General features: G+C 44.7%; 1 protein-coding gene and 2 long non-coding RNA genes across 3 annotated transcripts; 2 read left to right on the top strand and 1 right to left on the bottom strand.

Moving 5' to 3' along the window:
- Nucleotides 1–24,674: 24,674 nt before the first annotated feature.
- On the top strand, nt 24,675–69,889 carry LOC310851229. Its single transcript, XR_014567625.1, has 4 exons — nt 24,675–24,885; nt 65,489–65,756; nt 69,126–69,228; nt 69,737–69,889. It is a non-coding gene; the product is annotated as an uncharacterized lncRNA (long non-coding RNA).
- COMMD9 (COMM domain containing 9) lies at nt 39,968–58,560 on the bottom strand. Its single transcript, XM_083752916.1, has 6 exons — nt 58,456–58,560; nt 49,932–50,057; nt 49,077–49,216; nt 48,305–48,339; nt 41,954–42,057; nt 39,968–40,911 (listed from the first exon to the last, which is right to left on the bottom strand). The coding sequence occupies exons 1-6, from the start codon at nt 58,519–58,521 to the stop codon at nt 40,771–40,773; spliced, it is 612 nt and encodes a 203-aa protein (XP_083609042.1). The 5' UTR covers nt 58,522–58,560; the 3' UTR covers nt 39,968–40,770.
- Nucleotides 42,064–43,710, top strand: LOC310851173. The gene is made up of 2 exons (XR_014567604.1): nt 42,064–42,397; nt 42,623–43,710. It is a non-coding gene; the product is annotated as an uncharacterized lncRNA (long non-coding RNA).
- Nucleotides 69,890–72,089: the final 2,200 nt, after the last annotated feature.

Here is a 72,089-nt window from a genome sequence, read left to right as displayed (position 1 = left end):
TTTGGTTATTGGGTGTTGGGCTGCATACACACCATCCATCTGAAGCACAATTAAAACACATTACATCCACCAGAGAATTGTGGGAACTGTAGCTTGTTAGGGCTGCTAGGAATTATAGCTCTGTGAGGCACTACTGTTCCCAGAATTCTTTGGGGGAAGCCATGTACTTTAAATGTGACCTTTTTTTTGTCAGCAGAGGCCAATCAAGGGAAGAATCAAATTACTATTGTTCAAGAATAGTCTCTAAGCTCTTTTTTCTGTCCCCAAATTGCTGTATCTCTCTTAAGTCAGTCAGAAAAAGCAGACTTTTCATAGTTAAGTGTCCACTGACAGCATCTGCATCAACACAAAAGACAGACCCACAGCATCAAAGGAGTTTGATGGAAGCAAGAAGTCGCTCCACTGGCCCTGAAAGCTTGTCTGGAATCGATACAGCCTGCATTGATCCTTCGCCTTATAAGACAATATCCGAAGCTTGCGAGAAGAAAGTTGTTAAGGTTGCTTAATTGATATTAATGTAGCGTCTCAGTGGTGTTGGACTAACCACATGCAGATGCCTGTGAGATTTTCACAGACTGTTGACTAATTATATGTGTCTCCTGTTGTTGCCAAGCTGTTGATATCCAATCTTCTAAATGTTAGCATGTGGGTGGGTTTCTATTGAACCTTAGGAGCAATTTTTGGATGGTAAGAGCGGTTCAACCATTACCTAGGGGGGTGTTGGAGGCCTACAGGCAGAGGCTAGACATCCATTGCTTGGGCATTCTCTAGCTCTGGATTTTCTACATTGAGCAGGAGGTTGGAGCAGATGGCAGTCAAGACCCCTTCCAACTCTACACTAGTGGCCAAAATTGTGGGAACCTTTTGGAAAAATGTATTTCTGAGGTTTGATGGCTCATAATACCACTTTTTTGGAGTAATACCATAAAATTATATATCAATGAAAAAAAATTAATAAAGAATGCAATGCAATTATCTGTACAATGGTACCTCATGTTGCAAACCGTCCCCCTTACGAATTCTTCCGGTTACACGCTCCACTAACACAGAAGTAGATGCCCCTTCTTGTGAACTTTGCCCTGGGATGTGAGAGGAAATCGCGCTCCGACGGTGTGGCAGCAGTAGGAGGCACCATTAGGGAAAGCATGCCTCATGTTACAGGCGGTACCACTGTATTATATAAAAAGTTATAGCCAAATAACCAGAAAAAGGAAGCACAACTTGCTTAGGTTGTTTTCCTTCATTTGAATGTAGCCAATGAGTATGAGTGTTTAGAGAGCCAATCAGGTGTTATGAGCCATCAAACCTCAGCAATACACTTTTTCCAAAAGGTTTCCACAATTTTGGCCACTAGTGTATGATTCTAAGTTCAGCCTATGACCAGCCATTAGTTGCACTCTTAACATTGCTGTGCTTCCCATAGGTTATCGAAAAGTTGTCACTACATGTTTTCTATTGCTTACCACACCCCATGTGTTCCTTGCCACACTTCCCACTTCTATCCTTAATAGGGATAGTTATTTTTGGTCTACCATATGTGGTCTTTTGTGGAACTCTCCTGACAGCTTTAACCATTTATTCAAAAGCAGAACAATTCTTGGCCCCAAACCTTTAAAATAATTTCTGAACATGGATCTAAGTTCCGTGCCAGGGAAGAACCTCACAGTCCTTTGCTATGGATTTGCAGTTATGTCTAGAGGCGAATATAACAACAGGGCTTCCTCATGGCCATCTGCTTAATTTATGAACAATAGCTCAGTCCTTCTGCATGCTCAGCCAATCCAGACCCAATCAGGATAAGAGTCGTGACTCCAAAACCGAAGAGAAAAGCTTGCAGAGCTTTGCTTCCTGTTTCACCAAAGACATAAATTTACTCAGTGCTAAACTTCACCAGACCCATAAAAATTTGATGGGTCACAGAGAATCCAAACTTTATTCTGAAGGCCAAAAGAGATGGAAAACATACCACTCTCAACACCATCCAATCCCACATGATTTGTTGGCTGGCTGATCTCTTTCTTTAAAAATTCCCATAATAATTCCACTTACGACTCTGAATGGAATTTCCAGTTAACAAAGGTCTTTGTGCGGATGATCCATGCAGACCAAGGCCAAATGAATTACTGTAATGCTGAGCCCATTTAATTCTCAGAAATAGTGGCTCCAGTATAGCTTTCAGCTAAGCAAAACCCTTTACATGGGAACATAGGAAGCTGCCTTATAATGAGTCAGGTAGACAAACCAGAGGAAGAAGCCCTTCAACAACACAAGCAAAATAACCAAGTCAAGAAACAAAAATCGCCCCCCTCCAAGTAATAAAATAATAATAAGACATATGATCATAATTGTTGTTGATACATCTCTTTCTTTGTGGTCAACAATCCAAGCAATATACATTACTATGCATCCTTTTGTGTCTGTTAAAACTGTGGGGTTTTGGTATATATACTTTGACATAACTTTGTTAGAGTATCTGGAGACATTTCTCTTGAATTCTCAGGTGGGTGCTATTGTGGACCACCTTCCTGAGGATGATGGTGCTGCTTTGTTTACAAAAACCACAGCCTCAGCGAGATCAAAATAGCAACACATGCGCAGCAGCAGCAGAAGCTGGAAGGAGCACTCCAGCTGCCTCATGATACAGAGAAGCAATGGTGAAGGCTTGCTTGTCCACAAGGGCACCTGTGCAACGCAGGCCAGATTGACACTGGGGCATAGGCCTGGAGGCCGGAGGATGAAGGTGGCGGTAGCTGGATGCTGCCATGGCCATGCGCAACATGGGGGATCTGTGCTGCATGGTAGCATCCACCAAGTATAGCTGCTTCACACAGTGAGTCGCCTGCAAAGAAACGAGGGTATAAAACAGCAGGATTTCAAGTTGCAGCCTTGAAGAGTATGCACTGTAAACACTTTGCTCCCCATTAATGAGAGAAGGTGCTGGGGCGGCAATCTGAATCTCCCTATAAGATGATGTACCCCAGCATCTTGTCACATGGTTTTAGTTTCAAGATGGTGGTGGTGTCAGCATCTGAGTTGGTGACTGAGGCGATGAGTTCTGGCACTTTTTTTCTAGGAAAAAAAGCACTGATTATAAATATGTGCCAGTAAGAGACCCATGTGCCAGTCCAATGAAAATGCAAAAAAAAATATGCATAACTAAATCTCAGCAAGTCTGAACTATGAATATGAATCGTTAAGGTTCATATTCTAGGGTTGCCATAGGTCTGGAATTTCCTGGACATAGCAGGAAGCACTGTCCGGGTTGCAAATGCATGGGAAAATCTGAATGTAATGAGAAAAATCACATAAACTTTGCCAAAAGCTTAACAACTTTTGTGTCTGGGTTTTCACTTTTGAAATATGGCAACCTTATCATATTCATATCAATGAAATGAATATCGTATATAAAAAATACCATGCATCTGTAGAGTTAATGTACAAACCTAAAGCAGAACTACAGTTAATGTTTCTAGGCAGTAGTACTTAGTAGACTGAACCTGGGATCTTTTGCCTGCAAAGTAGATTCTCCGCCTCTAAGCTGCAGCTCTTTCCGTTTCCAGTACACTCGAGTACCCCTGTTGTTCACATATGCTGAAACTGGCTTGTACTTGAGCCCTTGTGTGATTCAAATTATATTAATTACTATCCAAATACAGGCAATTCTTCTGTATCATATGTTAAAACATTCTTTAGTACGTTGCTGAACAGAAATCTCACTTATATTCGCAAGAAACCCATGCCAGGGAAAATGGAATCTGTGCCAAAGCCACCCGTCATAATTGATCACGTACATTCACTCTGACATCTAAACACATTTTCCTGAAAGCAGTGATGGCATTAAAGTTCAAACATCTCTGACTGGCGGTGCACATTTACTTAGCTTGCAATCTGCAAATGTCGTTCAAGGCTAGCGCCCCTTCCCCTGAAAGGAGTCTCCTGCTCACATTTTAAACTGAGGATATTTTAAGGTTCTGTGACTTGAAATTCCTCCAACAGGGACAAGGTGGTAAGTGCTTTGATAGCAGTTGATACAGTCTGTTCGTTGCTGAAACTGACTTGAACTTTAAACAAATGGGCATATCATTTACGGAAGAGCACCATGGCTACTACTCACTCAGGTCCAGAACAAAGCATGTCGCATGTAAATGGGGCCTTTACGAAAGCTAATCAAGTTAATTCAATTGTTGCAGAGGTAAAAACCTTTGACAATTGGGGGATAAAAACTTGCCTTGGGGACAACAGGCCAACCACTGCCCTGCTGACCTGTGCAATGTCCACTTGTACCTTGCATGCATACCAGGGCAACAAACAGCTTGCCCTGATGGGCTTCACACAACATTCCCCCAAGCTCTAGCATGAGGACAATTGCAATTGAGGTTCACAGCTGATGGTCCCTTTTTGTTTCAAGCATCATTGTTTCAACATAAAGGCCAGTTCGTTCATGAGTATTCAACAACTGATTAAAGCAGTACTTCCCAAAGTGGCTGATACTGCTCCTTGGGAGGTGCTGGAATGATCCAGGCAGGCAGTAGTAGCCTTGGGTGCAATTAAAGGGTGTTGAATAAAAATATAGGCACAGTGGAAGCATAAAGAAAGAAGAAAAATTTGAAAAACCATTTGTACATGTTTTATCTGCTGTGTAATGACGCCTACCACCAAGTTGGGCACTGTTACAGGATGGCAACAATGCCTCCCCTGGATCTGGTGGTCGTGCTGAAGGCGAGGGGTTTTCCTGGGCTTGGGTGAACCCAGGCCCAGGAACTGTATTTCAGCTTTACTATGTTCTAAGACAGGCTTCATCAAACTCAGCCCTCCAGATGTTTTTGGCCTACAACTTCCGTGATCCCTAGCTAGCAGGACCAGTGGTCAGAGATGATGGGAATTGTAGTCTCAAAACATGTGGAGGGCCGAGTTTGAGGAAGCCTGTTATAGTACATAGGTAGAAATATACATACACAAAAGAACACATATCTATCACTGCATCTTTCAGTTTGTTTGCTTAAAGTGGGGGGCACAGAGTAAAAAAAAAAATTCTGAAAAGGGGGCAGCATGCCAAATTAGTTTGGGAACATTAAGTGGTGACTTTCACAGATCTTACAACATAATGGATAAACTTCTCATCAAAAGGATGCGGGTGGCGCTGTTGTCTAAACCACTGAGCCTCTTGGGCTTGCCAATCAGAAGGTCGCGGTTCGAATACCTGTGATGAGGTGAGCTCCCGTTGCTCTGTCCCAGCTTCTGCCAACCTAGCAGTTCGAAAGCATGCCAGTGCAAGTAGATAAACAGGTACCGCTGTGGCAGGAAGGTAAATGTTATTTCTGTGAGCTTTGGCTTCCATCAGTGTTCTGTTGCACCAGAAGCAGTTTAGTCATGCTGGCCACATGACTCGGAAAGCTGTCTGTGGACAAATGCTGGCTCCCTTGGCCTGAAAGCAAGATGAGCACCGCAACCCCATAGTTGCCTTTGACTGGACTTAACCGTCCAGGGGTCCTTTACCTTTAGACTTCTCATCACTTTATTGTCCACGTTTTTGTTTATTTGTTTGTTAAAGGTAAAGCTAAAGGGACCCCTGACCGTTAGGTCCAGTCGTGACCGACTCTGGGGTTGCGGCGCTCATCTTGCTTTATTGGCCGAGGGAGCCAGCGTACAGCTTTCGGGTCATGTGGCCAGCATGACTAAGCCCCTTCTGGTGAACCAGAGCGGCGCACGGGAACGTCGTTTACATTCCTGCCGGAGTGGTACCTATTTATCTACTTGCACTTTTACGTGCTTTCGACCTGCTAGGCTGGCAGGAGCAGGGACCAAGCAATGGGATAGGAGCTTACCCCATGGTGGGGATTCGAACCGCCGACCTTCTGATCAGCAAGTCCTAGGCTCTGTGGTTTAACCCACAGTGCCAACCACGTTTGTTTGTTATCTATGCTACAACATCTGCATTGGCTGCGCATTTGCTATCAGACCAGGTTCAAGGTTCTTGTGTCAATACACAAAGCCCTGAAGAACTTGGGTCCAGGACCATCTGAACCCTTCTATCCCACCCCAATCACTGAGATCACCTGAAGCAGCGCTATTAGCTGTTCCCCATGCTGCAGAGGCCCAACTAGTTTCAACCAGAAGTCAGGAATTGGATTGTGTTGGTCCTATGCTGTCCAGCAGAGATTTCGCAGGTATCTTCGCTTTTGACCTTCAGGCATCTCTTGAATACCCTTTCGTGCCAACAGACCTATGTGTCTGTTTTATTTTTATTGACTGATCAATCGATTAGCCGGTTGCTTGAATGATTATTCATATTGTTTTTAATGGTATTTTATGTTCTACACCACCCTGATACATGATGATACGGTGGTATAGAAATACTGTAATAAATAAAAGAAATAACTGTTTGTTAATTGCCCGATAACTTGAGTTCTGTATCTGGCATACAACCAAATCCTTTAAAAACAATTAAAACACTAAATCCATAATGACAATATACATTTAAAAAAATAACACAGAACACCTCGTGTTTGCCTGAAAATGACTTCAGGAATTCTCTTTGATGATATATTTGGGGTTCGGGAATTAAAGAATCATCCCTGCTACCTCTATATTAGCAGAGCATCAAACGCAAGATGACTAGAAGTGTGTGTTGGGGGGGGGGGAGCAGAGAAAGTGGATTGAAATTATTTTCAGATCTTTTTCCCCTCCTTCCTTGAAAATTCAGGTGAAGTTAATTAGATGGAATAGTAGCAGCTTCTGATCTGCAGCAGCTTCTCTTTCATCTTACCTCTCCATTAAAAATAAATGTATTCTCATTTCTAGTTTGAAGAAAGAGAAAAGGGGAGGGAGGAGCGAGGGAATGAGGGAGCGAGGAGGGTAACCTGGGCGCCCAGGTCCTGAAGTTCCCCAGATTCATTAAACTTTTCTGGTAAAATCTTGAGGGCACTGGGAACTGCAAGTAACAAATTAATGAGAATTTAGGAACTAATGATCCATTGTGAGGATGGTCAGTGGAAGGAATGGTTCACAATCTCAAAGAAATTGTAAAATATTAGTACGCTTCGTAATTTCATTAACATCCTAAATGTGTTCAGCTTAAAACGTTGAGAGCAGCAAGGATGTGGAGATATGAGAGGTGTTTCCTTTAATCACGTCTGACAATCTCAGTCAGTCAAGACTCCACATTAACCCTACAGCTCATTAATCACATTTAAGGCACCCCCATTCATCATGATTAAGAACACCCTGCTGCTATCCTAATGGATATTAAAATATTAATAAAGTCGAGTTGGGCAAGGATCGTAGGCTGCCTTTTTAGATTGTATGTGCCTTGGGACAGAGACCTGTCTTCCTGTCACACTGTAAAGCACCATGCATACTGATAGCACTTATATAAATAAATGCAGGCCCCTCCTTTATTTCCAGGGAATGGACCATGAAACATTTCCGGTGCAGGAAATTTAACAAAATTAACTGGGCCTTTTGGATCAGAGATTTGTAAGGTGGTCACCTCCTGGTTCTCAATTTATACTACTGCCCTGCAGAGTCTGAATAGAGCAGGTACGATATATTTTAAGGGTGCACACGAGCCCAAAGATTCATCTTGTACATGTATCTAAAAATTCTGATCTGTTTCTTAGCCACTCTTTTTGTTCTCTCCTCTTCAGTCTGTGCTCTGCGTTCCAAGCCACTCTATATAAAAGCTGTGGGTGCCCCATTCACTATACTGGGGAACCAACTGGCTAGAACTCCCCCCCCTTTTAACCAAAGTGGTTAAAATTTGGAGCTAACCTGCTCCAATTAAGTGTACCAAATTGTAACTACATAGATACAGTGGTACCTCACAAGACGAATGCCTCGTAAGACGAAAAACTCGCAAGACGAAAGAGTTTTTCGTTTTTTGAGTTGCTTCGCAAGACGAATTTCCCTATGGGCTTGCTTTGCAAGACGAAAACGTCTTGCGAGTTTGTTTCCTTTTTCTTAAAACTGTTAATACCCAGGGAATCCATGCTTCGCAAGATGAAAAAACTCGCAGAACGAATTAATTTCGTCTTGCGAGGTACCACTGTACATGCAAGGGGTTTTAAGCAAGGGTTCCGATCACCCCCAGGATAGGGGATACCCAAATTCACTGTTGCAAAGAAGTGAGATGGGTGCTAGATTGATGCCAACATGATATGGACAAAGCAATTTTCATTCAGATACAAGCAGCTTCTAATTTGCAAGCCCCCCCAAGCTGAGGAGGAAGAAGCTGACAGCTAATGGGACCCCCTAGACTGGTTGAATGTATGAAGGCTATCAGATGGGGTCACCTGAGGGAGACTGAGGTTGGTGAGGAAGAGTTTCTTTTGCCATAATGATCAGCCTTCACTGCCAGGAAGGCCCCTCTTACCCTAAGAGTTAGTAGTAGACTGTGGGCTCCCCATCCCATTTTAGGGAATGACAACCACTCCACTGACCTGCATAGGGTAAGGCATAGGTAAAGGGACCCCTGACCATTTTAGGTCCAGTTGTGACCGACTCTGGGGTTGCGGCACTCATCTCGCTTTATTGGCCGAGGGAGCCAGCGTATAGCTTCCGGGTCATGTGGCCAGCATGACTAAGCCGCTTCTGGCGAACCAGAGCAGTGCACGGAAACGCCGTTTACCTTCCTGTCGGAGCGGTACCTATTTATCTACTTGCACTTTGACGTGCTTTCGAACTGCTAGGTTGGCAGGAGCTGGGACTGAGCAACGGGAGCTCACCCCGTCGTGGGATTCGAACCGCCGACCTTCTGATCGGCAAGTCCTATGCCAAAAAACCAAGCAGATTTTACTCTCTCTCCACCCAAATCACTATGCTTGGAGTGCACTAGAAAATAATTCACTAGGATTAAAAACTACCGGTAGGTCTTTCTGTCAAAATGAAGAATGATCCTTGAGCTCTGGACATTTCTCCTTTCAGCTTGCTTTCCTTTCTTTGTGGGGGGTGTCAGTAGTGCAATGTTTTGAGAAACAAAGTCACAGAACCACTCAAAAGCTTAGGGAGGCATGGTCAGAAATGTATGAACCACCCTATAAAATTGTTGTTGGTTTTTTGTTTTTTTGTTTTTTAAAAAGAAATGTGAAAACCTTCCCCGAATCACCCCACCTTGCCTTGTAATTTGAGGTACGCATAGCCAATGCACACCCCCTAATATATGTTTAATGCAGGATGGGAAGAGTCCTTGACATTTGCATGCTGTGCTAATTGCAGAGGGATGGATCACTTTATTAATTTTTTTATTGGTAAAATTAACAAGGAGAAACGTGAAGTAAAATGAAAGGAGAGAAAGGAGAAAGAGAAACAGAAAAAAGTAAGATACAACTAATACAGTACTATTAACAACAGTAGACTACCACCAGTTCACATTGCCGACATGATGCCCATCAGTGCACAAATCTTAAACAGAAAAGTTCATATAAGCCCCCCAGATGTCCAATAGGTGTCCGCATGAAATTGATGCCTATATGAAATACGTTTCAATGTCGCCAGGGCAGTGAAGCCCTCAGACCATGGCACAATAGACATTGGGTATTTATCCTTCCAGGCTCAAAGTCTAAGTCTCTTTAGCTACCATAAGGACTCACAAAATCCACTTTTGTTGTCAATCTGTTAATCCCCATGCTACAGGAGGGAACACATTTTCCCAGCAATGAAATGTTGTTACTGAGCCCTGAGAAAACATGATTTCCTAAAAAAACACCACCGTATTTACTAGCTGAAGGAAATTACATTTGAGTCCTCCTTCAAGTATAAGAGAAAGGGCACACTCTTGCGAGGTAGAACAGAATGAGAGAGGTTTGCTTCTGAATTCCATTGCTGCTGCCACCATGTTGACTCTTCTGAACCTGAAACCAAATATGTGGAGAAGGGTGTAAACCTGTTAGCAGGTTGCCTTTAATCCTCCTTAAAAGCATGCAGCATGGACAACCTATTAGGCAAATGAGAGAGTCAGATCCTGAATGAACAAAGTACCAAGTTACCTCTAAAGTTCAAATTCCAGTCTTTTATTAAACAGTTCAAAATGGAGAGAATGAAAGAAAGAACAGTTTGCATTGAAAACAAAATGAAGAACGGTATCTAAACTGATATATTCTCCAAGGAAGATTCAGTAACTTTCAAGCAGAATATCTTTCATGGATGTTCATCCAGGAAACAGACGCAAGGAAACATCTGAAATATATTGGTGTTATGTATGCAGGCATCGTATGCATGCAATGCAGGCCTAGGCCTTCAGGCCTCCTGGCGCTCAGGAGCTTCATCTGCATAACAAAAGACAGAGAGGATTCTAAAACCCTCCAATGACATTGTTAGTAGCTGGCAGGCTGCCAATCCCTGCTAAGATAGGACCAGTGTTGCAATTCGCTAATACAGTGGTACCTCGGTTACAGATGCTTCAGGTTACAGACGCTTCAGGTTACAGACTCTGCTAACCCAGAAATATTACCTTGGGTTAAGAACTTTGCTTCAGGATGAGAACAGAAATCGCGCAGCAGCGGTGCGGCGGCAGCGGGAGGCCCTATTAGTTAAATTGGTGCTTCAGGTTAAGAACAGTTTCAGGTTAAGAACGAACCTCCAGAACGAATTAAGTTCTTAACCCGAGGTACCACTGTATTGTTTGTTTGTTTGTTTGCCTGGGCCAGCTTAAGGTATATATACTGTGCCAAGTGTCCCTCTTTGTCAGTCTTGTTCTTTTGTTCCTGGTATTCCAATAAATCCTTTTGGAACTCAGTCTTGGGTCCTGCCTGAACCCACCTACACTTCAATTACGTTCAAGGGAGAAAAGATATTCAATCAAAATGCAGTAAAAGAATACGTGTGGTGTCTGCCCTTTTATGGAAGTGGGTACTTAGTCCTTGTCATTCACAAGGTTTAGGGGAGGAGAAGCGTAAATTGGGTTCCTGTTAGACAGGAGGAAAATAAGCCTCTCGATTTTCCTCTTGAATGAGCCAAAATATTAGGGGAATTGTTGGAATCATCCAAATATATTGATAGATGGAGGGTTTTGTGCTCCTTCGTTCATTTTAAGCTGGACAAAAGCTGTGTACACACCGGAATATTCATGTACACAAATCTATTTTCCCCCTTTCATTCATATGTCAGCACTTTCAGCTGAACTTGGTCTCAATGTTTCCCATCCACATTATTAGGTGGTATTTGAGAGAGTGTATTTGCCCTTTTGTTGTTGTCCCCTCAGTTGGTACTTCCTTGCTCTCCCTGAGTTCCAGAAACATGAAGTTCGTTGTAAACCTGCTCACTGGTATTTGCTTACCTGTGCACAAGGGCAATCTTTTTATTAATTTTTGAGGTAGTAGTTTTCAAGTATATCTGACTTGCACAAAACAGTGGGCTAAAAACCAAAAATGTGCCTGTGTCGCGCCTGGTCCCACAGCAGCCTGCTGAGGAGTGCACCAACCATAGAAATTAGGATTGTGGTGATATATAGCATCCTGCGAGATGTCACCAAACAAGTAGAAAACAACAACAAACCCTCACAATGTGCTTCAGCATGTTCACAGTTGGTTTACATGCAGTTTTACATGCCTCTTACCATATTACCTGCTGATTAGGAAAATCCAAATTAAATGGGGGAGAAATGCAGGCTGCCACTTGGACAATGACAATGTCTTGCAGACATAAAACAAAGCATGCAAGTGTGGGATGCATCAAAACTGTGGTTTGTGTACAGTCACAGGAAGGGTTTTATATTTCACCCAGAGAGGCGGAACTTGAGAGTTGATGCAATAATGGTTCCCCTTGCCCTAGTGTCCTATTGCGCCAATATCATTCAAGATATTGTGAAGTTGGCCTTGCGAGTGGCGGCCGTCAGCTCTCATTTTGTCTTGCTCTGCAACATTCTGTTTTAGTGTTCCTATCTGGACAATTTGTACACCATCCACTTCCTAAATAATCTGATTTGAGCCTGTCCTCTCTTGCAATTTTACTGGGCCTCTGATTCGATTTTGGCTCCTCCGCAGCACTGGCAGCCTCTAGATCTGCAGGTGAACGCAATAACTTCTCTTCCGGGCCTTCTCTTTACTTTTCCAAAATTCGTGTTGAAGCACCTCACTGCCGAATTAGGCTTCGGGAGGCAGAGCTGTGAACGGGAGGCACTTTTCCTTCCAGTTCAGCAAGAAACAGCTCTCGGAGCCCTTCTTAGATCTCGGGTTGCTGCCGCGTCTCGTGGATATCTGGCATTCTGTGGCGAAGGCATGAGAAATCTCTGCCTTCCACCTCCCTGCTCAGCAGTAGCACTGCGGGTGAAAAATGTGCACTTTTCATGCCTGCTTACCCGCTGCCTTTGTGCATTCTCAAGATAAGCTGCATCTGCCAGCGGCTGCTCGTTAATCACATCCACAGCCAGCCTGTGGACTAAAGCAGGCCTGAAGCAGGCCTACCTTTTCGTTTCCTGGCATCTGGGCACCACCAAGGGGTCCGGGCAGGGAAATGTGGCTGGCTGAATGGCAGATGTGGAAGGGACAGGGGGGAGGAGGCAGAGAGGAGGAATAATCTTGGCTACTTTTGTACCCTGAAAGCCCATTTCAACTGGAGTTTCTCAAGCGGAGAATACAGATAAATAAACCCACCTAGGTTTTAGCCCAGTTACTTTGACGACAGCTCTTTGAAATGCACCAAGTGTTCCCTTGCTTTATTTATTTCTTTTCTTTTCTCCCGGACTACAAGCAAGCCAGTGTTTTCCAATTAAAGCAGGAAGCAAAGGGAGAGGGATTGGGGGAATCGCAGGAAACGCCTTCTGGTGCATCTTTCTCTGACAACAGACAAATCGCACCTCCTTTTATAATGTTCTGATTGGATATATTAGTTCCAAAGCATTAATAAGCATTTTTATTTTGAGTGCTCTTTTGAACAGTTGACTTAGGCTGCCAGCTAAGCACAACAGCGCAGAGAGCTCGAAGATGCAGGTCTGCCAGCTAAGCACAACAGCGCAGAGAGCTCGAAGATGCAGGTGGATTGGAACAGATCTTGTCAGTTCATGGACCCAGATACTGTGAAAAAAATCCCCAATTGATTCCCACAATGGAGAGCTTGCTCATGGCCCCAAACTTGGGTGTAGAAAGTGATCGGAGAGGAACACAGAGCTGTTGCTGTTTAATATGTCAGCATGGACCCGTTTTGTCTCATTTCTTTCCCCACCATTCTCTTTCTCCAAAATTGATTTCTTCCAAGCTTTCAGGGCCTGGTAGCAGAGCTTTGGCTCTGACACTCTGAGGGAATTCAAAGTGTTATGCAAACATTTAGGATGGAATTAAGACTCTAAATCCCTGTGAAATGGAGATGGTTGACTTCGCCACTTTAGATAAAAATGCAGTGTTTGCACAGCCTGTTGGAGAGATGAGATGTTTTATCCTGGGCGGTGTTGGCTTTGAATTAAGTGTGCTTATGTTGCGATAATCGGGTACTGCAGAAAGTTCAGGTGCCAACAGTGCTGGGCCAAAGACAATGTGTAGTTACAAGCAGTGGGCAGTAAGTCCCAGCACAGGAGGAGGATAGTGGGAGATGGGACATATTTACAACGGTCATCATTCAGACACGTGGGGATGCTTCCATTGTGAGAATCACAATCTGAAAATGACAAAAAGGTGAGGTGGGTTAAAGGGATGGAGGCAAAGGAATGGGACAGAAAAGGAAACAATCTAGCATGCACAAAATTCCCTCAGGCAAAGGCCTCTCACTTCTCCTAGCTCCTCTGTCTCCTTGCCTTCAGGGAGCCTTAGCCAGCTTGTGCCCACCAGGGGCCAGACAGAGATGGGGGGACACATTTGCCTCCTGCACTTGGAGTGCCCCAGATGAACACTGAAAGGTTGTTGTTGGACACAGAGGTCCAGCGCCGAGGGCCTTCTGGCAGTTCCCTCCCTGCAAGAAGTGAAGTTACAGGGAACCAGGCAGAGGCCCTTCTCGGTAGTGGCATCCGCCCTGTGGAACGCCTCCCCTCAGATATCAAGGAAATAAACTACTATCTGACTTTTAGAAGACATCTGAAGGCAGGCCTGTTTAGGCAAGTTTTTAATGTTTGATGTTTTGTCGCTTTTTATATATTCTGTAGGGAGCCATCCAGAGTGGCTGGGCAAACCCAGCCAGATGGGCGGGCTATAAATAATAAATTGTTGTTGTTGTTGCAAACAGCTTCGTGACCGAAAGCACTAGGCATGCTGGCCAAAAACATATATAAGCCTTCACTGTCATATGGTGATAATATTTCTAGAGGAATTAAAGAAACCATGAGGAATTAAAGAAACAGTAAGTGGCAAAGAAGCAAACTTGCCTGAGGTAACGAAGCATCTTATGACAGTGAAGGTGCTGAGGTATAATTATATTGCACCTTTTTTACTTCCGTACGAACTGCCTGCATTAACCTTTTCTGCAGAAAGCAGCACTGCCTCTTTTTTTCTTTTTTGGCTGCAAATCTTTATCCAGTTCCTTTCACCAGGACCAAAGCTGACTTTGACAAAGGAGAGATCTTCTGACCCTGCGTAATAATAGAAAAACTGGATATCATCCTATTGCAAAATTAGATCTTTGCCCTCAATCCCCTTCAGGTTTGAGGCTGTCTCTGTCAGCAGAAGTTATATGAAATGTTATTGCTCTTTTCCCTCCGCAGAATAGACATCTCTCCCCCCCTTCTCCGTGATGTTTCCTAAGCAACGGGGAAACGGCTCAGATTCAAGCTAGGAAACCAATAAGGAAAGCGGTCAAGTCAATGAGGCTTAAGCTATTGTCAGACCAGATTTTTAAGCCGATGAGAAAATTAAAAAAAGAAGAAGATAATTTGGTCCCCAAATCAGCAGCCCTTCGTCATTATTAAGAACACATCACATGGTTTATTGCACCAGCTGTCCTAAATACTGATGCTGCCCCAATTTGTTTCCTTTCTGCTGGTTTTTCACATTGCATTGTAGACGCTGCAGCCAAAGACTGGAAGTGGTGGGAACTACAGCTAGCTTTGCTGGGGTTGCAAACCTTGCTAGAACTCCAGGCAATTAGAGTGCCAAGAGACTGTGATCGAGAAGGTGAAAGGGAGTGGGGAAGAAGGGAATCAGCCAAAAGAGGAGAAAGGGAGAGAGGGAGGTGGGTGGAAGCGACAGAGTTTTTTCTCCAGGGTGACTGAATTCCTGTTAGGATTTTTGAAACAGTGCTCGGATTACAGGGGTGCCAGGGGGTCTCCCTTAGGTGCTGCCCTTTGAAAGCTACAAGAAAGGTGTGATTTGGGTGGGGTCAGGGAGTGGGGCTTCTGTTTTTTGTTTTTTTAAAATAATATTTTTTAACAGTTTAAACACTACAAAAGAAAAAAAAATTAAAACAATACAATACAATACAAAAGCAAAGACACTACATAGCACTTACACTAAGACATTAAACTAACAAAACAAAACAAAAACAATTTAAAACACATCCAATAATTTCAATACCTTATCTTTCATTCACTTGTTTCAATGACCTCCTCACACCTCCCTTTTTGTATTCCACTTCAGTTAACTGTTTCAGCAATTCCTTTCCTTCTTCCTCTGTTTCTGTCCTATAATTTATCTTAACATATTCTAACCTTATTTTTTCCCTTTAATACATTAGTAATCTAATTGTACTTTCTGTATTTAATACTTTCTGTATTTAAATCGATTTTAGTAGTTGCCACATCCACTTTCTTGTTAAGCTGTTCCAATGAATCATTTATCTTACTTAATGCAACCGCTAAGGCCTCTTCTGTTAACATTCCTCTTGATTTGGAATGTGCTGGTGCAGCCACAGAAGAAGCAGGGGGCCTGATGTTGAGGCTCTCCTAAATTGCTGTCAAGTCTTCCCAGACCTTAGTGTTTTTTCAGGAATTGACTGGTCTATTTTTTCGTTTCCATCTGCCACAACACTTAAAGGATTCAAGGTCAGTCCCACAGTCACACAGTTTTTATCTTACAGCTGGAAATTCCCCTAGCCCAGCTCTTGTAACAGTTTCAAAAGCTTCCTCTAGGGGGAAACAGTTTCTATTTGTATTAATCCGTAATGTCCCCTTTTAAACACAGTTCAAGCAATAAAGTTAGTTTCAGTTTTCAGTTACTTTTACTCCTTTTTAAGCGCAGACGGAGACAGTGGAAACAATGTATTTATTTAGCTAGCTGTCGGTGAACGCTCTAATCGCTGTCAATGAACATTCCAAAACACGTCAGTCCTGCTAGCAGCCCGCTTCCAGGATCGGAGCGGTGGTATTTTAACTCTCTTCACTCTCTCCTGCAGGCATACTCAGTCCAAAACTTTCCCCCCTCTTCTCCTGCTTCCAAGGGGGGTTAAATATTTTTTACCGATGGAAATTTAGTCCTTTACAATAGGCTTTCCAAGACTTCAGCTTGCAGCCTCATTGCTTCAGTCTATTTACAAAAGGGGAAGGCGGACTTCCTGTATTGAACCTCCCCGTTTCGATACCAAATTAAGACGTTTAAAGATCCAATTCTCCTACTTCGCTCTACTCACGGGTAGTTGCTTTAAAGTCAAATTGTCCACAGGAAAAAGCCAGCGTTCTCTGGCAACAGCTATGCGGCTTCACTCTGTGGAAGAAGCAGTCGATTCAAAGCACCGCGCCGCTCATCCCACGTCACTCTGGATCCCCGAAACCGGGTTTCCCAGCAAGTAGGGGAGGCGCAAAAGGTGCCTGCCGAATCCCACGTTCACAGGCTTCACCCGCCTGTGATTTTTAATGGGTTTCCGCCTTCGCCATGGCGGCCAGACCCGGATTCCCATGAGGCAAATTCCTCCCGATCAGAGGAATTCCGCCATTACCGGAGGCGCCAACCCGGAAGTCTCAGGGAGTGGGGCTTCTGGATTTGATCGCATCTGCCCCAGGCTCTGCTCAGGCCTTGGTGCACATGGGACCAAGCACTCCCCACCACTGGTGCAGTCATAGGAACATTGGAAGCTGCTTTATATCAAGTCAGACCACAAGGCCCCCTAGCTCAGCATTATCTGCTGGCATCTGACTTCCACAGGTCTGCCCAGAGATGCCAGGGATTGAACCTGCTGACTTCTGCAGGCAAAGTAGATGCTCTACCACTGAACTATTGCTTGGTTTTGTTTTCTTCTATTGTTGTAAACCCCTGTGATTTTTTTTAAAACAATACAGCAGTATATGAATATTTTTATAAATAAAAAATAAAATAGCTAATGTCCTTCATACTGTTTGGATTAATTTTTGAATTTATTCTTTGGAAAGGGGTAAGTTCATTCCATCCAATGTGGTGATTATTTTGGGGGGGAATCATCAAATTGCATTGATTGATTGACTATTTAATTTCTATTCCACTTAACATATTAAAAATACCTCTAAGCAGCGTACAGAACACTAAAGCAACAACAAACAACTTAAATAAAATGTTAGAAAAAAATACAGCGTTAAATATAAAAATGTTATATCACTACAAAGTTACTAATATCTATAAAAATAAATATCAATTTATTTTCCTTCTGATGCACCCTCCCTCTCAGCCTCCAGGGTCTAAACAAACTCTCAGCTCACCCACAAAAGTCTCACACCTGGAAACAGCGGACATCACTCTAGACTTGCATTTTGTGGACATGCACAAAGAAGATGGTACTTCCTCAGGCTTCCCACAGTTGTGTCCCATTCAAACAGTTCCAGGTGTAACAGGTTTGTTGAGTTTCCCAGGGGATCCAAAGGACGAGGAAAGGTCTCCCCTCTACTCCCGCCTCTTTCTTCACCCTCTGTCCTCTCCTCCTCCTCCTCCTCCAGGGGCATACATCCATGTTGCAGTTCCTCCTGACCGGGATTTCCCTCAAGCTGCAAGGGCCATCAAAATGAAGGCATGATGCACTCTCAGGAGCTCTGTGTGAGAGCAGGGCTCTTAGTGCTCCCATGTCAGGTTCGATTACAGCTTCTCTAGATGTGAAAGCTTAAAATACCCTCTTGAACAGCGGCACAGGCCCTTGGGGCAGGGAGAGATGTTTGGGAGATGGGCTTCTTAACTGCCACGGGTAAAGACTTTCCCACTTATGTAAGACAGACTGGCAGAAGATGGAATGCACTTCGTTGTTAATGTCAAACACAAAAAGTGTCCTCTGAGAGATTAAAGGAAAGACAAATAGATTTGTTGATACCTATTACAGGAGAGCTGCTGGATGTGGAAATATGTAAGCTCTCCCATCTCTGCCCAGCTCTTTTCATTCTACTTCACATCCTGCTTAAATTGGGGCTCTGTGAACTAAACGGCAAGTGTCTCAAACTCTTGGCAACTGATCCAACAATGTGCCTTTCACCCTCTTGGGTGGTGTATGTGCCCATATATTTATTGAAAGCATTTCATCCTAGTCTTCAATCAAAAAAGGCCCCCAGAGCTGTTTACTGAGTGCCATTGATAGGACAGTCCCTGCCCTCAGGTTTAAAATCTAAAAGACATGACAAAAAGGAAAAGGGACTGGGAGCTGGGGGGGGGGGGAGGAAACTCAGGCACTGTTTCTTAGTTACAAGGACATGGGTGGCACTGTGGTCTAAACCCCTCGGGTTTGCCAATCAGAAGAAGCTCAGCGGTTTGAATCCCTGTGGAGGGGTGAGCTCCTGTTGCTCTGTCCCAGCTCCTGCCAACTTAGCAGTTTGAAAGCACGCCAGTGCAAGTAGATAAATAGGTGCTGCTGCAGCAGGAAGGTAAATGGTGTTTCCATGCGCTCTGGTTTCCATCACAGTGTTCCGTTGTGCCAGAAGCGGTTTAGTCATGCTGGCAACATGAAACGGAAAGCTTTCTGTGGACAAATGCTGGCTCCCTTGGCCTGAAAGTGAGATGAGCGCCACAACACCATAGTGAAGGAAGATGGGAAGGATTTCTCTCAGTATTCTCTGTACCTTGTACCTTGTACCTAAGAAGGGTTCTGCAGTAAATTCCTGTGCTAATCCTGTTTTTGCAGTTGTGGCAGTTAGCAAACGATGGCTGTTTACTAACTCTGGCAGGTCAAGAGTCCAGTTAGCAAGAAATGCAGCTGTTTGCAAATCTAACCAGCCTTGCCAAGAAGGCCTTTCCTGCCTCACGTTTCCTGCTTTGCATGCAAAAGATAAGAAAAGGCACGTACAAGCAAGAGGGGAGGGGGAAGTGCTTAGCTAGCAGAAAGACACGTAAGAGGAATGTTTAGCAAGCAGTATAAATGTGTTTAGCAAGCAATATAGATGTGCCATATAAGGGAATAAGTTGAACATTTGCCAGCTGATTGGGGAAAATTTGAGGAAGGAATGGGAGGGGGGAGAATGTTCAGAAAAGTATAAGAAGGCTTGCTGAAGTGTATTGCTTTACAGTCAGTTTCCAGGAGCTATCCTGCTGGTTGTCTCTGTGCACAGATTGTCTCTGTGCACAGATTTCAATAAACTCTTTTTCTCCAAAGAAGTTGCTTTCCTGGTACTTTTGTTCCCTCCAAGGTCCGGGGATGGCGAGGCTGATGGATCCCTAGGTAAATAAGGCTTCAATAGTTGCCTTTGACTGGACTTAACTGTCCAGGGGTCCTTTACCTTTACCATTTTTACCTCTTAGTTAGAGTTCTTGTAATGACCAACTGGAATTTAAAAGTTTCAATAAAAGAAGGAACAAAAGGTTGCTGGCCTTAGTAGCTCAGTGCTAGAAACAAATCTAGAGACCAGTCGTCACCTATAATTTATCAGGCATGTGACAGCCATTTCCTCTATGTTGTCTGCCTAAAGCCTACATCATGGGTAGGCAAACTAAGGCCCGCAGGCTAGATCAGGTCCAATTGCCTTCTGGATCCGGCCCGTGGACGTACCGGGAACTGCCATGTGGCTCACCAATGCGCACGTTCTTTCCCTCTCCCTCATCTCAGGAGGACTGAGAACAGGGCTAGATTTGGGCTTCAAGGCAGACAGAAATTCAACAGAGACCCGGTGGGCAGAAATACAACAAGAGGTGCATTGCAGGGAAAGTGTTTCCTGATGGATTTCTGCCTGTTTGGAATACTGGAACTCTGCCAGAAACAAATCAATAGTGATCACTCATAGGTAGAAAGGATTTTGATAGAGCAGAATAAGCTGGCTGGGATGAGAGTCCACTGAAACTGCTCTGTCCTGTCCTGTCCTGAGGACAGAAAAGGAAATAAATTATCCTGGCCTTATTCTCAAGGTGCTTTGGAGCATAACAGATTGGCATTAAAGTTCACTATATTTATAAATATGTGTGTGTGTGTGGAGGAAGGGACTAGGCAAAGTGGGGTAAAAATTATTTTGCTCAGTCCTATCTGGAAAACTCTTCAGAGAAGTAAGCAGGTTTTTTGGCACTGAATTTTGTTAATACCTCACTTTTAATGCCTCTGAGCTCTCAGGATAGATCTTCAGTAGATTATGTTGCCTGGCATGGTTTAGACTGGAGTGAGGCAAGAGTGATTAGTTGGGAGTTGGGCCAAGGTTTAAGCACTAACTGGGACTATACTGTGAAAGCACATTACTTGCTCAGCTTCTGTTGAAGAAGACAAGCCACCCTGTCCCACAGACCATCCCAGAGCGCTCTTGATCCTATGAAAAATATACTCATTTCCCCCCCTCCTTATCATACAACACCATCTGTAAAGCAATCAGTTTAGCACATGTGTGTTTAGTTTGTATAAGTTAGTTTACGTCATGAGAAACTTTCCAAAAAATTGCAGTGCGGTAAGGACTGGTGAAACGGAAGAACATTGAAAGCTGGGCGGCGGGGGGGGGGGAGAGATTGTAGCGGTAATGGAGGAGTCAGGAACTAAACTGCCAGCGGAAGACTCAGTTGAACATTTTTTCCTGACATACTAGTCCCTTACCTTTCCCGCCCCGACCTGGCCACAGTGATCCATGCGACGGTCATCTCCAGGCTTGACTACTGTAATTCGCTCTACGCGGGGCTGCCCTTGAAGCTGTCCCAGAAACTCCAGCGGGTACAGAATGCTGCAGCGAGGCTCCTCACGGGGTCTCTGCCATGGGAGCATATTCACCCAGTGCTTTTCAAGCTGCACTGGCTCCCGGTGGAGTACAGGGTCAGATTTAAGGTGCTGCTTTTGACCTTTAAAGCCCTTCACGGCCTAGGACCCTCGTACCTACGGGACCGCCTCTCCCGGTATGCCCCACGGAGAGCCTCAAGGTCCATAAATAACAACACCCTAGTGGTCCCAGGCCCTAAGGAAGTTAGATTGGCTTCAACCAGAGCCAGGGCCTTTTCAACTCTGGCTCCGGTCTGGTGGAACGCTCTGCCTCATGAGACCAGGGCCCTGCAGGATCTGATTTCTTTCCGCAGGGCCTGTAAGACAGAGTTGTTCCGCCTGGCCTTTGGCTTGGAGCCAATTTGATTCCCTCCCTCTCTTTTTTTTCCTTTCTTTTCCTTCTCCTCCTGCGATGAGGCTACATTTTAATATTTTAATGTTCCATTATTTTAATGTTGTATTTTAATTTTGTTTTTAAGTTGTAATCATTCATCTTGTTTTTATTATTGCTTGTAAGCCACTCTGAGCCCGGCCTTGGCTGGGGAGAGCGGGGTATAAATAAAAAATAATAATAATAATAATAATTATTATTATTATTATTATTATTATTATTATTAGTTTTCTTTGAGCAGGGAGGTGTGTGTTTATGTGTATATTGTCTCCTCATCTATTAATTGCTTGCCAGGAAATATGTTGCACATTTTCATATATACTGTATAAACAATTGTAATGATTAAAAAACTAAAAACACTTTGATGTGTAAAGTCAGCCTCACATTGACTGACATAATGTAAATCATCTTTAATGCTTATCAGCTATTTATTTACATAATCTGCACTAAGAAAAGGGGGGGAAAGGCTTTTCTTATTCCAGTCTTATATCATCAACATTTAACAATATTCTTGCCCCCCTCTTCTCCTGCTTCTCTTCTTCCATCTTTTCTTCTACTACAGCAGCTGTATTTTCTTCAGTCTTTCACTTCACCTTATTCTGTGTTATTTATACTAAGTAACTTCCTTCCATAATAAAAAAGATTGTTTAAAGGAGAAGTGACATCAGCATTGAACTGAGGGAGGGATTTACCACAGTTGTGCCAAATGCTACAAAATACACCTTAGGTCAGGCCTGGGGAACCTTAGGCCCTTCAGGTGCTGTTGGACTCCAATTCCACCAGCTCCCTCCATCTTGGCCAATGGTTAGGGATGATGGGAGTTGGGAGTCCAGTGCCATTTGGAGGCCCAAAGGCTGCCCAGCGTTGCCTAGGCAAAAGCTGCCATATCCCATTCCTGCTAGGTAGCCTTGAGAACTCCATCATTTCCCCACATCTTACTGTCTCTTCCCTCCTTCCCCCTCTCAGCCACTAACCGAAATAAAAACTGTGGTCATCGGAGCATTATTGATGGTGTCACTCGCTTCGCAGCAGTGCCTGCCAGGTGATGGAGAAAACACCAGCCTGTCCGCAGAAATGTCATGTAGACACATAAAGCCGGGATTAACATCAAAGGGCTCCAGTGCAAGGCTCCTGGTGGCAGGCCCGCCCTTCAAAGCATTCTTCAAACCGGCTGAAAATGTGCTAACAAGGCATGAAAAAGGCCCCACTGAGACAAAAGGAAAACACCAAGCCCGGGAAGATGAGCTGGATTATTTTCAAAGGCAGGCGCACTGGTCTGAGGACTGAGCGATAAAGCCGCCATAGCACCTCAGCCTGCGAACTTGTCAGGCTACTATTCCTGAGCCAGACTGGCACTGGGCTGAATACAGGGAAAGCAGTCAAAGTGTTGTATGGATGACTTGGGATGCAGTACATTGCCCTGGGATACAGTAAAAAGAAACAATTTTCCGCAGCAGAAGCCCCGCAGAGCCCTGCCGCTGGGAAGGGTGCTTTCTTATTACAAAGAACGTGGGCAAATGCATTCATTCATTCATTCATTCATTTGTTGAAATGGAATCAATGTTCTATACTTCTCTCTCAGGTGAGGATGGTCTAACTCATTGCTGAAAACCACTCCAAGGCATTTTAACAAGGCTAGTAAGAATTCAGTGGTCGACCCCAAAGAAAACCACAGCAGTTGTTGTTACTATTAATAATAATAATAATAATAATAATAATAATACATACATACATGCATGCATGCATACATACCCTGCCCATCTGACTGGGTTCCCCAGCCACTCTGGGCGGCTCCAAACAGAATATATATAAAAAGCGACAAAACATAAACATTAAAAACTTCCCTAAACAAGGCTGCCTTCAGATGTCTTCCAAAAGTCAGATAGTTGTTTATTTCCTTGACATCTGATGGGAGCGCATTCCGCAGGATGGGCGCCACTACCGAGAAGGCCCTCTGCCTGGCTCCCTGTAACCTCACTTCTTGCAATGAGGGAACCACCAGAAGGCCCTCGGTGCTGGACCTCAGTGTCCAGGCTGAACGATGTGGGTGGAGACACTCCTTCAGGTATACTGGGTTTAGTATCCTCCCTCAAAATACCTATGTGAAAAGACATGCTTTCAGTTGCCACATAAAAGCCATGAGGGAACTGTATCTCCAAAGAACGGACCACCATAATCTTTGTGCTTGGATTTCTTCTGCAAAATATGGGGTCTGAAGCCCCCCTTCCCCAGTCCCTTGTCTTCTACCTTGTTCTCAGTTCAAGCAGTCTCCTCACTGCTCTCTCCACTGTTGGCCTTGATCCCTGCCTCAGGTTAACCTCTTGGCATTTTGATTTGCTTTGGCTTCTAGGACACTGGCTTCAATTTCTGGCCTCCTGCCTTTCTGACCTATCTCTGGCCCTTGACCTTAACTGGCTTCCTTTCTCGGCTCCTAATTCCCGAGGCCTTTCAACTCTGGCTAGCCTCAGCAACCTTTCACTGATGATCCCTGACAAATTGCTTTTTCACGCCGAGATTTGGCTGTTAGGTAATCTCTGCTTTATTCCTCCACAAACACTACCATTACGCAGGCTTGCCCGATGTCTCCTCATAAAATGGATTTGGATGTGCCTCTGCATTCCGTTGAAATCTCGCTGCACTTGGGTCAGGAGACCTTCAGTGGCGCGATGGCGTTCTTAATGGGACAGCGTAGAAACTGCCCCCTAAGTCTACCCATATGGAGTGAGCATTGCACATAAGAATAAAATCTGGAGAACAGGGTAGCCCAGCTGTAAAAACAAAACTCTGTGCTAGTTAATCCCGCTCCAGCCTTGATCCATTTAGTAATGCCAAAAATTCCTTTCTGCTCATGCAGACACATTTGGAATAGCTAAGAAATATGCAGAGAAATCGCCCCCATCCCTCTTCACTTTCATTTTGCCCCCTTAACGGGTCTATAAAAAAGAATGTTAAGAGCACTGAGCTTGCGTGCCATCTGAGGAGTCACATTCTTTTTATCAATGAGGAGTCCCTGGTGCCGGCCGGCACCAGATGCGAAGCATGCTGAAAACCTACGGAGGACAGCTATGCATTCTCAGAAATTGCTGTGTTCTTTCAGGTGTTATGAAGGCCACAAATGTAAGAGACAGCCTGTGATCCTGTGTGCTGCAGGCATGAAGGCAGGCAGTACAGAGATGGTAGTTCTCCAGAGTCTTGGAGACACTGTGGTTGAGTATCATTCTCTATGGCAGGGGTCTGCAACCCGCGGCTCCGGAGCCACATGTGGCTCTTACACCTTTGCTGCGGCTCCGGGGTGGATACTAGCGAGGGGAGGAGGCGCATTGTGCACCCCAACACTCCCCACTGTGGCGGGCGCTGTACTGGCTGTGACGTCGCATGGGGGCGGTACGTGCGTTAGTCACACACCGTCCCGATGTCACCTTCCTGCCCGCCCGCCCGCTACATTGTAAGGGGCATGTACGCTGGTCACTGCATTGAAAGGGGGCATGTACGCTGGTCACTGTTTTGAAGGGGAGTGAAGAACACACACACACAAAAAGGTAACTTGTTAAGTTAACATTTATTTCTATGAGGAGGAGTAATTCTGAGGGGTCAAACAAAGAAATAATAAAAAGTGACAAAAAAGTTATTTTTATAATGACGAGTTTTGCGGCTCCCAGTTTTTTTTTCTTCAGAAACGGGTCCAAGTGGCTTTTTTTGTCTCAAAGGTTGCAGACCCCTGCCCTATGGCATTCAACAGTGCTTAAATTTTTGTGTCCCTGTATGATCCTACGCAATGCCTTTGTATGCTCAGCTGTACATGTATAGGCAGGGGCGGCCCATCCCACGTCGTCACCTGAGAAGAAGCAGGAATTGCCACCTCCTGTCCCCCCCCCCCATGCCCACCACTTTGAGAACAGGATGCAGGACTAGATGGGCCAGTGGCCTGACCCAACAGGCTCTTCTTAAGAGAAACATTCTTAAGAGAAACATTGGATGTCACAGTTTTGCCCCTCATATGTATATGTGTATGTAATGGTACTTGAGCTTAAGAAGCACTGGCATAAAACCATAGAGTTGTAAGGGATCCCAAGGATCATCTAGTCCAACCCCCTGCAATGCAGGAATATGAAGCTGCCCCATACGGGGATCAAACTTGCAACCTTGGTGTTATCAGCATCACACTCTAACCAGCTGAGCTATCGCATGTGTTTCACCCCAGGCCCCTAATATCGGAAGTGCTCACGCGGACTGACCTTCGCCCCTAGCACAGCTGATACAGTAATTGGGAAGCAAGGAAGAAAAATTCACCAGTGGGGCAGCCTCTCTTGCTAAGTAGCAGTTGGCACATGTAACAGGATCCTCTAATCATTCACTACAGAAGGTTTTTACATCTGACACCATTGTCTTTTTCCCAGCTACAGGCGACTAATTTGTCAAGGCTGTACGCAGCGGCTTTCAGGAAAAAATATGCTTAAACTAGTACAAAGCATAACTTGCCCTATTTCCCCTGTGAGGCATTCAAGGAGTAATATTGCATCCATTAGATAAAAAGGGAAATTGAGGACTCCCTCCAAGGATCACACAGCCAGGAGTGATGTTGGGAGTCTGAGTCACAGTTCAGTGGGAGGAAACAGAGGGTAATATCTGTGGTCACCCCATTGTCCTTTCCCTCCCTCCAGCATCCCTGTGTTGATCACAGAGGGGCAGTTATCTGCATGCTCAGCTAAGATACAGCTTGCGATTTGGATTTTTCCTCCAAGCTGCCTTGCCCAAGAACTGTGACTGATCGGATTTCCTTACCTGAAAGTCAAATTGTCTTTCAGGCACTGGTAAACTTTGTGGCTTCTTAGATGATTTCAGCAGAGAGGCGTAATGAGCTTATGAAATTGTTTCCTGCAGTCGCCAGTCAGATACAGCCGGGTTCGTTGTCTCCATAGTAAAAATTCATTAATTAAGGTGCCCTTTTGGTACTGATGAAATAATAAAGCAGCAACGCCTTACAAGCAAAGTTCAGCCATCCCTGTAGACAAGCATGGAAACTAAGCGCATGTTATGTGATTCGTTTTTGCATTGTGTTTCCAATTCATTTCCCCCACCCAGTGTCAGTCTTTTGGGTGGGACTCCCCACAGTTCTAATGGCAGGGAAAAGGAAGATCAATGGGCTAAAAATGGTAGAGAGAAATGCTGTTCTTTCCAGACATCTTCCTAGTCTCTTTTGTAGCCTGAAAATAGGGATAAGCCTGATAAGCAGGGATACTTTGGGGCTAAAATCCAGAGGCAACTGTATACAGTGGTACCTTGGTTTAAGAACAGCTTAGTTTATGAACAACTTGGATTAAGAACGCTGCAAACCCGGATGTAAGTGTTTTGGTTTGTGAACTTTGCCTTGGAATAAGAACATGTTTTGCTTCCTGTTGAGTGTGTTCCCTTTGTAAACTGAGTCCCCCACTGCTATGGGAAAGCACGCCTTGGTTTAAGAACGCTTTGGTTTAAGAATGGACTTCTGGAACAGATTAAGTTTGTAAACCAAGGTAGCACTGTACATTGTTCCATCTAATACATGTGAACTGTATTAGGCTACTATTCTAAACACATTTACTGGAGATCAAGCCCACTGAAATTGGAGGGACTTGTTGCTGAGCGTACAGGTAAAGGGTTGCAATGTTGTGAAAGATAACATTTGCCTCACCATTCCTAAGAAGACATGAGTGGCAACATTTCCAGTACTTCCTGTCCATTGATTCTTAAATTATTTTGTGCTGGAAAAGTCAGTGTGGGTTAACTTACATCTTCCTGACAGTCTTCACACTTGATCATTATTTTTCTCACCACTCGTGTGGCAAACAAACCCTGAAAGTTCAGTTACTGGCTGGGACTCAGTGGTAGAGCACATGAGGTGGTATCTAAGTAACATGTTCCATTAGTGCAAGACTTTGCAGCCCTCTCCTCTCCCCACACCTCCCCAAATCTGCTCCAGAGAGTTGGGAAAACCTCTGGAACAGATATAGAGGGTGCACAAGGTGGGGGTGAAGCCACAAGCGGAAATCGCTGTGCTGATGGGAATGTGAATTGGAATAAAACCCATGTTTTGCATGGAGAAGGTCCCCGCTTCCGTCCCATGCATGTTTTGGTAGGAAAGCTGCTGCCAGTCATTAAAAAGCAGTGGGCTGGGGCTGATGGGAATGGTAGTCCAAAACAAAAAGAGTGCACCAGGATGCAGGAAGATGGTGTACACTGAGCTGGAAAGACCAAGGGCAGCTTCCAATATCCCCCAAGTTCCCTAAGCAAAAAGTGCCTTGCTGCTTCAGCATCTCTGCTATTCCCTCATATCACCAGTTGATAGCCTTGTTTTCTGGAACAAGGGAAGCAATTTGTGTGGAATTATGCACTCCCTAATAATCCTCCCATGCCCTTCCTAAGTATAGCTAAGCTTAGTTATGAGCAACAAATGAAAGCCTTTCCTCCTTTGGGAATCTGGCATCCTCTTCCATTAGATTCAACCCAATCTGGCATGCTGACCCATTGTGAAAAACAAGGTCATGGGAAAACCCACGAGTGAAAGCCTGTGTCGATGAATGCTCATATTACTGCTGTTCTACATGGGAACACTTTCAGTGTTTGATGTTTGCCATCTGTGCCCAGTAAAAAAAACACAAAAACACAAACCTATCCTAAGAAACAGATGGCTGTGCACATCCCAGCCCTCCCTCCCTCCAACTGCTCCGAATGAAGAGATATGTGTTGATTTAAAATGCATTCATCAATTTTAACATCCTTAGCTCTGTGGACTTCAGCATGAGGTGATCTATTATTGATCTGTTACTGCGTCTGTTTGAATGAAGCACACGTTCTCCCAGGTGATGTCCTAGCAACATTTTTTAATGCTTGCCAGTGCAAACTGGGAGACACTGGCCTGCGAGCCCTCCACGAGAACAGCCTTTACCAAAGGTGTCATGGGTTTAGAAGACACTCGAACTCAGGATGAAAGGGAGAAACATGCTAAGAGGAAGGCACGCTTGGCAAACCCTCACCGTGATCAACTCCCGCCCAGAAACTAATGTTCCCACTGTGGAAGGACATGTGTATCCAGAATTGGCCTCCATAGCCACTTACGGACTCACTGTTAAGACCATGTTCGTGGAAGACAATCTTACTCAGCAACGTGTGATCACCACAGAAGAAGACATTGAAACAGCAGAGTTTAACAGTGACCATTGTACTAATGCCTCCAAGCACAACCAGTATCCCCACCTCTACCATTAAGCAGAAGAAACACCCAGGCACATGGTTCAAATATGTTAGTTAGCACAAGGATGCTATTGCACAAGGAAGCTTGTCCTGCAGCAATTGTCCCCACCCCCATTTTATTGAAGTTGCCCCACTCCAAGAAGTCTAGGGTAGGGTAAAAAAAAATATGAAACTACTACATAAAGGCTCTAATTGAAGTTGCCTAAGAAAGGATAAACAAAAGACCATTGTTAATGCCTTCAGCATAATGGCCAAGAGAATGCAATTCTCAACACAGATTGTTGCTGCTAATATTTAATGCACCATCTATGTACATGTTTTATGGAGTAAACAGTTAAGTCTCGTCAAATTTGACTATGGGCTTATCTCCGCTTTCACGCTGAGGCAGCTGGCATTTGTCCACAGGCAGCTTTCCGGGTCATGTGGCCAGCATGACTAAACTGCTTCTGGTGCAACGGGACACCGTGATGAGTGCCAGAGTGCGCAGAAACACAGTTTACCTTCCCGCCTCAGTGGTACCTATTTATCTACTTGCGCTGGCATGCTTTCAAACTGCTAGGTTGGCAGGAGCTGGGACAGAGCAATGGGAGCTCACCCCGTTGTGGGGATTCGAACCGCCAACCTTACAACTGGCACGCCCCAATGGCTCAGTGGTTTAGACCACAGCGCCACCCGCTCCATTAAGTGAAGAGTTTGCAACCTAAATTTCAACAGTGGCAGTATAATCCCATGCAGGTCTACTCAGATGCAAGCCATGCTAAGTTCAACAGGACTTACTCCTAAGAAAGTGTGCATGTGATTATAATGTGCAGGAAGAAAAGGATGGAGAGGAAATGGATGAACTAAGGACAAATGAACACATGTCCTCAGTAGGACTAGCACTCAATAGTTCTAGTCAAATAATTGTATGAGGGTTAATCAAATCAGCATAAATGTGCATATGAATCTCTCTCTGATTGATACACATATATCAGTAAGTACCTGATCAGTAGTGTTCCTTTTCGTAAAAGAGAAGTCGAAAGTCTCCCTTCAAAGATGCCCCTATGCAATTTTTATAGCTGTAAGTCAAGAGTAGCCAAAGTTTGCTTTCCAGATGGGGTGAGACTAGAATTCACATCACCTCTGACTGTGGGACATGCTGGCTGGGGATTTATTTATTTCATAAAATTTATACACTGCTTGATTGTAAAAAAAGATGAAACCGAGAAAAAATTCCAGCTATACTTTAAAACATACAAAATTTAAAAGAGAGTGATACCTTGGTTTACGAACTTAATCCATTCCAGAAGTCTGTTCTTAAATCGAGGCGCGCTTTCCCCAATGAGGCCTCCCACTGCCAGTGTCCTTCCACCATTCGGATTCCGTTCTTAGACCCAGGTAAAGTTCGCAAAACAGGATACTACTTCCGGTTTTGTGGAGTTCTTAAACTGAATAGTTTGTAAACAGGGCTGTTCTTAAACCAAGGTACCATTGTACTAAAACAGATTAAAATTACTTCAACTTTCTAAGCATCTTGTCTAAACAAGAATGTTTTTAGCAGGTGCTGAAATGAGTACAGTGAAGGATCCTGCTTGATCTCAATAGGCAGGGAGTTCCAAAGTTTGAGACGCTGCCACGCTAAACGATCAAGTTTTAACAAATGATGAGAGATCGAACCTAACAACATACGGAGGGAACCATGATGGCTACTTGTGCCACAGAGAATTGAATTTAAAATAATGAACCCTGTAAAACACTGTATTATTATCATTATTTTCTTTTTTAAAAAAATCAGCTGCTAGGGTGGCACCTTTTGAATTGCTAAAAATGTGTTTAATCATTTAATCATAGTGTATGGAAGTGATTGGCATATCAGGCCAGGAGTTGGGAGACCCAGGTTCAAATCTGTACACAGACTGGTTGACCTTAGGCCTGTCTCTAACCTTCAGCCTAATCAACCTTCCTGCTGGATGGTGCTTTTGATCACTTTCCCATTTTGTTAAAAAAACTTCACTTGAGGGTTCTGGTTCTTCTGCTTCTTTTTTAATTATGCAGTTTGTTTCCTGAATCTTATTTGCATAGCTGAGTTATCTCCCTTAAATTACAAGAAGAACCAGTGGCAGATTCTACTTAACAACCCCTAATGGATGCCATTATAATTCTGTTGCTAGTTGTTGGCACTGAACTTCCACTGTCTCATCAGCATAAAGGGACACTGTCAGCCTGAAAAACAAATTGCATAGAAAATGAACTTGCCACTGCTGCTATTACAAGCCTTCCCTGAAAGAGATGATGAGGGACAAGAGGATAAAGATTCCTCTTCTTCCAAGGAAGGAAGCAAAAATAAACTAGAAAAGCTATGCAGGCCAGCAGCTGCATTAGAGAGAGAAATGAAAGAAGGGGTGAGTTTTTGCTCCTTTTGAGGAAAAGATCGGGACAAATAAATCTTCCTTTATTTAAAGTGCTTTGAAGGGTGTCTTTCTGCATGGTTGAACACTGGGGTGGCAAACTGGAGGTGCTGGGGCCAGAAAGTTATTTATTTGTTTGTAATTTTATAGGACAGAGTTCCAACCATACGCCTTAAAGGCATAATAAAGCAAAACGAAAGACAATCCACCATATGTAGTCACCACACCTCATCAATGGGTCTGAACTCACCAGAGTGGTGCATGCTCTAGTTACCACCAGCTTGGACTACTGCAACGCGCTCTACGTGGGGCTACCTTTGAAGGCGACCTGGAAACTACAATTAATCCAGACTGGTGAGACCATATAACAATGAAAGACCTACATTGGCTCCCAGTATGTTTTGGAGCATAATTCAAAATTCTGCTGCTGACTTTTAAAGCCCTAAACAGCCTCAGGTATACCTGAAGGAGCGTCTCCACCCCCAATGTTCAGCCCGGACACTGAGGTCCCCCTCCAAGGGTCTTCTGGCAGTTCCCTCCCTGGAAGAAGAGAGGTTACAGGGAACCAGGCAGAGGGCCTTCTCAGTGGTGACGCCCGCCCTGTGGAACATCCTCCCATCAGATGTCAAGGAAATAAACAACTATCTGACTTCTAGAAGACATCTGAAGGCAGGGAAGTTTAGGGAAGTTTTTAATCACTGGTGTTTTATTATGTTTTTAAAATTCTGTTGGGAGCTGCCAAGAGTGGCTGGGGAGACCCAGCCAGATGGGTGGGGTATAAATAAATTATTATTACTCAGATACAGCTCTCAGTAACCAGGGCCTTTAGAGGCCCTAATCACTTAAAAGATTTTGAAATTAAGCAAAACCTACAGTAAGATGGAAAATAATGTTTATTTTTCTACATTTGTGTAAATAGTGTTTATTTTTGTTGGTCTATATGGTCCATAGTAAGTACAACAATAGAAAATATCTGTGCTGTCCTCCTTCCCTTGATGCCCTAAGCATGTGCTTATTTTGCTTAATTGTTAATCCAGCCCCATCAGAGATTCCTGATGAAGACAGACAGTGAAGCAGACAGTGGCAAAACAAGAACTAGACTTTCCAGTGGTGGCTCCCTATTTATGGAATGCTCTCTCTGCTGTCTGGTTTGGGATGCCAGGAGAAAATATATGTCTCAGCATTTGACCATTAATTTGGAGGGTGTTGAAATACGTTTCTTTGCCTGACTGTGGTGCTCATCTTGAAGTGGGGTGGGTAGCATTTGTCCTTTCAATAAATGTTGAGAAGCATATTGGGGTATTCTGTTTTATGATTGTTTTTATACGTGGCTCACAAAGTCTTATGTTATGTGTTTCTTTATGTTTTGTAAGTCACTCCGGGACACTTTTGTGTGTCAAAAGTGATGAATAAATATAGTAAATAAAAACAATAGAAATGGTTGTTGAGAAATGGAAGACCTGACACCCTGCAACAAAACCACCCCCATTGTTAGAGATGGAAAATGATTTGTGCTCTTCTGTATTTATGCTAGTTTTAAAACTATATATTATGTGCTCAATAATAAACTTTTTAAAATGACTGTTGCTAAACAGGACCATCCTCACAGCGTCTGCATTGAGATGGGGCATAAATAAGATGTGCACTAGATCTGTCTCCTTTTCCTTTCAAAAGGACATTGAAAGTGTGTGCTCCCACACCTACTGCAAACGCTTTCCGCATCTCAGGTGAAAGGCCTTTTTCTTAAGCAGTAAATAAGTTCTGTTTTCCTCCTTCTTTCACAATTGAAAAGATGGAGAGGCACCTGGTAGGGGAAGGGCTTTGCTGCAAAAGGATTCCAGTTCAGTCCCAAAATCTTTAGGTAGGGCTGGGAAACACACTTGCCAAACTCCATACAGCCATTGCCAGTGAGTGTTGACAAAACAGGATTAGGAAGATGCTTGGCTTAGCTCTGTGTAGGGCAGCTTCCTATATCCTCACTTCACCCTACAGACACACTGCCAACTCTGCTGCTTCCATGAGATTATGCAGTTAAAATCAAGAGTCCAGGGGTGCCATCTTCTGGGGAAAACACGCAAGGCACAAAGGGGCTTCGCAAAACTGCTATGGCCTCTTTCATTCCCATCCTCCACTATCCAGTTCACTCATTCTCTCCTGGAAGATTTTGAGTAAGATACAGTTGAAGCGCAGGATGAGATCAGAAGCATATATCAGCCAAATTTGTGGGCCGACTCTGACACTGATCCATAACATTCAGAAACAAATTGCCCATTTGTAAATGGGAACACCGAACATTTTCACAGAAGTACTATCTTACTTGATGGCTCGGCAGAAGAATATGAGAAATGCCTCCTTTCAAACATATTTCATTGGGGGAGAAGATCAGGCAACTGGAAAGTACCCTCTAAGAGGGCATTAAGGTCATTGGGTGGTTGGAACTCATCCTGGCTTTGGGCCAAAATTAGATGGGGCACAAGAGATCTGTGATTAAGAACACGGGGAAAGGCCTTGTGGGTCTGGCCAAAGATGCATCTTGTCTAGCATCCTGCACAAAGGCTAAATAAACAGCTGACTCTAGGTAAGTAAAAAACGGCACATGAAGGGAATAGCTCTCCCATTGTTTTACTCCTCCAACAGCTGATACCTTTTCATTTTCACCTTATGCTGCAAACATCAGTGGGAAGTGCAGGGGGAGGGCAGCTTCAAATGGGAAAACACCCTTCCCCACAACACCACAGCCCCAAGCCATTCTAACAGCTTCTCCTGCGGCAGCTGCTACTCACAACTTAGAGCATGCAGGAAATCCTAACCACAGACTGCCCACATTAACATCTAGTTGCACCTGTTGTCGTTTCTTCATTTTGCATCTCACTCCCCAATGAGACTCACCAAAGTCTCATTGACTGAACACTGGAGCAGTGAGGGGACCTTTGTAAGTGGGAAGATATGACGCTGCCTTATACCAAATCAGACCATTGGTCCATCTAGCTCAGTATTCTATATGCTGATTGGGTTTCAGAGATCCTACCCAACGCTCCCTGCAACATTGGAGGGAGGCTCTTTTGCATGCAGAAGGAGGTATTCTACTACCTCACCATGAAAGCTGGTGGCAGAGGCAGCGCAATCCGAACCATGTTCACTCAGACACAATCTGTGTTCAGTGGGCCTTACTCCCTTGTAACCACATTTAGGACCTTAAAGCAGCCTTAAATGCTTCATTCCTGTTCATTTCAATGGGAAACTTTTAAGCAAATGCCTATAACAATTAAGCAAATTTCCTATAAAGGGACTTTAAAACATTGGCCTCTGAATTGCTGGATTAAAAAATACATAAATAGCTGTGCATGTTTGCTATATTTGCATTTCTTAAAAAGTAGTGATTGCTCCCAGGTCAGTCCATGTCATCACACCTGTACACCTACCTGGATGACAACTCTTGCACTCTCTGGCAGCTGCTGCACAAACAGTTCTTTAAGAGCTGCTAGAGCTGATAATTTGAAGGCCGTAAGAAAAACACTTGAGCCAACACAGTGCTGCATGAACACAAGGCAGCACTATGAAACCAACACACACGTTTTGAGCAGAAAAAAGTGGTATGTCAAGACAGCAGCAATGGACACTTCTTGTTGCAATTTACCTCAGGCCTCAGCAAACATAATGGCTGAGAGCGGGGAAAGAACGCTTTTCTTAAAAAAGAATGAAAAACAGCCTCAAACAGCTGCACTCATTAACACAGGAGCATTCAAGAGAACTTTGCCTCCTCAAAAATGCCCCTCAGCCGCTTATTTCCCAAGAGGGAAAAAGCAGTGGTTGGGGTAGGGTTGGGGACAGAAAAAGAAACCAATCAAAGCAGAAATGATTATGTGCCACCTTTCTCTTCCCCCCACCCCCTGCCAGCCAATACCTCCATGTAAGATGACAGCCTCTCAAGTTGCCATCTCATTAAAGCCAAGTCCAAACTTCATCACACACATGCAGCTTGCTCCTCATAATATTATTGGCTGATGTGCATGCATGCATACAAAGATGGCTTAAGCACAGCGCAGTGCCATAAAAGTTTCATGCATGGAGCTTCCTTTTCCAAGATCTTAAGAAGTGCCAGCAACCTCTTAAAGAAATGAACGGACGTCAGCCAATTGTTCTGCAGTGGGAGGAGGGAGGCACAGACAAGGGGGCTCTATCAGTTCCATAACTATTTGCAAGCATGGCATCACTATGATCTCATTTGTGAGGTGCTGCACAGGAACACATCACAGAGCACTGTGAACACACTATGGAGTTTCCTTGAAAAGGAGTCTAGTCTGGAGACAGCATTATTATCAATTTGTGATGGGGTGGAAGGTTCGCAGGCTATGAAGGACTTGCTCACAAATTTATTGACAGCTGCACGAATCATTATAGCTAGAAAGTGGAAGATGCAAGCAGAATATTGAATGGAAGAATGGTATAAAGAGGTGTGGGATATAGCTATTAATGATAAATTAACATGTGCCATTAAAGTAAGACAGGGAATATGCAGGAGAAATGATTTTGAGGAGATATGGAAGGCGTTTGCAAAATTTGTACTATTAAAACGGAAAGGGGTCAAACCATCACAAGAGGTGTTGAAATTTTGGGAGATTGGATAGTTACAATGGAATGGTCTCGGTGGTAGGGTGCACATTTTTATTCATATTTATTTATGATTATTACTTGTAAAAAAAAGTATTATTGGGGTCACTTTTCCCCATGCTTGCTTATTTATTTATTTATTGTTTTATTTTATTGAGATTATTATTGTAAAAGTAAATAAGAATAGGAAAAAAGAAAAGGAACAAAAGAAAGAAAAGGAGTCTACATAAATAGGAGTACAGAGCCATCAAACAAAGGGAGGGATATCCATGGGGTATCAGCAAGGGAACAGAAGGCACTAAGAGGGACTTGGAAGAGACAGAAGCCCCTTACAGATGCTCTCTTCTCCTCACTGGAACATCTGTTGGCAGGTCTTCGGCGGAAAACTATACCCTGGAGCAAACTGCCATGGGCATGCCAAGGAAGAGTGCAGAGCTCCCTTCCTGAGTGCATGTCTCCTGGGTTAGGCTGGCGCTGTACATATGAAGAGTCCTGCTGCATCTGGCCCAAGGCTCACCTAGTCCAGCATCCTGTTCTCAGTGGCCAACCGTGTAAAGTTCACAAACGGCACCCAAGTGCAACAACCCTCTCCCAACCTGTGGGACCCAGCAACCGTAGCCTTCCAAGGCACGTAACTTTTCTGATCTGTGCTTCCCAATTCTGCCTCTGCGATGCTGCTGCTGATTTACAGGAACAGAGGCTCTGATAAAGCACTTCGCAGCTCCTGCAATTCGGCTTCCCCCATTTGTACGGCGGGCTTAATAGTTGTTGAATGGATGCCATATAAACACAACATATTAGTGCGATTAACCGCCTCTAAAATTGCCGTAGGATACAGATAGCATGGGAAGCGGGGAGAGAGCCCTGCTTGGGAAGGAGCCGAGCCTGCCAGCCTGACGGTGGGTATCTGCACTGTGGCTGCTGGAAAGCAGCGAGCCCATCGGCAGCTGAATTATTAAACCTTAATCAAGTTACATTGAGTGGGCGACAGCTATTCAATAACGCTCGAGCAATTCCAGCCACACAAGGCTTTGCAGAAAATAAATCAGCCAGCCATTTTATGTACAAAACTGTCCACAAAGAGGGAAGGATGCAGGGAAAACTGTGTAATTAATAGCATAGAATTAAAAAGGTAAAGTTACCCCTGCCCGTACGGACCAGTCTTGCCAGACTCTAGGGTTGTGCGCTCATCTCACTCTATAGGCCGTGAGCCAGCGCTGTCCGCAGACACTTCCGGGTCATGTGGCTAGCGTGACAACCTGCATCTGGCGAGCCAGCACAACACACAGAAACGCCTTTTACCTTCCCGCTATAAAGCGGTACCTATTTATCTATTTGCACTTAAGGGTGCTTTCGATCTGCTAGGTGGGCAGGAGCTGGGACTGAACGACGGGAGCGCACCCTGCTGCGGGGATTCGAACCGCCGACCATGCGATCGGCAAGTCCTAGGTGCTGAGGTTTACCTACAGCGCCACCCGCGTCCCTAGAATTAACATACTGAATGCCAAAATAAAAAAATGAATGTATTTCAGGTGAAGGAAACACCTGAAACACACCTCATGTCTTTGTTTAAAGGAGTGGAGACAAGACACTTGCTTGCTTTTAGGCCAAGGGTGCAGAAACTTTTTTTGGCACAAGCACCACATTTCCTCATGAGTAACTTTCTGGGGACCAAGCTCCAACAGTGGGTGGGGCCAGAGACAAAAGTGGGTGGAGCAATGGTTGTGGCTTTTCCTTTTAAATTATTATTGTTTATTGAGAAACAGGGACTTCTGGAGGCGGCGCCTCCGACAATGGCGGATTCCCTCTAATCTAGAGGGAGAAAGCTCCGCAGAAATCGGGTCCTACCGCTACAGCGAAGCGGGGACCCTCCCGAAAACCGCAGGCGGTGAAGCCTGCGACCGTGGGACTCGACGGGCACCTTTTGCGCCCCCCCATCAGCAAAGGAACCCTGCAAAGGGCTCCGGAGCGAGACGGGGTGCTGTGAGTCAATCGCTACTTCTGCGGAGCGAAGCTGCACAGCTGAGGTCGGAGAGCACTGTCCTCTTTCCTGTGACAATTCAGCTTTTAAACAACAACCCGTGAGTAGGACAATTGAAAGATCAGGAGATCAAAGGAATCCCCCCTTTGATGAAAGAAACAACCTTGAATTTGGCACCGAAGCGGGATTGTGTAAACAGGAAGTCCGCCTCCCTTTTTTGTAAATAGACTGAAGCAAAGATCTTACAAGCTAAAAAGCCGGAAAATTTGATTTTAAGATTGAAATTTCCTGCATCTATAACTATAAAAAACCCCTTGACAACAGGAGGAAAGGGGGGGAAGAGATTTTGACCTTTTAATCCTGCAGAGAGTGAGAGAATACAAGCTACCATCGTCCCAAACCTGGGGACGGAATGTCAGGACAGAAACTGTCAGTGATGATTACTAATTGAAAACGGGAAAATTATTGACAGACTGAACTAAAAGAGAAATAAAATAATTCTAACGCTGCTTTCTGCTTGTTTGCATTATATTGAAAGGAAACAAAGAATCTAAAAATCGAAAGTAAATTTCCCTTTGTTGGATACACTTTAAAGATGCACGTTAAACAGTAATTGTATCCCCTAGAGGGAGCTAGCCAGTGTGTTTGTTGCAATTTACAGAGGAAGATATAACATCTGTGAATCAGACTGTGGGACCAGCTATTTGACCTAGACAGAAAATGAACAGGGAGGAAGCCTTACTTGCTGCCCTTGGCAAAATAAATGCTGTGCTGCAGCAGTTGGATGAGAAAGTGATCTTGATGAACCAAAAGTTGGATCTAATATCTGCTCCAGCTAGTAAAGATGAACTAACAGGAAACGAAGTCAAAGAAACCTCACAACAGCTAATACAGGAAACTGGTTCAACAAGGCAAGTCCAAGGGCAGAGGAAGATGGAAGAGGTTGCGATTGCACCTCAAAAGATAGAGACTCAAAATCTCGCAGGATCAAGAGCTGCAACATTGGAAGATTGAACTTGGAGAACACCTGCCAAACTTTGGAGTAAAGGAAGTTATTAGCTCTGGTGGGACTGTGAAACAAGTTGATGATCATTTTTGGAACAACTACCTTTTGGATTATAAATCAAATATTGGGGAGTGGATTATCGGGGAATGGGACAATCTGATAAAAGAAAATGGAGAATATTTCTGTATGGAACTCCCCGGAGATTCACTCCCCAAGGAGAAAGGGAAGAAAATATATAAGAATCCAACAAGGGACAGGGATGTGTGCAAATATAAACAGGAACAAGAAAACCTGCAGAGGGGGCATAGAAGGGACTTGAGAGCCTCTGATATTAGAACACCCGATTGATGGGACAGAACATAATGGTGTAAGGACTGACATTATCCGAAACCAGGAAGAAGGGACGCTGGATAAAGTCAGAATGAGAATTTTTTTTATAAACTATTTTACTTTTGGAATTAGTGTAATACTAATGAAATACCAAAATGTGCTGGAAAGGAACTAATTGGCTTTAGCAGAAAGGTTCGAAGGAGTTAAGTTTAAATATGGTTTAAATTTCAAAATTTTAAGGTTTAGAAGGTAAGATAAGATTGATATTAGATGAAAATCTGAAGTGACAATATATGAGGATAAATATTAAGGGTAAAATAAGAGGGTATGAATTTGCTGAACCAACTTTTATGGAATACAAAAAAGGGAGGTGAAAGGGAGTCAGGAAAATAAGTAAATGAATGGTAAGAAACTGAAAAGAGGGATTTTTGTGTTTTATGTTAAATTTTGGTTTTTGTATTTTTTGTGCTTTTTTGTCTATTGTTTTGTAACCTTTTTTTCTATTAAAATCTAATAAAAATCATTTTTTAAAAAAATATTATTGTTTATTTATTAAGTTTATATACTGCCCTTCATCCAAAGATTTCAGGGCAGCTCACAAGATAAAAATACAGGATAAAGGCAGTAAGCTACATTCCAGCCATTCAAATGCCAGTTGTCTACATGCATGTGCAGACGTGTGTGCACACTGCCCTTTCCATTCTCTGTCACATCCAGCGAGAAAGATGCGAGGATACCTTTGAGTTGGGCAAAAAGCAACCAGCAAAAGCTGCAATAGACTCCCTCAGGAGGTGGTGGACTCTCCTTCCTTGGAGGTTTTTATGTTCTACAACTCTATGATTACCTAGTTCAATGCTGTTCAAGTAGCAGTAAAGGGGTGGTTAAAGGCTCAGTTAAACACAGCTTGCAGAAGAAAGAAAAGGAGATCTAGGTATACCATGAACTTTAAAGATGTAACCCATGGGTTGAAAGGGAAAGAAAAAATAAGAATAAGAAATCCACAACAGCACACTTCAAAGTACCAAAGGAAAATGCTAAACTTAATCACCAGAAGAAAAACAAGGAAAAGGCCCTGGTTTGTTGGTTTGTTTTATTTAAAGCAAACATAAATCCATCTAGCACAATAGTTGTATTTTAAATGAAACGCTTAATAATTCATAAATGTGTGCAGTGACTTTGTTGCTACAGGAACCAGTTGCCATTAGCAACCTTTCTCAGTACATCCAAGTCTATCACAGAGCCTCCTGTTAATGCCAACACGAAGTGACAAAACTTTCTCTCGCCATCATCAGATTGGTGCTACTTGCTACTGAATTCATTCGAGCAGTTTAAACTTGGAACTGAAAAGTTCACACACAAGGTATTTCTGCAGCACGAGAGAACGCACTGCAGCCTGGATGGTCTGTTTCAAAAGCTGTGACTCAGTGAGGAGGAAAAGACCAACATCCCACACTTCTCAGCAAACACCTTTCAAGAGTGCGCTGAGGCTGTAAGCCAGCCTATTAGCCATGTTCATGCTTCTTAGTCCCCCATTTCAGAGGCAGAAGACACAGTCCGCTTCATCGGCTGTTCTTCGTTCCTGCTACAAGCTGAGTTATGAGCCTCTCTAGGAATATGTACAAGAGGAGGTCCTGATTGTCATTATGAGCTTATGTCAAGGCATCGGAGCAAGAAAGTGTTGAAGTCTTTGCTTCTGAAGGGGAAAAACCCCCATGCCATTTCATTGAAAAGTAAAAAAAAAATAACAATGATGTTTGGTTATGAGGAGGAAGAGAAACCCAAAGATTGGCTGTTGGTAAAATGTCACAGCCAGGTTGGCAAGACAGGAGAGTTATCTTCCACATGCGAAAAGCTGTTGGAATCCTTTAGCCAGAAGGCTTTATTTATTTGCAACAGCAGAAAGCTGGTCCCGTATCCTTCCCAGGCCATCTAACATAGTGTCCAGTGTTTGCTTATTCAACTCTACTGTCAATGCTGAGGTTGTGAAGTCATTCCCGCACAAGGCAGCATCTTCCTGAATCTGAAAAAGAAAAAATATCCCAGAGCTTGAAATCACCATCAAAACCACCTTCTTGGTTTAATCCCAGCCCTCCTTCTCTTCTGGCAGATTAATATTTCTACTGACAGAGAATAGGGATATTTCCCTATCCTTAAGGAACACAAAATGCCTTTTCCAATGTGCAGCTTCAACCAAACCCAGCCAGGAAGGATGTTTCGGTGGACAAGCCATAAATTCTAAAGCAGGGCTATTCAACAAGATGTCCTCTCCAATATTGTTGGACTGCAACTCCCACCACACCTGACCACTAGGCTCTGCTGGCAAGGGCTGATGGGAGTTGGATTCCTACAGCATCTGCAGGGCTTGGCTACATCTGCTTTATCTTCTTAACATTCTTGAATTCCAGTTTATCTGGTCACCTTTCCAAAAAAAAGGAGTCACAGAAGTCCTAACCAGAGACCAGCCTGATGCTTTCCCTCTTCTGGGTTAGCTGACTCATCATACCTTCCAGCTATGTCTGAATGCAGCTTTGCTGCTCTTGCATAAAACAAGGTATGCACAAAAAGCTGGTACTTCTGCTTTGCAGTGGATGCAAAGTCCCCATCACTGAACAATCACCACTCCATCAATTAAGACTCTATCAAGACAGTGGGCTGGAGCCACACTAAGCAAGCTACACTTAGTATGGATCTAGCCCACTTAGTGTGGATCCAACCTAGTTTATGGGATTTTCACCACTGAAATAAATGGGACTTTACACTTAAGTCTTGGTGATATAGTGTGACCTGGTAATAGCGTGAGTAAGCCATTGTACAAGTAGAGCTTTAGAAGCTGTGGGAAACTGTCTAGAGGCCAGGGGTGAAAAAACAGTCACAGGCAATCATGTGTCATCACACATGCTCACAATTTGCAACTCTCCTCTCATTGTGCTGTGGCTTTTCAGTGGTTTCACAACCCCAAACAAGCTGTAAAGCTAAGATAATTTCTCAGCCTCTGGTACACTGCTGATAGGTGGGACTGTGTAGAGCATGGTGGGTCATGAATGGCTCTCAAGAAACAATACCTTCAGCTGCAGCAGGCAGGTAGGGACAGCCATTCTGCTGATACTGTCCGAGGAGGTCTTGATATCTACCCTCCAGTCCAGATCCACAAGCCGGGGCAGGGAAACTGGAATTAAAATGGAATGAATGAACACACAGACCTTTGAATTGTAATTATCAGGATACTGAACTCATGGACCGCACTCCAAGGGGTCATTTCAGAGCTATTCAGGGGATATCTCTGTGAGCAAATTATAAAAAAAAAACCTGGAAGGGTTCACATGCTAATGGTAAAACTGTAGCTTTTATATAAAACTTCATCCTCATGTAAGGTTGGGAAGAAGTGCGGCTCATCAGTAGAGCTTATGCATGTCAAGGGGGACCAGAGTTCAGAGTCAGAACACCCCAGGCAGATATGGCTCAAAGGATCACAGGACCAAGTCAGACCATTGGTTTTGTCAAGCCCAGTATTAATAATAATAATAATAATAATAATAATAATAATAATAATAATAATAATAATAATAATAATAATTTTTATTTATACCCCGCCCTCCCCAGCCAAGGCCGGGCTCAGGGCGGCTTACAAGCAATAATAAAAACAAGTTGAATGATTACAACTGAGAAACAAAATTAAAATACAACATTAAAGTATCGAAACATTAAAATATTAAAATGTAACCTCATCGCAGTTTTGTCAAGGCGGACTCATAGTGGGTCCCCAGAGTTTCAGGCAGGGGTCTCTCCCAGGCCCATCTGGAAGATGCTGGGGACCTTTTGCAAGCAAAGCATGTGCTCTATCTCAAGAAGTGTTAAATTTTGGAAAGTCGGATAATTATGATAAATAATGGTCTCAGGGGTGAAAAAAGTCTGTGCTCTTTCAGTTGGCTTTGGCCTCTTCCTAATCAGTTGGCAGGTGATGTGGGTGACCTCTACCCAAGACCCTGTTTCATCCTGGCATTTGGAGGATTTAAAATATGTTTCCAGCATTGTTTGCTGTGTATGTTCTGGCTCTGAAAAGAATATATTGGCTCTTGATCCTGCCAAGATAGACAAGCCATAAATAAGAACCAAGCTGGCTAAAAAGAGCCCCGTTTCCCTTGAGAACGCTAAAGGTCAGACAAGGCTTCTCTTCAAGTAGAGACAAGAAGGGTCCGGCTCAGCCTGTTAAAATGACAGCAGCAGCAACAACAACAACAACAGAGCATGAACTCTCCACTTTAGTCCCCAGAGCTGTGAAGAGAATTCGGACTAGGCAAGGTGTCCCCAAGATTGCCATGTGGTTGCCTGTATGTTGTTACTGGAAGAGGAAGGGAAGGAGCACCAGAAAAGATGAAGGAGGACCCTGTTGCCTGCCACAGAGCAATGGGGTAATCATTCTCTGTTTTGGCAATGCTTAAAAGCCATACTTAGATTTCTTAACCACTAAGGCTGTTTTTAGTTGTTGTTTTTTTACACTGTTAAATAAAGTTTATTTAAATCTCATTTCCAGGTAATACTGAAGTGCATGTTTGAGAGCTCCAACACAATGCGATTAAGAAATCCAGCCCCAAGGTTATCCATGCAATGTAAATTTAGCATTGATTACATGTGCATACTCACTACTATTAGTCATCTCTGATTCTATGAAAACAATACTCCCATTTTCTTGATCAAACCTTTTTATGGTCTGAAGCAATAGTTAACCATGCATCATGGATCTATAATGGCAAATTGCCACTTGGTCCTTTGTTTTGTTGTATTGTAAAATATTCTGATGATTCAATGAATTTATTTATTTTTTAAAAAAAATAATGACGCACAACATTTCAAGCCTATTTTCATATCTGTAAGAGCCAGAAATTTTGTTGTTTTTAATAAATAAATAAAATCAGTTTGCAGGGTGCCAAATTCCGTATCCTTAACCTTAATTCTGCACTTGAATAGAACAGAATTAAAAGAATGTCAGCGAAAATTTGAAAAATTGACGAGCACAATTATGACAGTGATCTCATTTTTTAAAAAAAGAGTCTTCACAGCTATTTACTAAGTCCCACTGCATTCAGCAGGGTTTACTCCCAAATAAGTGTAAACAGGATTGTAGACTCAGTCCTCCATCCAATCTGGCCGAACTGACTAGGAGTTACCTTCGTGCATTTTTTAAACATCTCTTTCCATCATCCCCCTTCCCTCTGACAAGCTTCCACTTCGAGAGGCGCTGTGGGTAGGCACTCAACAGCCACAAATAAATCAGGTTCTGAAAACCAACCAATGGAAAGAACATGACTGCAATTCTGGTGCCTGCTAACAAAAGGATGCCCTTATACTGCAAGGGATATCAGCCCCTGGGTGCCCTAGGGACAATTCTACTTGACTGATGACTCCCGGAGCAAAACCTTGACCTTATTTCTAACAGAGCTGCAGAAAGCAGCAATTGTGCAAATGTTTAGGAAGCAAGAAATCCCAAATATTCTGCAGATTGCAATCCTAAACAAACTTATTAGGGAGCCAACTCTCATTGAATTCGGTGGGACTTGCTTCCAAACAAGCATACTTGGAATTGAAGCTTGCTTAATTTATCTAGCAAGTCATTTGAAAAGCTGCTTTTTAATTTAACGCCACAGCTGAAAACCAGCTAAGGATTTTTAACATGGCCTTTATTAAATAACCACCTCCAAATCCTAATTTCACTACATTTAGGGTTTCCATCTTTATTTTATTGCATTCACATTTCTTTTGCTGCTCAGTAGCACTTGCTGAAATCTCTTGCTGAGAATGTCAGTTGGAACCAAAATGGGAAGAGAACAGAAAGCTTCTGTCCCAGGGAATCTTAGAATTGTAGAGTTGGAAAGAGCTATGATTACATATTGCCAGCAAAACTGGTAGCTGCTAATAGACGTAAGCTTCATAAATCTGTCTAAACTCCTTTAAAAGTCAAGCTGGGGCTCATCAACAAGGAGTATTGTGTATCTGTGATATGAAGAAGCATTTTCTCTTGTTTATTCGGAATCTCCTGTCCAATCAGTTTCATTGAACAACCCAAAGTTCCAGTAGCACAATACACAGAGAAAGAAAGAAAAACCCCTTTTCTATCTTTTTTCTCCATACAATGCATAAAGCAGTTCAGTGGTGGAACAACTGCTGTACATACAGAAGGTTTCTCGTTCAATCCCCATCATCTCCAGGTAGCTCTAGAAATGTCTCCTGCCTGAAACCCTGAAAAGCCACTGCCCGTTAGTGTTGACAATGCTGAACTAAGTTGACCAATGGTCTTACTCGGTATAACACAGCTTTATATGCTTCTCTTATCTATTGTGTGAGAACAGACTCAAATAAGTTTGTTCAGGTTCTCTGCACACCTTTTAGTCCTTTATCCAATGGTGCGCCAGCCAACCTAGCTGGTATCCTGTTGAAATATTTTTTTTATTGTTGGCTTTTTGTTTTTAAAAATACACTCGGCAAATTCTTCTTTTTTTCCCTTACCTTGCTGGCAAAACAAACATAAATTGACACCGGATGTTCATTTTTGTTCTCTTTATTTGGATAAGACTCCTATTGTCCATATATTTCCCCATCCTATCTTTTAAAAAACTCTTTAGACTACCATGAACCTTGAAGTAGTAGTAATAATAATAATAATAATAATAATTTATTATTTGTACCCCGCCCATCTAGCTGGGTTTCCCCAGCCACTATGGGCGGCTTCCAACAAAGATGAAAAATACACTAAAATGTCACATATTCAAAACTTCCCTGAATAGGGCTGCCTTCAGATGTCTTCTGAATGTCAGGTAGTTGTTTATCGCTTTGACATCTGATGGGAGGGCGTTCCACAGGGCGGGTGCCACTACCAAGAAGGCCTGGTTCCCTGTAACTTGGCCTCTCGCAGTAAGGGAACCGCCAGAAGGCCCTCGGAGCTGCACCTCAGTGTCCGGGCAGAACAATGGGGGAGGAGACGCTCCTTCAGATATACTGGACAGAGGCCGTTTAGGGCTTTAAAGGTCAGCACCAACACTTTGAATTGTGCTCGGAAACGTACTGGGAGCCAATGTAGGTCTTTCAAGACCGGTATTATATGGTCTCGGCGGCCGCTCCCAGTCACCAGTCTAGCTGCCGCATTCTGGATTAGTTGTAGTTTCCGGGTCACCTTCAAAGGTAGCCCCACGTAGAGCGCATTGCAATAGTCCAAGCGGGAGATAACCAGAGCATGCACCACTCTGGCGAGGCAGTCCGCAGGCAGATAGAGTCTCAGCCTGCATACCAGATGGAGCTGGTACACAGCTGCCCTGGACATGGATTTAACCTGTGCCTCCATGGACAGCTGTGAGTCCAAAATGACTCCCAGGCTGCGCACCTGGTCCTTCAGGGGCACAGTTACCCCATTCAGGACCAGGGAATCCTCCACACCTGCCCGCCTCCTGTTCCCCAAAAACAGTACTTCTGTCTTGTCAGGATTCAACCTCAATCTGTTAGCCGCCATCATATAATGAAGGCATTATATGAACAACAATAATAGATTCCTTGCACAAAAAAAGCATCACCTACAATAGTCTACTTCTCTCTCTCTCTCTCTGTCGTCTCGTGCAAAAAAAAAAAAAAAAAAAAAAAAAAAAAGAGCCAGAGGCAACATAGAGAGGATGCTCAAAAATTAATTCCTTCCACAGCCAAAGGATAAACTTTGTACTGGATAATTGCTAACAAGGCTGCTACATTTTATGGTGAACCAAGACCAAGATTCCCACGCCCTACTATTAACTCCGCTGGTAAGTAAGCACTTAACTGAACAAACAAACAAACAAACAAACAAACAAACAAACAAACAAGCAATCACATTTTGCTTTCCTGTTTACTCTTTCTTCCAATTCCTCTGTTTCCTATGTTGATTTTTAAATTGTAAGCTTCATGGGACAGGGGCCAATCCTCTCATAACATGCACACTGATGGCACAGTTTAGTTGCTGAGGTGTTCATTACACACCTTTTACTAATGAATAGCATGTAGATCCTTGTAACTCATTCATACAGCACAAACTTTCCGTATAGAAGGTTGCTAGTCAAAAGTTAGATAAGTAGCAGAGCTAAAAAAGATGGTTTCATACAGAGAACATATGAGGAAAGGAGCTGCCACTACGTAAGTGGTGATGATGTGGTGATGTGGTGTGGTGATGATGGTTATATTATTATTGTTGTTATTATTATTACCCTTCACCCAAAGATCACAGGGCAGTTCACAACATGAAAACATATAATACAAAACAAAAACAAACCAATAATCCCCCTATGGCAAACACATTTAAATGTCCACAGAATGCTTAATCAGCCAAAGGCCTGGTTATAGAGAAAATTTTTTGCCCAGCACCTAAGGATACATAATGAGGGTGCCAGGTGAGTCTCCCTAGGGAGAAAACTACACAAATGGGGAGCCACCAAAGAAAAGACCCATTCTCGTATTGCCACCCTTCAGATTTCTCACAGAAGAGGCATATTAAGAAGGGCCTCAGATTATGACTCCAGGGTCTGGGTTGGTTCGTTTGAGGGTGGGGGAGATGGTCCTTGAGGTACTGCAGTCCCAAGCTGCTTAAGGCTTTAGAGGTCAAAACTAGCACTTTTGGCCTGGAAGCTAACTGGCAGCCAGTGAAGTCGGGCCAGGGTCGGTATAATATGCTCAAAGAGTATTGCCCCAGTGAGCAACCTGGCTGCCGAGTTCTGTACCAGCTGAAGTTTCTGAACCATCTTCAGAGCAACCCTCAGCATACAGTGTTGGAGTATCTAACCTAGAAGTTACCAGAGCATAGACAAGAGAAGTTAGGCTATCCCAAATAGGGGCACAGCTGGGCCACCAGAAGAAGCAGAGTTTGGATTTGATATCCCGCTTTATCACTACCCGAAGGAGTCTCAAAGCGGCTAACATTCTCCTTTCCCTTCCTCCCCCACAACAAACACTCTGTGAGTTGAGTGGGGCTGAGAGACTTCAGAGAAGTGTCACTAGCCTCCTCCATGTAGAGGAGCGGAGACACGAACCCGGTTCACCAGATTACGAGTCTACCGCTCTTAACCACTACATCATGCTGGCTAATGGAAGCTAATGCAAGGTACTCCACATGACTGAGGCCACCTGAGCCTCAAGCCACAGGAAAGGACCCAGAAGTACCCCCAAGCTACATACCCGCTCCTTCCTAGGGAATGTAACCCTATTAAGAGCAGGCAGCCGCCCATCCATCCAGTCTAGGGAACTGCCCACTAACATTGCCTCAGTCTTATCTGGATTGAGCTTCAGTTTGGTGCCTCTCATCCAGTCCATTCCCAAAGCAAGACAGCCTAATAAATACCCCCAAGAAATGCAAGAGTAACCATTTCAGAAATGAGAACTGCTCCTCCACAAAGTCCCTTACTTACTTTGACTGGCTTGTGCTTCATTTCTCCAGGAAGAGCTGAAAAGAGCAGAGAAAACGCAAATATTTGTCTTTGAAACACAGAGTAGCAGCAGGGACTGAAGGTGGATTCAGGAAAGCTATTTTGCCACATGAAGTACCATTTTGCAGTCATCAAGTCTGAAGGAGTCTGAAGGAGCACAAGAGGTTTCAGCCCCACCAGTTTTAATAAACCAAACTTTTGACAAATTCCAATATGCAATGGACTCTATGGAGGGCATTGGATCTCATTTAGAGTGCAATCGGATCCATATCTACTCAGAAGTCGTACAGAATTCCAATGGGGTGAACTCCCAGGTACGTGGGGCTACGGCTCCAGCCTTATTCCACCATTCAGGGAGTGCAAAAGTCACTTCCCATTGAAAGGGACAGGTCACCGCTGCCTGCCTTTAATCCCAACACATAGTGACCATTTAATTGGGAATCTAGTGTTACCACACACCCAATGACCAGCTAGAAAGCAGGGACAACTGGATAATAGTGTGAAGCCTGACTAACCTACCAATCCACTGCCGTTGGGGGGATTTTTGTCCAACACCACAAACCTGACGGGAAGGGCTGCAGCTCAGTGTCACAGCACATCTTTTGCATGCCAAAAGTCCCAGGTGTGATCCCAGGTATATCCAGGAATGGCTGAGAAAGACTCCTCCCTGAAACCCTGCTTGTCAGTGGAGACAATGCTGAGCTATATGGACCAGTGGTCTAATTCTATGGAAAACGGCTTCAATGACACTTACACATTTTCCAGAATTATCTTGGTCAAGAGGTTTTTAAGATTCTGGTGAAATCCTTCTGGAAAGAGGGCAAGAATTTCTTCTGGTGACGTCAGGCCATGATAGACTGTGTGTCTTGTAAGATTGTGCAAAGATCGGATCAGCTGCAAGAGGAACCAGACAGATCTTTCAGGTACAATGTCAACAAAACGTGGCAATCTCTCTCACTCGCCTTCAACCCAGCCTCAACACACTATATCATATATATGCACTCTGCTGCTTGATTCCCATCAATCCAGTTCACCATTTGGCCTCTGCCCTTTAATTCTGAACCCTGATCTCTCCTTGCCCCCTGAGCTAGAGGTTCTCTTCTTCCTGTTCTGAGCTCTTGCTGTTCAATCTTTACACCTAACCAGCCCCTCCCTCCTCAGGATGATGATGATAATAATGATAATAATACCGTATTTTTTGCTCTATAAGACTCACTTTTTCCCTCCTAAAAAGTAAGGGGAAATGTGTGTGCGTTTTATGGAGCGAATGCAGGCTGTGCAGCTATCCCAGAAGCCAGAACAGCAAGAGGGATTGCTGCTTTCAGATATTTTTTTTCTTGTTTTCCTCCTCCAAAAACTAGGTGTGTATTGTGGTCTGGTGCGTCTTATAGAGCGAAAAATACAGTAATAATAATTTATACCCCGCCGATCTGGCTGGGTTTCCCCAGCCACTCTGGGCGGCTACCAACAGAATATTATTATTAATAAAAAAGCGATAAAACATCAGGATCTGTCAAAAAAGCCAACTTGACTTAATAGTGCAACACATGTCTATTCAGTGGGACTTACTCCCAGATAATCATGCACAGGGTTACAGCCTAAATCTTACCTGACTTGCTTCATTTGGTGTAACCGAGAGACTGGAACACGTGTTCTCAATCAGTTTGTCAGAACCACCTGCAGAGCTAGAAAAGCATTCCTGGCATAACTGCCGAACTACATCCTTCGATGAAGCCTGGCAAAGAGAAATGAACAGTGAGCCTTTTCAAAACACAGGATATGGTGCAGCTCAAATTTATCTTTGCACAAACTAATGAAAACTAGCTCTCATCAGCTGCCATTAGCCATGTAAGCTAAACTGGATCCCATCTACAGAAGGTTATAATACCTCTTAATATCATAAACTGAGGGTGGGGGTGGGGAAATAGGAAAGGCCATCAATGTCATGTCCAGTTACGGTTATCTATCCTCATTTCCTTTTCAGGGATGGCTCACTGATAACTAGCAATTTAGCTGTGCAACCTTATTTTATAAGTGTCAGGGGTTCAGAAGGAGAGACACAGGAGGGGGAGCAAATGGAGAGTGAGGAGGAGGAGTACGAGGGGGGCGCAGGCAGTGACAGTGGCCAGAGTTATTCCACAAGCCTCTCTAGCGAATCGGAGGACTCACAGAAGGGAGCGCCGGTGGCCAGAGCAAGGGAGATTCCAAGGGAGAAACCTCAAGAGGGAGGGGCCAGCGGGGAGTCTCTGAACAGCAGCTGGAGATCAGGGCCAGCGTCTCCACCAGAGCGCAGTGGGGAGGGGGAGTCCCAGGAGTCGGGACCAGTGTCCTCACCACCAGAGGGAGGAGAGGAGTCAGGTTTGGCAACACCCACATCAGGAAGCGGGGAAACGGTCAGAAGGAAAGTCACCGGCTGGGCGCGCGCGCCAAGTTCAAATGTACAGGAGCGCGGCACAGCGGGGAGCCCGGGAAGGGAGCCAGGTCCTAAAGCCCGCCGGAGGGAGGGGCAAGACTCAGGAGGCTCCGCGTCAGAGGAGTCCAGGAAGGAGGGAACCCCAGAGGGCAGAAGGACCCAACGCAGGAAAGAGCAGCGCAAGAGGTGGAGCCGGGCTAGAATCTTAAACTGGTGTGGGTGGAGCAGTGAGTCAGAGGGGACTTAGCCGGTCTAGCGTTAAGACGTGGGCCTGCGCGCCCAGAGCTTGGAAATGGAAACTAAACTTCAATAAAGACTTTTGTATATAATATCCACTGGGCGTTGGTCCTCTGTGAGCTGGGACCTAGCGGCAGTCCTGACAGTAAGTCCCCTCTCCATTTTCACCAATTTTGCAACCTCGTGGAGTGCGGGAAAGCAGCAAGGGGTGAAGATTGGTGCTTCGCGAGCTCACGAAAAACAGGGAAATGACTACCGAAGAGAGGATAGCGAGTTTGCAAAACGCAGTGACGCAGTTGACTGCAGAAATTGCGGCTTCCAGAAAGAAAGAACAGGAAGCAGCTGCTGCCTGCCAGGATCTGCGAACCAGGTTAGAAGTGCTAAGTACACAGAGGCTACCAGCCACCAGACCAGAAGGGATTGGGCTGGGAAACAGAGGAGGGAGCCTGGTATCTCACTTCAATGGGGACCTGCAGGAGTATCCTAACTTCAGAGCAGATGTGATTTATACATTGCAGCTGCTTGACAAAGACTTTAAAAATGAGGGAGAGAAAGTGGGATTTATTATTTCGCATTTGCGGGGGGAGGCAAAATCGTGGCTGCGCAATCTATGGAGAGACAAGGATCCAGCCCTCCAAAATGCGGCTGCCTTCATTAAAGTGATGGATGCGTGTTTTTTATCTGAGATTGATGTGGATATCGCTAGGAGGGAGATTCACGGACTAAGACAAGGTAAAGCCACTGTGAGGCAATATCATTCACGTTTTTTCGGATTGGTGAATGTACTAGCCTGGGAGAAAGAATCGCCTGCCGTCAGAGACCTGTTCTGGGAGGGGTTGAGCGGAGCTGTGAAAGATGAGATCGCAAGGGGGGGAAGACCCCAAACCACCAAGGAAGTGGTGGAACGGGCACTCTCCATTGGGGTTCGGTTGGAAGGACGCCCTTGGGACAGGGAGGAAGGGCATTTGGGACGCACGCCAGCGAGAGGACTGCCTCCCTTCCCCAAGGAGGCGGCGCGCGCTCGATCCATGCCTCCGCTGGGAGGGGGAGAGGAGCCGATGGAGATAGGTGGTGCTAAGGCTCACTCCACAGTCGGAGCCCTAACTCCGGGAGCAGTCAAGATGAAGCCTCCTAGAGGAACCAGGAAGTGCTACATCTGCGACAGTGCTCAGCATATGGCAAAAGAGTGTCCCCAGCGGTTTCACAAGCATACTGCAGCCGCAGCGACAGTAACAGACGCAATTCAGCAGAGGGAGTCGCAGCAGGAAAACTCCACTGTCTGGCTGGAGATGGCGTCTCTGGGGACCAGCCAGACAAGTCAGTGAAGCAATCCCCAGGGATCTTACAGCCCACCGACCCCCTCCCACCCAAACCAGTAGTGCAGCTCACCGCATCCCTTCAGCTCCCCAATGGGCTACTTGTGGAAATTCCCATCACCGTCGACTCGGGGAGCAATGCAGATTTTATAGACATGCAGTTCCTCCAGCAACATGGCATAGCCCTTCTGCCAGCGGCGGTACCTCTGAAAGTCGTCACAGTGGACGGCAGGGAGCTACTGGGAGGGCAAGTGCTACAGCAGACGCCGCCAATGGTGATGCGCATTGGAAACCACCGTGAGGTCATCAGCTTCAACGTCACCCGCCTGTCAGACACGCCCATAGTGTTGGGAATGAGTTGGCTGGATAGGCACAGCCCGGCATTAGCTTGGTACCAGCGGCAACTGACCTTCGGCTCCTCTTACTGCGCAGAACACTGCATCCTGGCGGACTTGGAAGATGAGGGGCACGAGGATGGACCACAGCTGAACTTGGGCATGTTGCAAGCGGTGCCTAACAAATACAAGGAGTTTTTGGAGGTCTTCTGCGAGAAAGAGGCGGATAAGCTGCCACCCCACAGACCCTACGACTGCAAGATCGACCTCCTGCCCGGGGCGACGCTCCCGACGGGGAAACTGTACTCCATGTCTGAGGATGAATTGCAAGAGCTCAGGGAGTTCATAGATCACAACCTGAAGCGGGGATTCATCCGGGAGTCCAAGGCGGCAGGAGGCAGTCCCGTGTTCTTTGTAAAGAAGCGGGACACGCCCCAAAAGAGGCTGGTCGTTGATTTCCGCTTCTTGAACCTCAAGACCAAGCCCTCAGCATTCCCTATGCCCAAGATCGATGACCTGCTGGCGACGGTGAGGAAGGGTCGCATCTTTACCAAGTTGGATCTGCGCGGAGCGTACAATCTCATTCGCGTACGGGAAGGCGACGAGTGGAAAACAACCATGTTTACGCCGCTGGGCACTTATGAATACAGAGTTATGCCTTTTGGATTAAAAAATGGTTCCCACTGCTTTCAAGCCTTCATGCATCATGTCTTGGCGGGTCTCCTCTACAAGAAGTGCGTCTGCTTCCTGGATGACATCCTAATCTTCTCGGAATCGCCGGAGGCTCACGAGAGAGATGTTAGGGAAGTTCTGCAGAGGCTGCGGGAGCACAGGCTGTACGCCAAGCTGGAGAAGTGCCAGTTCGACAAGACGGAGGTGGATTTCTTGGGCTACAAACTGTCCGACAAGGGACTGGCTATGGACGGTGCCAAGGTACGTGCAGTACTGGATTGGAAGAGCCCACGCAATAGGAAGGAAGTACAGAGGTTTGTCGGTTTTGCCAACTTTTATCGCAAGTTCATCAAGGGTTTCGCCATGCAGACAGCGGCCATCACCGACACCCTCAGTTCCAAGAAGAAGAGGTTCATCTGGACGGAGCAGGCAGAGCAGTCCTTTCAGAAGCTCAAGCAGCTCTTCGCTTCCGAAGAGAACCTACTGCACGTAAATCCCAGCAGGCCCATGAGAGTGGAGACGGACGCCTCAGACAGGGCCGTGGGAGCCGTTCTGTTGCAGCAAGACCACCAGGGGGACTGGAGGCCGTGCGCTTTCTACTCCAGAAAACTCAGCAAAGCGGAGCAGAACTACACCATTTGGGACAGGGAGTTGCTGGCCATACATGCAGCCTTCAAGGCGTGGCGGCACTTCCTCGTCGGAGCCAAGCACACGGTGCAGGTCCGCACAGACCATAAGAACTTGGAGTACTGGCGCACGGCGAGGTTCCTGAACCAGCGACACATCCGCTGGGCGGAGTTCTTTGCAGATTTCGACTTCAGAATTGAGTACATCCCAGGAAACAGCAACGTCTTGGCGGACGCGCTGTCCAGAAAACCGCAGTATCTGGAGGCAGAGGCACCGGCGGCGGCCAAGCACATTTTCACACCACAGGCGTGGGCATGCGCGTCAGCCACGGTGGACCTGGACGCGGTGCGCCGCGCGCTGCAAACGGACTCGTTCGCCCGAGCCAAGATGGAGGAGGTGTGCAGTGGCAAGGCGAGGGGCGACGAATTCCAAGTGCGAGACGGCCTGCTCCTACGCAAGGGAGTCCTCTACGTACCAGGAGACAGCCTCCGCGCGAAGGTCCTGCAACAGCTGCACGACGCGCCCAGCGCGGGGCACTTCGGCAAGGAGAAGACGGTGGACTTAGTAGCCAGAGACTTTTGGTGGCCTAAGATGCGGGGGGATGTCGCGGACTATGTCAATAGGTGCGACACCTGCCAAAGGGCTAAGCCTGTGCACCAGCCGCCGGCGGGCCTGTTGGAACCGCTACAGACACCGTTCGTACCGTGGGAGAGGGTAGCCCTGGACTTTGTCACAGATCTACCCAGCTCAAGGGGCAAGACGGCAGTGCTCGTGGTAGTGGACCTGTTCACCAAGATGGCCCACTTCATTCCGTGCGCTAAGGTGGCCACGGCCGAGCAGACCGCTAAGATGTTCATAGACCACGTGTTCAAGGTGCACGGCCTACCACGGTCTATTTTGTCCGACCAGGGGCGCCAGTTCATCTCCAACTTCTGGCAAAAGCTGATGGGATTCCTGAACGTCAAGGTCAGCCTGGCGTCGGCGAGACACCCGCAAACTAACGGGCAGGCGGAAAGGGTCAACGCCATCATGCAGCAGTACCTGAGATGCTACGCGAACCAGCAGCCATCGACCTGGGTGGACTATCTACCGTTGGCCGAGTTTGCCTACAACAACACGAAGCACGGGTCCACGGGGGTGACCCCATTTTTTGCCAACTACGGGAGGCATCCCAGAACCTTCCCGGGTCTGGACACAGTGCAGGAGGGGGAGCCACAGGGAGCAGAGGAAGTGGCAGCGGAGTTGCAGGAGATCCACGAGCAGCTCAGGAGGCAGTTAGAGTTGGCAAAACAGGCTTACAAAGTGCAGGCAGATCGACACAGGAGGGTTGGGGAGGACATCCAGGTGGGAGACTGGGTCTGGTTGGCAGCACAAGCAGTTCCAGCCAGATCGTTAGCCAAGAAGAAACTAGGGCACAAGCAGCTAGGGCCTTACCAAGTAGAGGCGCAGATCAACCCAGTGGCCTTCCGGTTGACACTCCCGGAGGGTTCCAGAATGCACCCGGTCTTTCATAGATCAGTGCTCACGCCCTACAGAGAGCCCCACAGGTTTCAAGCACCGGGGAAGGCGCCAGACCCGCTCAGAGAAGCGCCCAAGAAAGAGGGGTCGCCGAAAGGGGAGCCACTTAATGAAGCCACTGAGATTTTAGACTCAAGGTGGGGGGAGGACGGGATTGAATATCTTCTCGCCACGGAGGACACCCCGGCCAGCGCCAACAGGTGGGTGCCGGATTACGCAGTGGAAGAGCAGTTGCTCAAGGAAGAATTCCACACACTTTTCCCGCACAAGCCTATGCCGGCGGGCTTTTTCGAGGATTGTTTGTTCACACCCACACTCTCGGCCAGCACTTTCCGGGGTTTCTCGTCAGCTGAGGACTCGGCTCCGGGAGGCAGCTCTCCGGAGGGATCACTTTTAGGTTTTGGCACGGGGGGATCTTATTGGTGGGAGGACCAACCCGAAGTGGGCTGGCCCAGAGACATGCCGAAGGGGCCCTGGGAGGTGGACCCCCATCACACAACAGGGGGAGGAGGGCTCTTGGGTGATTTGGGGTCGAGCGCAGATTTCGAGCACACCGCGCAGGAGATGGAAGCGGAGGAGGTCGTCGTCGACGAGCCCATGGGGGACTTCCCGGACTTATCTCGATGGTTGCAAGCCTCAGGGGACGAGCTGTATCCTGGACTCACCCCTACAACAATGGAGCACCCGGAACCCGCACCGGAAGAGGGGGAGGGGGGAAGGGGGGGCTTCGAGGGGGGGATGGATGTCAGGGGTTCAGAAGGAGAGACACAGGAGGGGGAGCAAATGGAGAGTGAGGAGGAGGAGTACGAGGGGGGCGCAGGCAGTGACAGTGGCCAGAGTTATTCCACAAGCCTCTCTAGCGAATCGGAGGACTCACAGAAGGGAGCGCCGGTGGCCAGAGCAAGGGAGATTCCAAGGGAGAAACCTCAAGAGGGAGGGGCCAGCGGGGAGTCTCTGAACAGCAGCTGGAGATCAGGGCCAGCGTCTCCACCAGAGCGCAGTGGGGAGGGGGAGTCCCAGGAGTCGGGACCAGTGTCCTCACCACCAGAGGGAGGAGAGGAGTCAGGTTTGGCAACACCCACATCAGGAAGCGGGGAAACGGTCAGAAGGAAAGTCACCGGCTGGGCGCGCGCGCCAAGTTCAAATGTACAGGAGCGCGGCACAGCGGGGAGCCCGGGAAGGGAGCCAGGTCCTAAAGCCCGCCGGAGGGAGGGGCAAGACTCAGGAGGCTCCGCGTCAGAGGAGTCCAGGAAGGAGGGAACCCCAGAGGGCAGAAGGACCCAACGCAGGAAAGAGCAGCGCAAGAGGTGGAGCCGGGCTAGAATCTTAAACTGGTGTGGGTGGAGCAGTGAGTCAGAGGGGACTTAGCCGGTCTAGCGTTAAGACGTGGGCCTGCGCGCCCAGAGCTTGGAAATGGAAACTAAACTTCAATAAAGACTTTTGTATATAATATCCACTGGGCGTTGGTCCTCTGTGAGCTGGGACCTAGCGGCAGTCCTGACAATAAGTATTTATAAACTGTGTTTTCATATATTCTGGAGGTGCAATGCAATGGGACTTAATGAACGCAACTGTGAATGTAGGATTGTGAATGTAAAAAGAGCCCTGCTGGATCAGGTCAAAGGCCTATTTAGTTCAGCATGCTGTTCCCACAGTGGCCAACCTTCAAGCAGGACCAGAGTGCGAAAGCACTGTCCTCACTTGTTACTCCAAGCAACTGGCATACATTGGCATACAGCCTCTGACAAGGGTGGCAGAATGTAGGACTATCAACAGCTACTAGCCATGACGGCTCTCTTCCATGAATTTCTGTAATCTTCTTTTAAAGTCGTCAAAGTTGATGGCTGTTACTACATTTTGCGGGAGCCTGAAGGAAAATGTTAAATTTTCAACATTCAGTGTCACTGGATAGCCCTAAACAATCCAAAGGATATTACCATTTTCTTTGGAGGGGGGGAGGGTATTTAACCTTACATGTCAGCATCAATGAAAAATCCCACCCATGTAGTCTATAAAATGTGACACAATGTTTCTAGGCATGCATCCGGGTTGATTTTCAAACGGAAGAATGAGCCCATTGAAAACACGATTCTACTAACTAACAGGTTCTTTGAAAGAAGGTAGAAAACACAGTGATACCTCTGGTTACGTACTTAATTCGTTCGTTCTTAACCTGAAACTGTTCTTAACCTGAAGCACCACTTTAGCTAATGGGGACTCCCGCTGCTGCTGCTGCGCCACTGCGCAATTTCTGTTCTCATCCTGAAGCAAAGTTCTTAACCCGAGGTACTATTTCTGGGTTAGCGGAGTCTGTAACCTGAAGCGTATGTAACCCAAGGTACCACTGCAACAGTGACTTCAGTGAACTTCAATCTGATCAGAGCTCCAATTCTGACTCCACCATGATCTCATTTGAAGAGCTTTCTTTTCTTTTCTTTTTTATTTATAATTTTCAATTTTATACATTTCAATAATTTTGTAATCATTTTAACATTTTGAAACTTGACTTCCTTCCCCCTCTTTTTGCGGTTCCTTAAATTTATTTTTACATTTTCTGCATATTCCAAATCAACTTAACTTACTCCTTTATTCATCTATACTCTTATAAAACTGCAGATTATTATAGCAATCCTGCTAATGTTCTTATCTGTTCACAGTTCATTTGTAAATATTCAATAAACCATTTCCATTCTTTTATAAAAAGTTTGTTATCTTGATTTCTCATTTTTGTACCCATTCTTCTTTCTCTGGGACTTCTTCAATCATTTGAAGGGCTTTCGGCAAATCTCTTTTTAGCCACCGTCCCTGTCCGACCTAACTGCCAGGGTTATTGTAAAGATACATTAAAAAATGTGCAGCACTTTGGACGTTAGCAGTGCCATCGTGGTCGAATGATATAAATAACTGATTTTCAATATCACCCGTTCACCCCCACAACGTGCTTTAAAAATTATCAGAGCTGAGAGATCTTGCAGGAAACAACAACTGCCCGCAAATAAAGAAATATGCACCTACTTTCAGCAAGATCTGAAGCGCCGCGAAATCCTCTTCGCCCACTGCAGCCATATTTCCTTCTCTCATGTGACCTGATGCCACCCAACATCGGAAGAAGAGAGGGTGATTGTAGTCACGTGGCAGATTGTTAGACTGCTTTGCATTGTGGGAGCTGTAGTCCCTCTGTAAGCCTGACGGAGCAGCTTGTTAGGCTGCTATGGGGGAAAGTATCTGTTTGGCAACGGAAGTCGTGAAGCCCTCTTCCCTGGCACAGCTGGTTCGCTTTTCCTTAACCTGCGCAAGAGAAGCTGTGTGACCCTGCGTAAATTTTACAGGGCTGATGAATGGCGAGATACTTAGTCTGATTGTTAAAATTCGGGTTGCACCAATAGATGCCTGCTTCGCAAGATGCAAATCAAACCAGTTTGATTTAAAACCTTGACCGAGAAGAAAACGAAAGACGCGCGCGCGCGTATTTATGTGGAGACCGTGTATCTCCAGAAAACAAAGGGACTATTAAAGAAGGAAGAAATGTGGAGTTAGTTTCTCTCATAGAAACAGGAGGATATGCTTCTGCGGTGTAGTATCACCGATTCATCAAGTTCAGTATTGGCTTGGCATGATTTCTCTCCGGGATTCCAAAGCAAGGAAACCACATCTGGAGAGGCTAAGGATTGAATCTTTTGCATGCAAAACATTCTACAATGTTGCAATCCTTCTCAGGCACTAGAAAATGATAACATGCCCATCACTACTAACTTTCTTTTAGGTGGGCCCTCATTTGAGCTCCAGGTTGCCATTATTTTGTGGGAGGGATTCAGCGGCATCCTGACAGAACAGGCTTGCACAACTGAAGTCAAATTCTGTGCTCTTCTTCAGCAAAGTCACGTAAAGAACATAGTGACTTTTTGTAGTAAAAAGTGATGAGGAAATGCACTAGAGTTGGAAGGGGCTCTGAGGATAATCTAGTCCAACCCCCTGCTGGGCAGGAATATGCAGCTGTCCCATACAGGGATCAAACCTGCAACCTGGGCGTTATAAGCATCATACTCTAACCAACTGAGCTATCCAGGTTAGAAATTGTATAACTTCAGCGGAAACAAATTGGGATGAACCCTCAATAAACAGGTTGTCTGGAGGCAACCCAATAATTTGTTTTCTAATTTGTTGTGGGTTTAAAAAACAAGTAGCATGCCAGTAATATTTTGCCGGTGCCCTCATGGCTGCAACATAGTCAATAAATCAACACATGTACAATACAGCATATGGTATAAATAGGGGGACATTTAACCCCCACCTCCAGTGTTTTAGTCCATAATTCTGCTGTCACAGCCTACTTTTTCACTCTGCAGCTCTCACTCCCAAGTAAGTGCTCATGGGTTTAGGACAGTTTTCCTAGAATGGCTTCACATGAGTGGGAGAGGGGTGCCATTTGAGCTGTGAATTCTGTTTTCATTGCAAAGGGCTTTGAGAACAAGGGAAGGGGCCTTAGCTCAGTGGTAGAACACCTGCTTTGCATGCAGAAGGTCCCAAGTTCAACCCCTGGCATCTCAAGGTAGTGCTGGGAATGTCCCCTGTAGGAAACTAGAGCAGGAGCTGGTTAATGTGGACAATACAGGCCTAGATGATAGACCAAGGATGATCTGACATCATATAAGGCAGTTTCTAGTATTCCTGTTCCAGTAGCTGGATGTCTGAGTCCTTATTGACGTGTGACATCAGAAGCAGAACCTGCTTGCCCTCCCTTAGCTGCATTGGGCATTGTGCTGTCTTCAGACATTCCAAGGGAAGTTAGAACAAAGATTCAGAATAAATGCTTCCTGAGCATATTCTCTGTATACCTTAAATTACTGCCTGTCTCCCACCCACATTGAAGTTCAGGGAGGAGCCCACGCTTAGACTGGCACCTCCAGCTGGGACTGGGAAATGCCCTGTGCAGAAACCCTGGAGATCTTCTGCCAGTGTTGACAGTACCAAGCTAAATGAACCAATGGACTGCCAGTATAAGGCAGCAGCGTATGTTCATCTTCCTATGTGATCAAGCCCCTGTTGGCTCAGATTAGACTTTTATAGGCTAGTGCTGTTCAAACAGAGCAACAATGGAATCCAGCTGTGCCCCATGTGAACTATGCATGTGCCTTAAAACAGTCCCCAGAAACCTCTGCCATGTGCCAGATGTATCCTGCAAAATGTACCCTATAGTGGGATATCTGAAAGCTACTGCTCTAGGTCCTAGAAGCTAGTGAGTAAATCTTCCCATGCAAGAAAAGTTCAGATCCCATTTCTGTGAACAAGATCTTCTTCTTCTGCCCTATTTAATTCATCTCTCTCCCACCCACAGTGCCTTCTATATTACATATTCCAAAGGGTTCTTTATTTGTGCGTATCTTTCAAACTGCTGGCAACACAGGTTTCATTTGCATTTTTCTCCTGAAATAAATCAAAGATTGCATCTAACCAAACACACAAAAGTTGTTTGCACTGCATTGGAAATGCAAGACTTTCCTAAGGGATGGGCTCCTGTTTGCAGAAGTCCTGGGTTCAATTTCAACTTTCTCCAGAACAGTTACAAGAGTAGAAGAAATGCCGAAGAAAGTATAATTTCTCTTCTGTTTTATTTTTTTTAATGAGCAGTAGGAAGAGAGATTCCTGAGGGAGCTGTTTGAGAGTATCATTTTACCATCTGCAGCCTCTTGAAATTAATTAAGATTGATCAGCTGTGAGGAGGGACCACTTATATGGATTCCTTTGAAACATTAAAGAGACTTTAAGGAGGCTGTGTAGTAGAAAGCATTATCTGCAATGTGAAAGAAAAAGGGCAGACATTTTCTATGCAGCTTTTCACACATAGAATTGCTATGTAGATGGTTAACAGATTTCTGGATGTGCAGGCACCTTGAGTTCTCAATCAAAAGTGCATGTGCAGAGTGCATCTTTCTATACCTTGGGCATATGTAATATTGATTTGCACAGTCTGAAGTTGTGGGTTATTTCCTGACTCTGAATTGTTCTGTCTGGAATAACCATGGTTAAATTCCTTGATTGTCCTGTGTGGTGTACTTCTAATGGTTGCTCTGTCATTAGAGTTCAAAATTATTTTGCTTGTGGGGGGTGGGGGTATATGATAGCAACCCTGACACTTTTCCTTTTAAAATGATTAAGCAGTTTTGAAGTGAATTTGCACACAGACAAGGGCTAACCATAGTTTTGGCAGCTGTGGACTTGGTGGATGCCAGGAGAACTGGCTTTATATATAGCATTCTACTTCTTTTAAATAGATTTAGAGTTAACCAAACAGCATAAAAGTGTGTTGTGTAATATTGGGCTGCATTCAATCAACCTAAATCCTACTCAGAGCAGAGCCGTTGAAATTAAAGCACTTAAGTTAGCCATGTCCATTAATTTCAATAGGTTTACTCAAAGGAGGACTAATGTTGAATACCACTCATTGTGTCTGTAATTATCTGCACATCTAGCAAATGCTTTTCTCAACTCTGCTTAAACAGGTACTTTGGTTAAAAAGCGAAAATTCTGGTGGCAGTGCTGGACACTTTTATTATGTTGTTGATCTTGTCTCAGCTGCATTATACCCCACGCCACCCTGCTATTTTTCTGGAAAAAGAGGTGCCGGAATTCACCATGAACACATCCCTTGTTCTCTTATAACTGCAATGGTGCCCACCTGATAAGTGCTGGAACTGAGTCCTGGTGAGTTCCAGTGGAAAAAAGCCACACACACACACAACTCACACACTCATACACACATACTATCCTGAATAACTTTTAAGGACATTGACTGAGACTGCTTCCACACTCAGATACTTGGCTTGTTCAACAAGGATGTTTTGCTGCCACCATTATCACTTTTAATGTGCTACTATTGCTATTTTCAGTGTTTCCCCTAAGACATCGGTGTTGCTTATTAGTACTAAACTAGCCACCACAAATATTTCCAAACTGAAGGGTCATACAAATAGGACTAGTTAACAGCATGGCTAGAATGCCTATTGCAGAGAAGAATATTTTTGTATTTAGTATCATAGTATGATGTGCATCATTTAGACTCATTGATCAAGGTTGTGTCATTTCCAGGGATGCTTGCTTATTGATTGCAAAAGCTGGCTGACGTCTTTTTCAAGGTCTTGGGCTCCCTCCGGTTCCCCACTCTCACTCCATTCATCTCTTTGAACTGTATTCTCTTTGCAGTGATTACTGCAGCTCATTGCCTGATGTCCATTCGTAGGAAAAGCATTACCTTTTATCTTGATCGGATCACTCAGTCCTTGGGCTGTTATCTAATTGCATGCTCTCACTCTGAAGGCTCTCACCCATCTTTTGGATATTATCTCCCTTCCTTTATGGGTGGGATTTAGAGGCAGCTCAACCCTCCTATAAGGGACAGCAAGGCAGCAGCTGCCTGAGATGGCAGATTTTGGATGTCATGAAAGATAGCTGATGGTTTTGCCCTATGGGGCACAACCTACAGGGAAGTCCCTACCAAAATGAAGAGCACTTGTGGTTTTGCATAGTCTCCAATGTTTTGCATAGTCTCCTATGCAAGCATTCCAATGTTGCTTGCATAGGAGAACTTCCTATTGGACTGTATAAACCAACCTCTCATGGACCATCCTTTAAAAATAATTATTACTGGAAATTTGTAGCTAAAGATTTGGGTGGATAGTTAAAATCAATATCTCAGTCCTGGAACCTGGATTTTAGGCTGCAAAAACCTTGAAAATGGGCATTCTGGGAATATGGTAGAGGTAGGACTGGGCATAGGAGACATATTTGTTGTTGTTTAGTCGTTTAGTCGTGTCCGACTCTTCGTGACCCCATGGACCAGAGCACGCCAGGCACTCCTGTCTTCTACTGCCTCCCACAGTTTGGTCAGACTCATGTTTGTAGCTTCGAGAACACTGTCCAACCATCTCATCCTCTGTCATCCCCTTCTCCTTGTGCCCTCCATCTTTCCCAACATCAGGGTCTTTTCCAGGGAGTCTTCTCATGAGGTGGCCAAAGTATTGGAGCCTCAGCTTCACGATCTATCCTTCCAGTGAGCACTATATGCTGGGTCTTAACTTTGTTCAGCTCAGTCACGCGATCTGGCAACCAAGCTGAACTTACACTGGCGAAAAGGGTGGTGTAAGTCAACATCTATTTGAAAGGCTCATGGGACTGCATTTTGGTTGATTTGGGACTATTGAATAAGGACTACTATTTGCGGCACAGCAACACAGGAAGAGCAACTATCCTGCCTCCACACAGCTGTCTATGGTGTCAATGGGTTGGTGTTTTTGTTGGCCCCTACAAAGGGCAGCTTTTAACTGGTGACCACCTTACAGCAGTACAGTCACTTTTATGTTCAATCTTAGCTTTGCTTATCTCTATGAGGCACACACTGGAGAGTCAGGATCGCCAAAGGCAGGACGACACATTTCTGGATCATGATTGGTTTGGGGAGGAATGTTTGTGTTCTCACAAGTGGTTCCAATGCTACTTTCACAGATCCCCAGCTAGATGATGAAAATTGAGAGTAGATGTAATATCTGGCATATAATAATATCAGAACCAAGGTAGTTCTTTGGTCATCCCATATTAGGCCAACCATTTTTTTAAAAAAAAATTGCTTTCCTAAGAGGAGGCTGAAAAAGGAGTGGCCTTTGCTGTTTCAAATGGTGACAATGTAGCCTGTGATTCTAGGAGCACTCAATTCCCTTACACTGTTATTGTGAGCAGATGTAACATTCCATAAGAACTACCAGATGCCAAAATTTGGCAGAACTTCAAGCCCTTTATTTTTGTGCAGTAGGGATCTGATCCACTTAATGTCATCATGAAGAAGAGATACTCTAAAAGTTAATGGCTCTCATCTAGTACAAGGACTGGCTTTCCTCAACTGTGTTAAATTCTCTGCAATAGTACCTTTCAGTTTAGGACCAGCCATGTTCTTGTGGCTTTCCAAAACACAAGATGTCCAGAGATGAAAAGGCAATTTACATTCGTTTTCAGCAATCCGGTTTCCAGTGAACCTGCCCATGGCACGAGATCATCTCCAAATCTAAGTATGGGTCCTTGGGGGACAATTTCACAAAGCAAAGATGAAAAGGCAACTTTATCATTTTACTCAAAAAGGGAATCTCATCGTTCTCAGTGGGTTTATTTCCAACTAAACATGTCCATGGGTTGGGTAGCAATTGCAGTGAACTTGCAGTGGGCAAATCCCCATATTTGAGCATGGTCCACTCACCCAGCTTCACCTTATTGGTCTGTTTTTGTGCATGATAAATTTAGTGAAATAAGCTAATGGTTGATTAGGAGTTTATTACCTCATGTGAGGAAGATTCAGCTGAACTGATCATTCTAACAGGCTCCATATAACTAGGCATCATTGAAAGGAAAGATAAACCCATCTGAACTTTGTACGTGAGGATGATACTGAATTTTTTTTGTACTGTCCATGAAATGTAAGGTTTCTCTGTCCTTCAACTGATTAACATTTGGAAAATTTAGAAGAGAGATGGCAATGATGGTAATTTCCAGTGGCTTCCAGATGAAAAGCCTTGATGAAAGTTTTTGTAGCTCACTTTCACTTTAAATATGATAATAGTTTGTGTCAGACAGGTAAAAGAAAAGAGAAAACTGCTCTCAATATGGACACGCACCTCTTGGTTTAAGACCAAGACAAATATCCTGTAGAAGCAGCTGGAAGGAATTTCCTTTGCTTGACCGTGCTACCAGATCACCTAAAGGAAAGTCAAGACAACTCTTAATATTATTTTGTCCCCTAAAGGACTTGAGACAACCATCCAACCTCTCTGGTACCAACATGCAGCACAAACTATTCCTGTAAGGATTTAAGCTAATCGGGAGCTCCATATTGGTGCTTGTTTATAAAGTGTCTAATTATGGTTGTAAAACATCACCACCGATAACATAATTCAAAGCCAGAGCTGCTTCTAGGAATGCCCCCTCATTTGAGGAAACTGAAAACAGGAACCTTCCAAAGGGCATTTTACATGTTTAATAGCACTTTCTCCTCTTTTTATGCTCTCAGAAACCCTGTGAAGCAGACTAGGCTGAGAGACAGTGCATTCAAACAAAGCCTCCCACACGTTCAATGAAAGTGTGATGCAGAAAGCCCCTGCCAACCACACATTGACACTGATGCTCCCATTGATTGTGCTCTTCCTTGCACTCTGTTGCAGCCATGCATTCAGTGGTCTGGGGAAAAGGGTCATCTTATCACCACCGAGGGAAAGATCCCAGGAGAGGGAGGGAGAGAGAGAGAGGACAGAAAATGGCTTCAGAATCCTGATGACTTGGTTTGTTTCAATATCCTTTTATTGTGATTTTATTCATTTATTCAATTTTATTTGTACGCCACCTTAAAGGTGAAATATACATAAATAAACATGTGCCTCGCCAATCAGGAGTCCCAGTTGGGTGGAAGAATCTGACAGCCTCCTTATCTCTAGTGCTCAAGTTGTGAGCAGTGATAGCATTCCTACTACATGCTTATGTGTTCATTGCATGTGTGCACTCCTTTTTGAGGGGCTGGGGGTAAAAATAAGGTGCTGATACTCATATACATAAAAGTGTGGTGGGTGCCAACACAAACCAGGTCTCCCCAGTTCACATCCGATTTCTCAACCGCTACCTAACACTGACTCCCTGTTGTTGCATTAATGAAATTAACCGTTTTACTTGCTTTTTGATACATATATTCTCTACTCTTGTTAAATCCAACTGGCCAAATCCTTTAGAAACTTTAATTAATACCCAGAACCCTTGTAATATCATGATTCTTTATAGAAGGGTAAGACACCGTCAGGTTGATTAAGCACCCAATTGAGCCTGAGTTGGGGAAAATTGGTGTAGCGGTCTCTGATCAATGGAAACACTTCAGTTTAATAAAAGGTGAATGAAAGCAGGTTTCTGTTTGCCTTGGAACATTTGTTGTTGTTGTTATTGCAGCCCTTTGCAATTGGCAAATTAGGGAACTGAGCCAAGCTCTGAGGAGGAGGAGGGCAAAAATCGACTTGAAACTGAGGCAATTTTTAAACTTCCTCCCATGGAAAACAGAAACAACAGAAGTGAACAACCTGAAGAAAAGAATGTGATGGATGCTTGCTTTGAAAAAAAGGTTTAAGAGTGCAATTTGAAGGTTAAGGGTGATGGGGCACAGCTGAAGGTGTTTTAACCGCTCATCTAATGCCCTGCTAGGTTGTCTGGCTGCTGCAACAGAAGTGACGATGGAGGTGCATTCTTCTGACCCTCAGTCCATTTTGCAGTTGCTTTTTTGCTTTTAATGACTCCTGGTGGAAACAATAGAATGGAAAGAAGAAGGGGAGATGTAAACCAGTCCCTGAGCCAAGTTCCTGAACGGTTCGCAACATGCCCCCCCTTTTTTTTACTTAACTAATGTCAGTGTCACAGCCATGGTATGTGTGACAGTAGCTCACTTTCCTCAAAATCACTTACGATCCTAGCAATGCAGAAAGAGTACTCCCAAACTTCGGCTGTCAGTACTACAAATGTCTTCAGAACAGATTTCAGAGGAAGACAGCGCTAGGGAAAGGAATAAAACCTCAGAAAGTAGCATGGCTATAGATCACCTTAAGCCCATCCAAATTAGCATTCAATGAAGTTAGCTCTAGTTCACAAAAAGCCCATAACATAATTTGTACATCTTTAAGGTGCCACAAGACCTTGTCATTTATATTTCTTATACTGTGACTCACTGTCATTCGAAACGCATGGTTGGAATTGCCAAGCAGTGCAGGGAATAAAGAGTCGGACAAGAATTGGAGATACCTGGGTTCAAATCCGTATCCTTTATTTTAATTATTTATTGATTTAACGTATTTCCATCCCACCCTTCCATTTAAGCAAGAGAAACACCACCACCATCACTTAGGGTGACTTGAAACCAGTTTTGAAAACAATCACAAACATCTCAACAAGAATTTAAATGCTAAAAGATGGCACAGCAGATGAGCACAACCTGGGCTAGTTCTATTAAAAAATATCAGAAATACTTTCAGTTTGGCCTGCCAAAAGAGGAAGGTCCTCATCTGGCAACAGAAAACCATCAGAGAGGAAGCAAGACAACCACCCCAGGCTGGCTATTTAGGGGTGGGAATCAACCACATACCAGCAAACTCAGGTTGCACAATGACAGTTGAGTGATTTTTGTGCAATATAGCCATTTCCCTGAAAGCCAGACACTTTGTGATTGGGAAAGTGATGGGGAAACACACTGGAAAGTGTGGGAGGACAATGGTAAGACACAGCATTGTCTAACATCCCCATAAATTGGAACGTACGCTCAATAAATAGCCTAACCTTCCTGTAACTTGTGTGCAAAGAAATAAAGAGCAATGCTCAATAAACAGGTTGTCTTGAAGCAACCACCGAGTAAGATGGTCCAACCCGCTAGGTGTTGCCACAGAGAAGGCTCACTGTTGTATCCCTGCCAAAATTACCTTGGATACCAGCAGGGTTGTGAGTAGAGTCTCTCTAGTACAGGTGTAGGGAACCTTTGGCCCTCCAGATGTTGATGAATGACAACACCCATCACACCTGACGATGCTAGGGCTGATGGGAATTGTAGTTTAGCAACATTTGGAGGGCCAAAGGTTCCCCAGTCCTGTTTTTGTGGATCTTAAAGAGCAGGCAGGCAACCAAAGACAGCCATTTATGTGTCCTGTTCCTAATCTGTGTTTTAGAGCTTCATATAGCCATGAAGTTTGCTTGGCGCTCTTGGGTCCTTCATAATCTCTCTGTTTACCCTTTCTTGCTGTGAATATAAAATAGAATTGAGTCGAGAAATGTGCGTGTTGCTCTGAGCCCCTTGAGAAAGGGCAAGCGGAAATGTAAAATATTTTTTCGGAGGTAATATAATTTCAAAAGTTATTCCACCACATTACTCACTGTGTGCTTGTATAAACTTTTAAAAAAACAGTAAAAACAACAAGAACAAGGTTTTGCATCCAGGCAATTTAAACATAATCAGAGGGTCTGTTTGCTCTAACCAATATATATTATGTAAATTAAGAGGGTGGGGGAAAGGTATAATTACATTTATTTAATAATAATTCTGCTACCATAATTTGCATGTTCTAGGCTTCTGGCTACATGCACAAATCAGAAACAAATATAATAATCAGTACATGGAAACAGAAACAAAGCTGTACTAGAGTCGGGAATTAGGCTATGTGAATGAAACACAGCATTTAAAATTCCATTCTCATTATGTTTGTCTTTTGAAGGCATTCCTCTTCTTGTGACTTACCAAACCTCTTGATTTGTTGACTTCATCGATTCCAGTCTTTGCCACGAGGTGTCACTGGTTTGCCCACCCAGGGGACTTACACACTGCTGTCATCTTGTTCCCTTCCTGTTAAAGAGAATTGAATGCCATTGCTCATTCTGCTCAAAGTTGGAAACAAACAGCTAGACGTGGAAATGAACGCGACTTGTGAAAATGTTGATATGGAGCTGGAGGGAACAGTATCCCGTAAACATCAGCTGCTTAATTCTTTTTCAGTTTTGAAAATAATGAATTTAGCCTGTGCTTGAGGCTCTGCCACACCATTAGGCAGCTGCTCCAGATGGTAGATATTGTGAACCATTAAAGAGCAGCACACTGTTAGTTATTTAATTGACTATGATATTTTTACTTCTGGTAGGTGCCATTTGGATTTTCTACCTCAGGCACCAAGCATCTCAGAATTGGCTTATGGCTCCGGACAGTGAATAGGCACAAGAGGCATAAAGAAGAATTCTCCAAAGGTGAGAGCTCGCAGGCTGCGCTGCATATGTCAGGAGTCACCAACATGCTGCCCACAGGCACACATGTGCCCACAGAACCACCTCCCTCCCTGAAATTAAGCTTGAAAGAAGCATTCTGTTACTGCCAAGAGAACAGGCCATGGTATGAGTTGCAGGGCATGTCAACTTTTCAAATGCCCCCTGAAAGTTAGCAGCCCCTGGCGTAGGTCAATGTCATGGATTGGCTGGATGTAGAGGCACCAGCTGGGGAACCCCCAAGGGGAAGAAGGTCAGAGTCAGGGGACTGGTGGTGGGACAACATTGAATGGGTGGAGGAAGAGAAGAGATCAGACTGGAAGGAAGAGGTGTCAGAAGCAAAAGAGGGGTAACAGGGTTTAGTGAGCAGGAAGAGGCTGGGGCAGAGAGCAGGCCAGGCTCAGATGCAGAAAAGGAGGCTGGAGAGGAGGGGGCCAAAGAGGCAGTCTCCCCATCCTGCTGAGACCAGCTCTCCTCTCCCATCATCTCCTAGAACACACAGAAAAATGAAAAGGGCAGAGGAGAGATTGGTTGAATGCAGGCACAATCTACATCTGCTTGGAAAAAACCCTGGAGGGGAATGGACCTAGGAAGTCCTTGCACCTGCCTCAATGGGGCAAGAACTACTGGGAAGAGTTCTGGGATCACTAGGTTTGCATTGTTTTGATTTTTGTGAATAAAGAGTTAACTTCACAGACACCAGTGTTGTTTTTATTATTATTATTATTGCAGACCTTCACCTGACTCCAGCTCCTGACATTTAAACTGTGCTGATCTGGTATAAGGCTTAGTCTAAAAATTAAGAAGCAAACAGATGAAATCAATGTTCCAAAACTCTTCTGGCCTCCGACCAAACAGATATGTACAAAATATAACACCAGATGAAACAATTCCCTCTCTTTTAAAAGGCCATATATTTGGGTAAAAATTCCATCTGAACCACAGTCTATTACGTGGTAAATGAAGCTTGCTTAGCAAAAAATTAATACAGGCATTTTCTCCAGAAAGCAAAACAGTTACCACTATGTACCAATTCATTATTCTAATTCCCATCCCTGGATCAGGAATGTTATCATAATTAACAGCAGCAGCTGTCTGGGGCCTGAAACTCACAGAGAGGCATAGAACAGAAGAGATGTGCTAGAGACATCAGGAGGAGATGTTTGCGTGGCAGAGCCATCTGTCAATCTGTCACTCCTCTGCTCTTTGGGGGATGAGTCAGAGCTGTCTTCAAGCAAGTGTCTGAATGGCAAATGCTTGACCATTACCCCTCTGGCAGATTTTGTAGCTGTGCCGCTCTTGACTGAGACCAGCAACTGCCACTATGCTGCACCAAATCAGAAACAGCGAAGTGTCATCACAGCTGCCTCTGTGTACTCCCTCTCATTGCTTGCCCCGTTGGGGAAGCATCATGGGATCCAGTCACAGTTGCCAAATCTTGGCCCATTCCGTATATTCCCTGAAATAGCACCATAAATCCTGCTGCAGTGATTCTTTAACACGCTGTGAAACACTGGGGCTGCCGGTTCTGAATTCTGCATCATCTTCTGGCAGACGAGGTAAAGGGAACTTGCAAATTGTGGTGGAAGGAAGCTGGGGAAAAGAAGTGGGAGGGGGCTTATTGGTTTGTTCAGTTCTTGTTTTTATTATGTATTTTGCATTGTTATCTTGTGTTTTTGTGCTGCAAACTGCCCTGAGATCTTCCAATGAAGGGCAGTATACAAATTTAATGATAAATAAAGTTGAGAGGACAAAGAGGGGTGATCAGAACAAGAATTCCCACCCCATCATTTTTGTGTAAGGTTCCACTTGGATCTGGTGGAGGCTAAGATGCCTAACCACCCCCTTATTTATGAAGTCATTTATTTAGATTTTTAGCTGGCCAGATGTCAAGGGGCCTGAGCAGATCCACGAGTACCGTATATTAAAACATGTAAAACCTAGCCAGTTAAGATCAGTGGAACGAACAGATAACCATTGTTATCTGAGATAGTCAAGAACACATTATTTTCAATGACTTGCCCAAGCGCATAAAGCAAGTCAGTGTCAGAAGAACTAACCGCCCTGGTTAGGCAGTGCAGTGGTGCAGCTCTTTTGTACAAAGACCTCAACTCTCACCTTACCATCCTTTTTCTCTGCTTGGAAATCCACATGTAAGACTAGAACTTTGGGAATCTTCCTCAGTTTGAGCTGCGCCAAGGTCTCTCCCTGGGATGTTGCGCTCTTGTTTTTCTCTGGCTGGTACACTGAGCAAAGAAGCTGATTTCATCCCTCGTTGTCACAATGAGGGTATTATACTCTGAACTTTAATTCAAAACACCATTCAACAAAGAGAATCTTGTCACGCAGTGCCAGGGCCTGGACTGAGGGAGATCTTAAGGCACAATCAGTCCAAACTTATGCTAGGTGCATAAATGGTTTCCTTGCTGTCTGGTTAAGTACCGCTTCCCACTTAGGGTCCCATTGCTTTGATAAGAGAACGTTTTTCTGGCATGCCATCTAGATTATAGTGAAGGTTTCCTGTTTATTTTACATATCCTCTGGGCCATTGCAAGAAGTATTTCCCTCCGGCAAGCTGAAAGACAATATAGATGTATCGTTTTCGTGTGTTAAGTCAGGGCTGGGGAATATCTGACTGTGTGCACATTACTGGCTTACAGTGCAGGCTGGCCATTCTTTTTCTCAATTCAGCTGGTTTTTGGCAAAATGCAGTATTTTATAAGAAGCGACAGGATCAATACAAAATAGGTATAGATTGTGACTAATGTTGTGTGTACACTGCTTCCCAAACCAGTGATGGGAAGTTGCTCATAGGCCACATTCACACCACACATTTAAAGCACTAT

The sequence above is a fragment of the Podarcis gaigeae genome, assembly GCF_964106915.1.
Source record: "Podarcis gaigeae genome assembly, chromosome: 1".
NCBI lineage: Eukaryota > Metazoa > Chordata > Lepidosauria > Squamata > Lacertidae > Podarcis > Podarcis gaigeae.
Note: the sequence above shows the minus strand (reverse complement) of the source record. Positions and strands in the feature narration are given on the sequence as shown.

Excerpts from the sequence above, each read along its gene's own strand:
- COMMD9 (XM_083752916.1), bottom strand. The coding sequence starts at position 58,521 with ATGAGAGAAGGAAATATGGCTGCAGTGGGCGAAGAGGATTTCGCGGCG. Across the intron at positions 49,217-49,931 it reads CACCAAATGAAGCAAGTCAG|CTGATCCGATCTTTGCACAA; the intron begins GTAAGATTTAGG and ends TTCCTCTTGCAG. Across the intron at positions 42,058-48,304 it reads TGAAGCACAAGCCAGTCAAA|TTTCCCTGCCCCGGCTTGTG; the intron begins GTAAGTAAGGGA and ends TTTTAATTCCAG.